The 72,089-nt window shown below is 32.8% G+C and overlaps 3 protein-coding genes and 1 long non-coding RNA gene across 8 annotated transcripts; 2 read left to right on the forward strand and 2 right to left on the reverse strand.

Annotated features, from left to right (window-relative positions):
• Nucleotides 1–15,109: 15,109 nt before the first annotated feature.
• On the reverse strand, nucleotides 15,110–22,543 carry LOC112274776 (U-box domain-containing protein 44). 4 transcript variants are annotated; one of them, XM_090246009.1, is made up of 9 exons: nucleotides 22,326–22,543; nucleotides 21,179–22,128; nucleotides 20,887–21,085; nucleotides 20,083–20,141; nucleotides 19,284–19,870; nucleotides 17,978–19,048; nucleotides 17,551–17,848; nucleotides 17,151–17,374; nucleotides 15,110–16,942 (listed from the first exon to the last, which is right to left on the reverse strand). In XM_090246009.1, the coding sequence occupies exons 5-9, from the start codon at nucleotides 19,509–19,511 to the stop codon at nucleotides 15,635–15,637; spliced, it is 3,129 nt and encodes a 1,042-aa protein (XP_090102135.1). In that variant the 5' UTR covers nucleotides 19,512–19,870; nucleotides 20,083–20,141; nucleotides 20,887–21,085; nucleotides 21,179–22,128; nucleotides 22,326–22,543; the 3' UTR covers nucleotides 15,110–15,634. The 4 variants fall into 4 exon arrangements, with proteins under 4 accessions (XP_090102135.1, XP_090102138.1, XP_024360298.1 ...); XM_090246012.1 differs by having other exon boundaries at nucleotides 19,284–19,873; XM_024504530.3 differs by having other exon boundaries at nucleotides 20,083–20,147.
• Nucleotides 22,544–22,686: 143 nt separating this feature from the next.
• Nucleotides 22,687–26,489, forward strand: LOC112274777 (alpha N-terminal protein methyltransferase 1-like). 2 transcript variants are annotated; one of them, XM_024504537.3, is made up of 8 exons: nucleotides 22,687–23,706; nucleotides 24,031–24,169; nucleotides 24,369–24,427; nucleotides 24,699–24,806; nucleotides 24,949–25,050; nucleotides 25,295–25,349; nucleotides 25,474–25,571; nucleotides 25,734–26,489. In XM_024504537.3, exons 1-8 carry the CDS (start codon nucleotides 23,392–23,394, stop codon nucleotides 25,881–25,883), a joined length of 1,026 nt encoding a protein of 341 aa, XP_024360305.2. In that variant the 5' UTR covers nucleotides 22,687–23,391; the 3' UTR covers nucleotides 25,884–26,489. The 2 variants fall into 2 exon arrangements, with proteins under 2 accessions (XP_024360305.2, XP_090102139.1); XM_090246013.1 differs by having other exon boundaries at nucleotides 24,699–24,779.
• Nucleotides 26,490–33,878: 7,389 nt separating this feature from the next.
• On the forward strand, nucleotides 33,879–35,383 carry LOC112274778 (uncharacterized). The gene has a single exon (XM_024504538.3). The coding sequence runs from the start codon at nucleotides 34,051–34,053 to the stop codon at nucleotides 34,459–34,461; it is 411 nt and encodes a 136-aa protein (XP_024360306.1). The 5' UTR covers nucleotides 33,879–34,050; the 3' UTR covers nucleotides 34,462–35,383.
• A 3,840-nt stretch (nucleotides 35,384–39,223) lies between these two features.
• LOC149986621 (uncharacterized) lies at nucleotides 39,224–41,526 on the reverse strand. The gene is made up of 2 exons (XR_016499996.1): nucleotides 41,349–41,526; nucleotides 39,224–39,799 (listed from the first exon to the last, which is right to left on the reverse strand). It is a non-coding gene; the product is annotated as an uncharacterized LOC149986621 (long non-coding RNA).
• Nucleotides 41,527–72,089: the final 30,563 nt, after the last annotated feature.

Consider the following 72,089-nt stretch of genomic DNA (forward strand, 5'->3'; position numbering starts at 1 on the left):
TGCCATTGCTACTGACTGCAAATTGTCGTGGTCCTTGCCATTGTCATCCCTCGCCTTGCTGCAGCCGCCCTATTGTTGCCACCTGCTGCCGCCAAAATGTGCTGCCGCCGTCCTACTATAAATTTAAATTTCCAAATTTAAATGCTTTCAATAGTGAAATGTATAAAATTGTCTCACAATTACGATTATGTGAACAAAGCATCTCTGAAGAAAAAATGATTGAGAAAACTCTCTCTACATTTCTTCATGTATCTGTAGTGCTTGCACAACAATACATGAACATGAAATTTCAGATTCATTCTGATCTCAAGTCCTATCTACTTCTTGTGGAGAAGCAAAATGAGCTATTCTTACACAATACGGAAGCTCGTTCTATTGGAACCACAGTTCCAGAATTTCATGCACTTAATATTTCAAAATCTAAGAAAAAATTATATAAACATGGAAACATGCTTATAAGTATCAGGGTAGTCATAGTCATGACCATTTCTATCCACATGGAAAGAATAAACATTGTACTATTAATTATAGTAGAAAACAAAAATCAAAGATGCGTTCTTACTATAAGTGTGGAATGATTGGACATTTAGCACATGTGTCCAATACTTCAAAATATTTTATTTAAATGTTCCAAAAAAATAAGAAACTACGAGCTGAGGCTCATGAAATGCCATGGATGCATCAATGGATTCAATTGGTGTTAATTACTTAGATGCTTATATGAATGACAAAACCTCTAATGATGAATCAAATGATATGCTCATTGATTCTGCAACAATACATACTATCTTGAGTGATAGATGATTTTTTATTATAAAATCTTCAACTTGGCAAACTAAAAATATGATGACCATGGCTGGAAAAAATGCGTTTTGTTTCTAAGAGGGCACAACAATAGTAAAATTATCTGCAAGTTCCATCATAAAATATAAACATGCAATGTTTGCACCCTTACTACTTTAGAGTCTGATCAACTACCGAGATGTGCGTATCTATGGTTATCACCTCTTGACCGCCATTTTAAATAGAAAAGAGGTTTTGGTTCTTGCGAAGAACCATAAAGTTGTTAAAAAAGCTTTTGCTACAAAAAATGGTTTATACCAAATTGTGATTTGGTCTCCAATTATATTTAATTTTGCATCATCTATCACAGAGAGTCATTTTTCTCTCTAGCATGGATGATTGGGACATCCAAGCTCTATGTTATTAAGAAAGATCATTGCATATATAATTGGATATAATTTAAAGCCCACGGATGTAGATTCTGTGGAATTATGTCGTGCATGAGTACAAACTAAGATGATTACTCGGCCTTCAATTTGGAAACTCCCACAAGAATTACCACTAATGCTTGAAAGATTGCATGGTGATATTTGTGGTCCTATTAATCAAATATCATGACCATTTCATTATTTTTTGGCCTTTGTTGATGCATCAGGTAAAAAATCACATGTTTTATTATTATCAACTCAAAACATGGTGTTTGCCAATCTTATATCTATGCTTATTTATTTTTGGGCATATTTTTTTGATTATTCCATAAAATCATTATATATGGATAATGCAAAAGAATTTGCATCAAAGTCTTTTGAAGACTATTGTACTGCAACAGAAATTGAATTGATATATTGTATTTCATATGAACATGGTCAAAATGGACTTGAAGAGTCATTTATAAAGCATATACAACTCATTATCTGGCCATTCCTCCTTCACGCAAATTTACGTACATTTATGTGGGGTCATGTAGTTTTACATGTTGCAGCATTAATATGCCTCCGTCTTTCTTTTCTTGAAATTGTTTCACCACATGAGCTCATTTTGAGTCGTGTTCCAAATGTATCTCACTTATGAGTATTTGATTGTTGTGCTTGGATTCCAATACCAGAATCTCAACGGCGTATCATTGGAGCTCATTGACAAGAAGGTATATATGTTGGTTTTAATTCATCAAGCATTATTCGTATTGTTGATCCATCAACTGGCATATTATTACGTATACGTTTGCAAAATTGCCATTTTGAAGAAAATGTATTTCCATCTCTTCAAGCAGGAGTATCCAATCAACAAAAAAACAAAGTATTTGTATTTAAAGCACAAAAAATGTTTACAATGAATCTCGATCTTAGGACATCTTTGGCAAAAATTGAAATTGTTAATATTTTTTTTATCTAAAATGGATTGCAAATGAAACACCTACTGGCTTCAATGATATTCGTAGAATTACAAGAGTTCCTATTAATGAGGCTCAAAATGCAGCTGCTCAGATTGCAGTGCCATTGACTACAATATCTCAAGTTATAATAACAACAACTAAAAGAACTCGTGGACTAGATAAGCAACCATGTAAGAAGAAAGCTATAATATTGACTAATCCTGGTATTATTTCTCAAGAAATTGCCACTCATCTTGCGGGACTACCAATTCATGATGATATATCTATGCATAATGTATCTTCAATTCTTGTGAAAAATAATCTTGGAATTGGAAGGAATAAGAACAAGTTGAATAAAGAATTATCTATTCTATATTGTGTTACAGATGATATTTGGGACAAACCATCTATTATGGTAGATGAATCATTTGCATGTATGATTATAGAAGCCTTTTCTTGTAAGAAAGTCTATCTTGAACCTCAAACCATCGAGGAGGTAATGCGTCGCTTTGATTGGTCAAAATGAAAAACTGCTATTGAGGAGGAGTATGCCTCTTTGCGTAAGAAGAAAGTCTTTGGTCCAATTGTAAATATTCTTATATCTTGCCCTGTGGCATATAAGATGGTATTAATATGCAAGCGAGATGTTCAAGGTCAAAAACTCGTTATAAAGCTCATCTTGTTGTTCAAGGATTTACTCAATGTTTTCGCATTGATTATGAATCTACATATTCTCCAATCATGGATTCAATTATATTTTGATATATTATTAGAATTATAGTTCATGCATCCTTGAGATGCATTTGATGGATGTAGTAACTACATGTCTATATGGTTCTCTTGATACAAATATTTATATGAAAGTTCCACTTGGCTTAGAAATAGGAACTCCAAGGAGACCTAGTCGAAGACAATATCATGGTACTAAATTATGAAAGGCCTTGTATGGTTTTTAAAATAATTTGGACGCATATGGTATCAATGTCTTCAAGATTATTTAATTACAAATAAGTTTGTAAGTGATCCACTAATCCCTTGTTTGTTTATCAAATGAAATAAAACTAGTTTTGTCATCATCACTGTATATATTGATGATCTTAACCTAGTGGGCACTATATCTACATGTGTTACAGCTAATAAGCTACTTATACATGAATTTGAGATGAAAATACTAAAAAAAATAACTTTCTATATTGGTCTTTAGATTTTACATCTAACAGATGGTAGCATTTTTTTCTACCAATTAACATATATTAGAAAAATCTTGCAAAGATTTAACATGATTGATGCTTATCCATTGTCCACACCAATAGTTGGATGTGGTCATGATGGTCATGATCCATACTGTCTATGCAAGGAGGAGGAGGAAATATTGAGAGATCAATATCCATACCTCACAGCAGTTGGAACACTTTTATATTTGGCTACATTTACAAGACCAGATATTGCATTTGCAGTTAGTATTCTTGCAAGACATAATGCACATCCAACACTATGATATTGGAATGACATCAAACATTTATTACATTATTTAAAAGCTACTGAAGACTTGGAATTATACTACATACAATCTATAGATACAAAATTAATTGGATATTATGATGCAAGATATAAATTTGATACTACAACAACTAAATCTCAAACATGATATGTGTTTTTAAAACATAAAGCTGCAATATCATAGAAATCAAAGAAATAAATAATAACTACAACTTCATCCAATCATGCAAAAATTATTGCCTTACATGAAGCATCTTAGGAATATATTTAGTTGCAATCAATTGATAAATTTATTCAAACAACCTGTGGATATTCATATGATGATTCTCTAACTATCTTGCATAAAGATAATACTATTTGTATTGCATAGATGCAAGTTGGTTTCATTAAAGGAAATAGAACAAAGCATATTGATCTAAAGTATTTTAATTATATCCATGACTTGATTGCTGATCAAGCACTTATAATTAAAAAAATTGAATCTGCAAATAACCTTATTAATCTCTTCACCAAAGTTCTCCCATTGTGCAACTATCGTCAACTTACTTATGGCATTGGTATGTGGCGACTTACTTTTCTTGAATAAGAAAATTATTGAGCTCTTTAAATAATTAAGAAAAATGATATTATACTCTTTTTCCTCCATCTATGGTTTTGTCTTTAAATACTATAAGATTTTCCTAGATAAGGTTTTAATGAGGTAACAATTGTTGATCTTGCGAGATTAAAGAAAAGTATAGATCATAATTCTATACAAATTTTTATATTATGTAAATATTATGATGAACAAGGAAGAGTGTTGAAAGCATTAAATATAGCTGACACTCTCCATAATATTTACTGTAGACTACAGTAAATACCATAGCTATAATATTTAGAATGTAGTGGAAAAGAACTGTTTATCCTCTCTCTTTTCTCCTCTTGTATATGGGACACAACCAGATCAATAGATTTTTATGTGTGAAGCTCTCCCTCCTTAAAAACCTTCTTGTGTCTATTACTTACTATTACTCTTGTGTGTGTCTGTGTGTATTACTTACTATTACTCTTGTGTGTGTGTCTGTGTGTATTACTTATTATTACTCTTGTGTGTGTGTCTGTGTGTATTACTTATTATTACTCTTATGTGTGTGTATTACTTACTACTACTCTTGTGTCTTTCTAAACATTCTCAAGAGTACGAAAAGATTTTTGCATTGTTCAGTGCCAATTGATTGATTGGCAATTTCCACAAGATATAACTTTGACTATCAATTAAAAAAAGGGAATATTAAATTGATCCATCTTACTTCCATGATTCAATTTTTGTGATTGTTTCTCTGATTTGGAAATAAAGAAACTTGTGAACTCATTCATTTAATTTCATCTTAATCTCTTGGCAAATCTAAAGGTGTAACATCAATGTTTTATGGCAAAAAAGAAAGAGGGATAAATAGTATTATGTGAGGATGTGATCTCCCAATGTGTGTTGGAATTGGATACTTATGAGTGCTCCAAATTGGAGATACAGGAATGCAAGAGAGATACTAAATTCCTTCTCCTAAAAAAGATCTTATCTCTATTATTGTCTATTGAATTTTAAAGTTTATTTATTTATTTATTATTAAAAAATTAGTCATAGAAATTGAATAAAAAAAATAAAGTAAATTGGTGTAATATTTAGGTGGATCAATTTAATAATTCCATTAAAAAAATGAAATATTTATTAAAACTATCTTAATAACTATTTTTTTGTTACAATAGTATAACATAGATATTATCAGTAGTAAAGAGGCCAAGTAATATAGAAGTATTATTCTAAGATTTGATTGTATTATTAAAAAAATAAACGAAGAAAATTAAGATGTGTAAAGACTATTATTATTATTATTATTATTATTATTTATAAATAACAAGAATAAATGACAATTTTATTACACCATCATTTTTTCTCTAAAAACATAATTATGTTAGATTTTTAAACTTCTAAAAAACCAATTTACATACTTGTATACATAGAAGATGTCTCTCTTTCTAATGTATTCAAGAAGAAATAATTCACAAAAGCTTAAAAAAATAGTCTCTTTAGTTTAAAGTCTATTATTATGTCTTTACTTCTCCACATCTATAGGTATTTAAAATTTAAGTATTCTTTTTATAATTTAATCTTTTATCAATGCAATGGATACATCTTATTCATATATTAAAAATAAAAGAAAGAAAGAAAGATAGAAAGAAAGAAAGAAAGAAAGAAAGAGAGAAAAAACGTGACAATAATGGATAAAGATGTAACAATAATTTTTGAGATTTTACAATGCTATATGTTGAATGTAGTAATTAGGATTTTTATATATATTGATGATTACATAAATTTTAATTTTTTTATTTGTAATTAAGAATTTAGATGTTTTTTGTAAATTTTTAATTTTAATATATATATATATATATATATATATATATATATATGTATGTGTGTGAGTGTGTAATTTTATATGATTTAATTTGTATCTAAAGTTATAAAATTCTTGATTTTTACAAAAATATATAATTTATTCAATAACTATGCATTAAAATATTAAAGAAATATTAAACAAAGTCATATTTAAAAACATATTAATTCCGTCTAAGAATAAATTATTTACTTATTTATTGAATAGATTATATAATTATTTAAAATAAATAAATAAATTCAATAAATTTATTAAAATTTTAATTGAATTATGGATTAGATATAAAAATAAATTAAATAATTAAATAATATTTTAGAAAAAACAAAGCATAATGAAAATTGAACAATTCATCTAATAAAACCTTTATACTTATTTCAAAATATTTACAAAATGTTGAAAAGATTTTAATACAAGCATATAATATAACAAACAAACAAATCTTGAAGAGGATTAATAGAATTAATAGAAACATTGTAACAATTGCAACCAATAATATATTATTAAATATAAAATTTTTATTTTAAAAAAAATTGAAGAAAATTAAGCATAAAATTTTATATAAATAAGATTTTAATTATTATGCTAATAAAATTTGTTAATATTTTAAAAATATACTATAATACTGATACATGCTAAAATATTTATTTTATAAATATAATATTATTAAATATTTTATATTTATTTATTATAAAAAATAGATAAAAATATAAAATATGAAATAAAAGTATCAATGATCTCTTCCAAATATATGCATGCAAAATTATATAATCTTAAGAATCACATTACTTTATATTATCTACCATAATAATCAAAATGGCAGAAGGCCAAAGCAATAAACAAAAGAAAAGAGTAGCACTCGTAGAGACACTTCTTGAATAGAAGCAAGTGAAATAGAATATTTAAAGATCAAAAAAATATCACAATAGGCAGTTAAGAATTAGTAAAATGAATATAGTATTATTGAGCAATAGAACCTCAACATAGAGTAGTACTTGATTGAAGGCTATGTAATTCCATATTTTGGTAATGATAAAATTGGACCAGACTATCTCAAAAATCCAAGATCCTTCTAATCTTCAACAACATAAAGCCTCATCATAAAATAAGACAAAACAAACCAGAAAAAAACTAAATGAAACTAAACAAAATAGGACATGAAAGACAAAATTGAGCAAACAACAAAAGAACAGAATAGAACTAAATAGAAAGATACAAAATCAAACTTTACCAAAGAGAAAGGGATTGAAGCTATACTTAACCACATACCTCAAAAGGCCATGGTTAGTCCTATTTATACCTTGTTCTATCATTCTGGACTTTCTAGAATGTTCATAGTTGGTGGGCTTCATCTAGATAACCGCCTTAAACTCTTTCTAGAATGTTCCACAGTGGATCCTACTTGGTCCATTAACATAATCTTAATTTTAGAAACTTCCATGGTTTTATCTATCTATATAATTATCTTATCTATATCCTATTACAATTAATCCCTTCCTACTAATTGGCTCCAAGCAATAGATTTATTTGAAAGGAGGCACTCTATCAAGAGGTATACCACTAGATAGGTCAGTTGAAAAGACATTGTGATATTCCTATATAAATTGCTCTGCTTGTTCTATTCCTTCACCTATCTTTTCTACCGTTGAAGGAAGAAGTTGTTCATGTTGTATTTGCTTCTTCATAAAGGTTGTGTCTATGAGTAAGTCTTTAGTTGCAAATTATCTTTCATCTTTACTTGATACGGAGGTGCGAAGAGTCACCTTGCATCTTCCATCTTTAAAAGAGATTGTCTTTGCTATCCAATCAATTTACTTATTTTCCATCGTTAACCATGGCATACCAAGGATAACATCATATCTTAGCTTTCTCACCTTAAATCTCTCTCTTAAGATGTAGGCGTCTTTCAATTTTAAGATTTTTTCTTCACACGTCTCACTCAATATATTCTCTCAAGCATCTGTAAAGTATATACTTTCTTTCTTGATTGCTTTAGTATTAATTCCAAGCCAATTGGTAATTTTAGTTAAGATACAATTTACTGTAGAACCACAATCTACAAGCACTCGACATGGTTGTCATCTTAGTAGTCCCATTAGATGTACCAATCTACTCTTTTTATAGTTGTACGAGGCCATGCGATTTGTCTCTGAGAAACAAAAGCTATTTCTACTATTGGCCCTTGACACGTTTACTAGGGAGCTATGTTTTCTTGCTCTGACTCATTATCAACTTAGTAAGTTTCAAGACTGTGAACCCACCTTGTCTTGTTAGTTGTGAGCTCTCATTTATACTCCAAAATTTTAGTTTTTAATTTTTTTTCTTATTTTATGATAATTAAGCATGTAGATTATGATTTATATAAGTAAAATATGGTTTTATTAAATTTTTAGAATTGCAACCTTTGATGGTATAAATCTTAGCCTAATTCCTTGAGTTAAATTAATTAAGACCAAAATGATAAGGATTAGAAAATTAAAATAGTAATTTGATTAATTTTAATAATTTAGAGGTTTTTAGTCATTGCTATAAGGGTTGATTGTAAGCCTATGAATTCACCTACAATCATCTCATATGATTTAGAATGAATTAGAATTAGAAATTTCTAAAAGATTTAGTGAAGTTTAGTAATGACGGTTTTAAAGCTTTTTCTTCAATTTCAACAAATCCAAGCGATAAAGTAGTTTTTTCAATTAATAGAGGCTTTCAAATATGATGAAAATTTTAGATTCACCTCATGGAGTGAAGAAAAGAAGATCAACACCTTCTCTTCCAACATACAAGTGGAGCAGTGAATTTTCTATTTTTGAAGGATTTTACTATAATTGATAAAATTTCTAGATGTAAAAACTTTCATAAAAATTACAAATAACCATAGATGGAAGTATAAGAATAGTCAATCTTAGCATAAAAAGGTGTTTTGAACAAAATGGTGAAGTTAGATTTACCAAAAATTGCTTTTTTGACCACTTACAATAGCCATCAACTTTGGTAATGAAATTAGGTTTTGGGTGAATGAAGCCATAGATCTAAATTAGGGATCTTAGAAATCAAGGATGGAGATGTAGCCACCCTCTTATGAGCCTCCACTCAATTGTATAAGAGAGGCTTGATTTTTCAAGTCCTCTCTCTGTCTTCTTTTGGTAAAGGGCAAAGCCATACCAAAATTTGGCCAAAAATCCTAATCTTAATTTCATTTAGATTTTTAAATCTCATTGTGAACTTTTTAGGTGGGTATGCATGGATTTTTAGTTGTGAATGATAGTCATTGGATTTTAAAACATGCTTCATTGTGGTAGATAGCTCCCTTGGCCTCCCAAGTACTCCAAGGGTTTTAAGAGCCTTGGATTTTTTTCAATCAGTCATTTAGTTCTATTATTCTTAATGTGAAATTCCTTGTGATTTTATCTTTTGTTATTAGCTTTCTAAAAAGATAAGTTTCACTCAATTTGGAATTGAATTGAATTTTTGGTAAAATTTTGAGTGCGAAAGAATTGACTACCTTTGGAATTTGGATTAATCAAGTTTGAGAAGATATTTTTTAGTTCCTTATAATTGGATTCAATTGAAATTTTGGAAGCATTGAGCTTGTAAGTTAAGCTTTGAAAGACATAAGTTTTGATGGATTTAAAGAGAATTTAGATTTTTAGCAAATTTCTAAGTACAGAGTGTTGGTTGCCAAGGCAGTTTGGATCATTCAACTTCAAAGGAGCAATTCTCACGATTGAATCATTACATTGAAACAATATTTGTTGAAATACAAGCACTTTAAGTTATTCTTGCAACAATTAAGAACAATTCAATTTGAAGCTAGTTACAATTTTTGGAAAATTTTGGAATAGAAGGAGGTCGCTACCTTCAATCTTTAGATGTTGTCAAGGTACCTTTACTTTTACCTCTCTTATTTTATTTTTACTTTTATTTTCACAATGACTCATAATCTCTACATTTTGACTTTGGCTAATAAATTTTAAGTTTTAAGTTTTGATCTTTAATATTCTCACTTTAACTTTTAAATTTAATTTTTAAATTTAACTTTTAATTTAAACTTAAGTTTTTTATTTTTATTATAAATTAATAGTAATAATTTAATTAATTATTTTTTATTATTTTTCCATAGTGAATTTTATTTAATATTTTAATTTAATATTGAATAACCATTGCTTGGAAGACTTTAATTTTAATTGAAATACAAACAGTCACTTTTAAATTAACTTAATAATTTCACAATTGGAAGTTCTTCCATTCTATCTCTCGAGCTCATTGTGTAGTACTAATTCCATAGAGTGGTGGATTTTAGGCTCACACTAGTGCTTGAATTTTGACATTTTGGACAACCTTCAATTTGATGGTCTGGCTCCCAAGAATAGAAGCACAATCCATTTTGAACCAATATTTGTCATCTTTGTAGTGTCAATGATTCTTGTAAGACATCAATTTTCATTGGCATTGGTTGTTATGCCATAGTATTAGATAGCGGCATAAGACTTCATACTATAGGTTGTGCTTCATAATTTCTAAAATATACAACATCGACCCTCTTTGCAATCCAAATTGCCTCTTTGAATGTGTATGGATCCCTAAGTTCTACTTCTTATTGAACTCTATATTTCAAACCTCGTAGGGATCAATCCATCATCTCCACCTACGAAATATTATTAATTTGGAGACATAGGGACTTGAATTAGGAGACATAATCTTGCACCGACCTAGCTTGTATAAGATTTATCAATTAATTGCATGCTATCTTCTCCGTATTGATGGGCTGAAATTGATTCCTAAACTTGGTTTCAAACTCCTCCCAGTCACAAAATCTACCTTGATTTCCATAGCTTTGAACTTGATGTCACTACCAAATGGCTGCCGCATCTCTCAAATAAGTGGCTGTATATATAATTCCTTCAGTGATATTTGTCCCAGATAATTGGAAGTATTATTGCATATTGTAGAGCCATTGATATACATTTTCTTATCTTCAAGTCCTAAAGTATGTACTAGGCTTACTCAATTTCAACCTAGTAGATGTCAACTCTCTTTTTCTCAAGGCTTCTATTTGTCCTTACAAAGTAACTATCTGACTTAAGAAGTGTTGTATTTAAGCCTCTATATGGGATTTTTTTGTCATATCTACCATACTATAATTTCTCTGCTAGTTTCTACTATTGTAATGCCTTTTTATTTTTCAATTGATTTTTTAAGAGTAACTCACAATAGCCTCAACACAGTACTTAGAGTGACCACAACAACTTATATTGAACTAGATGATGACTATTTACATGCTACCAAAAGTAAATAATCTAATACTCACTCTAATATCAATAAAATAGGACCAGACTATCTCAAAAATCCAAAATCCTTCTAATCCATAGTAACATAAAGCTTCATTTCAAAATAGGATAAAATAAAATTAAATATAATTAAATAGAATTGAATATAAAAGATAAAATTGAGCAAATAAAAATAGAATAAAATAAATCTAAATAGAAAGATATTGAACCAAACTTTATTAAGAAAAAGAGTCCAAAGAAATATCTGACCAAATGCCCCCAAAAGGCCCTGGCCAGTCATATTTATACTTATCCTACTATCTTGGACTTTTTAGAATGTTCTTAGGTAGTGGGTCCTATTTAGATAACGACTTTAAATTCTTTTTTTAGAAGGTTCTATGATAGATCCTACTTAAATAACCGCCCAAAATTCTTTCTAGAATGTTCTACAATAAATCTTACTTAATCTACTAACCTAATCCTAATTCTAAAAACTTTCATGGTTCTAACTATTTATACAATTATCTTATCTATACCCTATTACAAATAAACTAGTTTATCTATAATTCAATGTGTGTTATTGGTTGGAATTTTCATAAGGTTTTGTTTTATCTTTGCTTGTAGATCCTAAAGCTTGAGTGATATTTTAAAATATTTTTAGTATTTAATATTTATAAGTTAAAAAAATAAAAAAATAAATTATATATATATATATATATATATATATATATATATATATATATATATAACAAAGTATGTGAAATGCATTTCAAAATATAAACATGTTTTAATTAAAAAATTAGCCAATATTTTTTAAAATAATATGTTCAACTTTATAATTATATTAGATTTAACATATATGAAGGTATATGTATTTTGATTCTTGCTATCATGAACAAGCTATTTTAAATTAGGACTTTCTTTTTATAATCTAATTTATCTTATTTTAAAGTTACAACCAAGTTTTATTTTAAATATATTAAAAATAGATAAAATTTATTTATAAAGTTGTCTAAAATCATCCATCCTTGTCAAATTTGATAGATTGTATTAAACTCTTTCAAATGTAGAATACTTTCAAGGGAGAAGTTAATAAGACACTATCAATACTCATCTTTCTCCTACCCAATTATAAAGAAGTCAGATTTGACAATATTTGTATTAAGAAAAATAGAGGCAATTTTGCCACAAAATCTTTAAAATTGTGGATATTGGCCATCACAATGAGTCTATTCAATATAAAATTCTATTTGTAAATTGGAGTAGTTGTTAATTGCATCTTTGAAGGTAATCTCCTCACAATAAGTATGTATCATAGATTAATGGTTTTTCTTAATATCCTCAATTAATTAAACATTCTATCTAGTCAATTCCAATTGCATCATGTGTTGATAGATGGAGATGTATAATCGAGATACTAGTAGCCTATACAAATCATAGTACAAGACTTTCAAAATATCTTTGTCTTTAGTGTCAATATTGCAATTTCATTAAAAAATAATATACATAATGTTATCAATAAAACTAATAAATAATAACTTCTAAAAGGACCATAATCTATGCCTTAGCTACAAGCAACAAAGCCAAAGTGCTCATTATAAAAGTGTTTTGATCTTGAATAAAGGCCTCCGCCCTCATAAGAGCCACACACCAAGATTTGTAGATGATCAAGTTTGGAGCACCACAAACTATTACTAGACTTTCTATACTATGTAGACCTTGTATTTTGTACAGTGAGACCAATGACTTAATCAAGTATTTGAATTTGGTTTTTTATTCATTCAAGATGGTGCTGAGTCTTTGCAACCATATCATGATTGTGGTGATTACTTCCGCATTGTCATTGAAAGCAAGTAGTATCACTTATTAAGAAAGAAGAGAGATACATGTAGGTTGCTTCTATGCAAGATACTTATAGATCATCTTGTGCTTTTGTTGCAAAAAGTCAAATAGTTTTTTTATAGATGTCTATTGCACAATGTTATTACAAAAAACTTGGACGATTTTTTCATCGAAGACCATTAGGCACCCTTGTTGCAAAAACTTAGTTTTTTTATGGATGACTACTATGTCTCTTTGTTGCAAAAACTCACATAGTTTTTTATGGATAATCATTGCATATCCATGAATTTTGGGCATGTATAATTCATCCTCCCAATGAGATTGAACTATTGGTAAAGGTAAGACATGAGACCTATTAAGATGTTGAAAAATTAGTCATTATACAACTTGATGTATTTGGCTTGGACCACAAGGTTAAATTAATATAGAGTATACTATACTTATACAACTCCATCAACAACCACATCAACCATCCTCATCACGATGCCAAAAAGTTGTCCTATCATTGTTTGTCTGCCATCCATGTTAATTCCAACAAGTTGTATTCTCTATTTTGGAGCAACAACATCCAAAAGTTTTGAATCCATAGCAAAGATTACCTAGGTTGTCTTGTAATTGAAAAGAAGAATGGCAAGAAGGTGGAAATTAAGCAGCTTTGATTGATACTCTAATCAAACTTGGAAATGAAGGTACAAAGGGCATTCCTTTGAACCAACATTAAGAGCGAGCAATAACATCCACTAGATGTAAAGAAGTTCCATTATTTTCTATAAGCTTACAACACAAACCACCCTCATAAATAAAGTTGCATGATCTTTACTATACCCACTAAAGCAGTCCGTATGCAATACAATCTTAGTGATATCCACAAGACATATTACCATTCAAAACAAAGCTCTACATGAAATAAAGTCAATTACAAGACGAAATAAATGCAAAGATTTGTTCTCCACCTTCTATGCTTTGCAGCTTAGATCCTACTCTCTACCAAGCTTAATATGGTTGTTATTTGCATCTTTAAATAGCTTGAAAATTGACAATGTCCATTCATATGTTGGTATAGTTTTTTCGCCATCAATATTAAACAACATATTACCAATAATCATTTTGACTATGTTCCAATTGATTGTGAATGTGAGTGCCTTTTTGGTGTCAAAATAATGTGAGAGAGTGTTTTTGAAATTTACTTGGTCAAAGAATTATTTCTTTGAGGCATCAACAAGGGTGTTGTATTCTATCTATGCCTTAGTGTGGTGTGATTTTATATATTCTATGATATTATTAGCACAAAAAGAGATTTTAATTTTTTTCACATTCTCCATTTGTTTTTCTTTACACCTATGAAATCAACCTCTTAGGAACCAAGCTTCTCATAAAACAAGTATCATGTAGAGACAACTTGATCTTTGTTCTAATCATGTGGGTTTGCTGCAAGGCCAAACTTTGTCCCTACAAAGGATTTTCAAGGGATCTACAATTCCTTCACCATTAAAAATTTGATGTGCATTCTCTAATGTGATTGTTGGGACTGCAAATTGCATCATGAGGAGCCTTTCCAACAATGCTAAAGAATATTATTGAACACTAATTTTAGGACGTCTCTCAAACCTTATTCTAGAAAAATTAGAGTTTTATGCCAAAAAGCCCTAATTTATAGTGGTCTAATCATAAGGCATAAAATGCACCTTTAAATATATATGTAAATATATTCTTTAACTAATCCTCAAAAAAGAGATTGGATAAAATAACTAGGTTATGTATATATTTATAACATGTATAAGTATTAAATAAATATTATACAGAAACGTTACCAATTAAAAATGTTGATTGAATTGATAACACCACCAAAATCACAATTTCATGACATTTAATTCACAACTATATAAAAAGAAATACCACAATAGCATACCACAATAGCATACTTCCAAAAATGTATATTTTAGGTTGAAAACTCTCATGTGAAAAAGAGAAATCTATCTACATGTGTATATATATATATATATATATATATATATAGTGTTAAGTAATGCTCCCATTTCCTTCACAATTACGACTCGGATCACATATCCACTATGAATTAACCGAACACGTGTGTAATAGATCAGGAAGAAACGACCGCCGACCGATGTTCACACCTGGATCGGCGATGTCGGCACCGACACCGAGCTCATTGTCTAGACAACGCCGTAGCACCGAAACAGCGTGACGCTTGAGGTGGCCGCCGCACTCCAGCGGCCTCCTTGTTTCTGGTCAATTACTACTCCCAATTACGACTGTTACGATCCAATTATCTGTTCACCGGGTACAGCAACTGGGTCCACCGACAAAGTTGAGGTATCGGTAGGATCCTAGATTGGTACGCGCATCGGGAAGAGAAGAAATTCGTTGAAGTTGCGGAGGGATCATGAATCTATCGAAGTCGCGGTGAGGCGACTGGGCAGCAGCTACGACGCTGAGACGCTGCTCTGTTGGAAGATGTTCGAATTGGACCCAACAAGGGAGCCGAGAAGTTCGAGCTGGTTGAGAATTTTGCCAGCGATCTCTTTGGTCCTGCTCGGCGGCGCTTGCTGGGCGATGGCGATGATATGCATTTGAGCAGATGCTCCTAGCGCGTGCTGGTAATGCGGGATGCCCAAGAACTTCTCGCAAATGCAGATGGAAATTTCCTGCGACCTTGGCGTGCCGTTTGGCAGCTTAGAAATGATGGTCCGCAGCGCATTCGCTTGGTGCAGCACGTTACATCCTCGCTCCGAGTGCCTTTCATCTTCGACCAGGGTGTAGAGGGCTTCCAAGGCCGCTTCCGCAACCTTTTCTTTGTCCTCCGCGACGATGGTCACCAAGGGTGGTATCGCCTCTGCCTCCAGTAAACAATAGGTGCTTTTGACCGAGCACAGGCTTCCATGTAGGTTGCAGGTGATCGGTGTTGGTGCAAAGCATTGCCAACATTTGTTTGGTGCCACTGGCCTTATTAAACGAGAGGAGCTTCTAGAGAAATTGGCTAGCGCCTGGGCAGCGTGTATCTTCGTCCGTGGTCGTCGTGAGTCGAGGAATGCAACCAATGCTGGAATCACGCCCATGTCTGCTAGTTGTTTCTGAAGATCTAAAGTTTCAGGAGTGGTGAATCGGACGAGAGCACCCAGACACGCCTCTTGAAGAGACTGATTTTTCGAAGACAAGTGGTGTACCAAGTGCGGAACAATGTTAAATTGCTGCGCTAATGTGATGGTCAGATTTTGGTCTTCTGCTGGAAGATGGGAGATTATCCTCGCAGCATCCAACTCCTCATTCTCGGTGATCTCCTCTGCGCTCAACATGTCGACGAGAAACTTCAAAGTACCACATTGTATACTTATCGCTAACCATGCCTCCGCTCCATGCTTCCTCGACAAGGAAGAGACTAGCCTCAGCGAGTCTCGCCTTGTTTCAAGCCTTGAATCTTTAAAATGAGGAGTAAGAACAGAAAAGACGTTTCTTCTCAACAACATTTCCCTGGTAACCTCGCCCGTGTCTCTGCCCTTAACGAGACTAAAAAGACCTTGCAGCAAATGCGACTGCACCAATGCATTCGTTGTAGGCCTGGCGCTGCTCGATATTAGCATTATAAAAGTATCAAGGTAGTTGTCGATGTCCGCATCCCTGTCTTCGCTTTGTGGCCACTCGTCGCCAACTGCCGCTAGTACATTAGCAACAACGCGGGATGCAGTAATCTTCGTTTCTACCGATGCTTGGGAGGTAAGCAACTTGACCAGAACCTGCGACAACAAGGTCACCACAAAATTATTAAAGTTTCCAGATCCAATCGATTTCTAGCACTCTCTCAAATTCAACTTGATGCCAATTCATTGAGGGGTTTGATCCAACTATAGCATTAGTTCGCTCGAAATTATACTGTATTTAAATGAACACTTCACTCTAGACTCACGCTACATGGTTCTCAGACCTCCAATCTGTGAAAATTACCTCCAGTCCTGAGCAAGCAGATATCACAGTGCCAACTCTTGGAGCTTTAGAAAGGTTCTCCAGCGCGCCAATGGCGGCGTTGACTTCATCTGCATCCCTCGATTTCGTCATGTTCGTCAATGCTGTGATAGTGTCTTGAGAGCTTGCCAAAATCTTGCTACTCTCAGGCATGTGCTTCAAACGGGCTAGGGTCTTAGCCATCAAAATCTTTGACTCTTTTTCTCCTATGTAAAGAGACAGACGATCATGAACGATCAACTGGAGACCAACCAACTTATTTGCAAGGACGTAAACACTGAAAAGCCTGCAAATTCTGAGAATTAAATTGCAATTTAATCTTTCGGAGTAATTGTATGAGAAAGTGAAAGGTGGCCAAAGCGAGTGAGAAGTGTTGTAATACCTTCCACGAGACGTGTGGCTAAGGGAATCAAAAGATTTGCTTCCGCCATGTGAACAACGATTTTATCTGTGGTCGGTAGGTTCACCAACACCGATTTCACGGAGATCACCAGCTCCTCCTTTTCATGCCCCAAAAAAGTTACCAGTAGCAGAACAGCATCAGGCATTCGGCAGATCATTTCTGCCGTTTTGGGAGTAGAAGATAAAATTTTCAACAATTTAATAGCTGGTTCCGCTTCGTCGTAGTTCCTTAGGCTGCGTACCAATACGTTCATCACCCCTTCACATACAAGAGTATCCTGCAATTAATAAGAGCGACACCAATCAGAAGCTAGGCGCACCGCACAACAGATTCTCATTTGCTTTCACAAAATAAATTCTGCGGCAGGGTTCGTTGCGGGGATCAGGCATATTAGCAAGATCGGCACCTGATTTTCTTGATGACCGTGGGCAAGAGCAGCCAGAGCATTGAAGCAGTGCTCTCGCAGTGTGGAAGAAGTATCAGGATGATTAGCTAATTGAATCAACAGAGGAATCATCTTTCTGGACGAAGCTTCATTTTTATTAACTGGATCTTCCTCACACACTGCTATTATATCTCGCGCACCGCGCAATTGTTGATTGGGCTGTGACGACCTCAGCCGCGACTCGGCAATGTGAAGCCGAACAACGTAGTTTCTCTCCCTCCATTCTGAAATAGATTGTCTCAAAGCGTGATTTGGCTTCACCTTGGTGTTTTTTAGCTTAACCCCTAACGGACAAGTGGTTTCCCCCCCCTCAAACCACTGCTCAATCGCGCTTCGCTCGTACGTCTGGCCAGAAGAAACCTGCACGGGATCCTTCATGACCTGCCTCGTGATCGGACAAATGAAGGAAGAGAGCGGCGGTGTGGGCGCAAACACCTCTTTTATGTGCCCCTCGCTTGACGGTGGCATCGTTGGATCTGAAAGAATGTCATCGTCACATGCTGCTGGTTCCTCCTGAAATGCCAAACCCTTCTCCAACACCTTGACACAATTGTGCAAGTATTTTGGAAAAATGGTATCATCAAAAATCTCCGCCTTCCCTATATTCTTTTTCACTTCTGCGAGTTGATCAGCGAATGCTACCTGACTGAGATCAAGACTCATATATTCTGCAACTTGCTCAGCGAGCTCTTTGCACTTTTGGGGCGTCGACCCCTCAATGATCATGTCCAATGAGTCGAGAGCAGCTTGTTCTTTAGGCCCTAGCTTAGGAGGACCTTCCTTCAGATGTTGTTGCGTTTGACATACCTGCTGTTTCACTACTCCGCTGCAAACGACAGCCTGGATAATACTTTCGAAATCTCTGCTCAAGTTCTCTCTATATGAATGTAACTTTGTGAGAAGAAAAGGATAACTCAGGAGTAAGGAGAGTTGGGACTGGGTTTTCAGTGCCATCACTAGTCGCTCCACAGATGTCATTTCTGTCTCAATTTTGAGGTGCTGGAACCTGATGGGGCTCAAAGGAGATTGATTCTACATTTAACCACGGCAACATCGAATTAACCTGATATTCTGAAACTTCGAAGAAACATGATACCGGCACCTTGAAGCGAGGAGAAGTTTACTAAGATGACTAAGAACTGCACAAAAACTGTACCTCATGACATTCATTGATAATTCCAAATACCCACAAACGTGATAGTTCCTATGACATCGAAGCACGCCTTCATAGAACACAGAACAGAGAACATGGACAAATTGAGCTTACCTCCAACTCTTTCTGCAATTTCTTCAAAGTACTTGCAAGATTCTCAAGAGAAATGGCAAAATCAGCCAGAATGGTATGTATTGGATGCTCTTTGACATCCATGACACCTTGTGCTGCCACCGCCAACATCGAAACTCTGTGACTGAGCTGACCAAGCCAATGGGCAGCCATTGCTACAACTTTCTCAAATCGCCTCGGATTGCTGACCTCACAAAATACCTCCCGCATGCAGATCGCTTGCTTTCTGCACACTGTAGTTGTAACAGACACCGAACCCTGCGTCTGCGCAGTGTGTTGGTATATGACAGACTAAGCCGATTTGGGAGGCATTCGTTTCCAGATGTGTTTCCAAGTGTGTGTCGCACCAGATTTATAACATTATTCTAAGAAATCACGCTGCGCAGGTCACTGGTTGCGGTTTCCAGCATCTCGTCACTAGAATAACCCTACGCTACACTTGGAAAGTGTCGCCGCTGTAATGGCAAAGCACCGGCGATGAAACGCGTACAGCCAACGGCTCAAACGCGAGGCATTCTTTCAACATTTCGAAGTAGGTAAAAGTTTGCATGGAGGTCATCAAGCAAGGCCTGCTACAAAGATGGTGCATCCCCAAGTGTTAACAGATGACGAGGCAGTCGGGGAGCTAGTTCACAGAAGAACGAAGTACCGACAAGCGTTTAATCGATCAAGGGAGGGAGTAGAAAAGATTTAAACAATCGCTCATTTCCTTTCCGAGTCGCGCGCTTAGTATTCTGCATTTTACGTGTACTAACAGGTTTCATAAGGTGAGCGAACTCACAGTCCAGTTTGAACAGCTTGATCTGCGATGCAAAGTACTTCCAAGGTCCCAACACCTCCCTTCATCTTACAAGACAGGTGTGTTAGCTGCACAATTAAGCCAGACGTTTGAACCGTACTAACATCGCTAGGTGGCTTGATCTATCCCTCACAAGGACGTCAATGCCGTACGACCTCCCACCATAGTCGACAGAAATTCTTCACTCACTCTTGATCAACGACACTCACAGTTTGATAACAAACAACTGGCAGTGCTCAAATTAAAGAAGAATTCTGCGCGTATCTTGCAACCTTTTAGCACATTGGAGTAACCCCCTCAAACCGACAATCCTCTAGATGGACACGTCTCTCAGTGAGCTCGCTTCGTAACTTGGATATCAAGCCAAACAGACGTCTGTACCACACCGGTGCGTACCACACTGGGGCTGTAATTACTCTCGCTTACGAAGAGACAAACAGCTGCTGCATTGTCTGCAGATTTCCGGCGATTTGCTGGAGCCCCCTTACCTACCGAAACATTAACATCTACGATTTCCATTGTGTAAAAAAAACAATGTTTCCATCTGCGATTCAAATACCACCAGACAATGTTTCATGAAGAAGACGACTGAGGTCAAACAGTGGCCTGCTGGGTGTGGTCACTGGCTATTACGGGACAAAAACCAGCTGGCCGGCAAATGATTTATCGTGGCCCATCCTAACTTACTTTAGGGAAGACCTGTGGCGCGTGTAGGGCCCAGCACTAGCTACAACGAATGTATGTTCGCCGACTAATCGTCATTTGGCCAAGCTTACGAACCCTCACCTTTCCGACACACACCCTTTCGCAGAAGTCGCAAAAGAGACGAAGGGCCCAGCATGCACAGCGACCTATGGAGAGATCATCTTTGGATGACAACTCCGCGACGACGGTCTGCACAATGTTGCTCTCTCCACAGAACAAGATGCTAAAGTAAACGCCTCCAGATCAGCTCCTCGCCGGATGGCTACGGTGGCGCCGGGGTCTGCACGCAGTTAACAACTGTTACAAAAACCTGGAGCAGACACCTGTAGTGCCGAGAAGTGACAAGAGAGGTCTGCGGAAGAGCAACGAAGACCTGCTGTAGCACTAGCCCAACCACCGAAGCGATATGTGGTGGGAGGGCACGAATCCTGTCGCAAACCGCCGTTCATGGCACGCACTCTGCCATCCCACATGGAATACCGACAATCTGCATCTACCCAACGCATTGATTTCCTAGTCGCTAAAGAATTAGCCGGATCCTGTAGCTGCAACCAAAACACGCACACCGTGTACAAACGCGCTCGCAGGGAGATAGATCCCCACCAATATTGCACATCATACACTCAGTCTGAAACCACCAAAAGCCATGTCATGCTCCATCACACGGCCCGGCCACAGACAAAATGGCTTCCTGATTGTGCTCATCCCACAGCATCTGTACCTTCGCCGCAATTGTTGTGGAAGCGGAGAATGATTCTCCTCTTCATCACACGTACCTCTCGTCTTGTAAATTTGCCAAATTGCGGCACCAGGTCTTTCAAGGCCATATCATCCACAGGACTACTATCATCTCCAACCTAAAAATAAATAAACGAAAGAAGAAGAAGAAGAAGAAGTGATTGTGTTTAACCAGTGATGCAGCCCTGAGGGAGCAACAAGCGACTGCTGAGCATGATGCAATCAAATTTCAGCGTCTGTTGATCGTCAATGTTCCAAAGAATTTTGAAGGCAGTCTTCAATTGACCTCTTCGTTGCGTGTTGAGAAACCAATCGCGGGTTGTTTAAATCTTGGTTATTGTTTCATTCGTTTGGAATTTATTCCTGAGTTAGATTACCCACCTTTGCTTCCGTATTGTTTGAGATAACGGCAATCTGACCCACCTTGCAAGATGATCGTTTTCCATACTTCCCATGCAGTAGGGTAAACAACGGATGTGACATTTTAATGAGAAACTTGAAATGGAGTCATTTTAGTGAGAAACTCGTTACGATGTCATAAACCTGAAATAGAGTTTAGGTCTTCCTGCAAATATGAATTTGGACCTGCAACGTTAACATACGACACGTTAGATCTTTACCCCAAGTCAGCTTTTCCCCGAACTTGATGGATTGCATTAATCACAGAAACGGAGGCATAACGAAAGCGCCAGGATATCACGACATGATCGAGCGTTTGAAGCGGTAATTCACTGTGGGGACATGTTTTTATCATGCTAACTGTCAATACCAAATTTAATCACCTTTTACCGAAGCCTGATAAGGTCACGGAGCTTTGCAACAAATGGGCAGAGCTTTAGAAGAGAAAAATTTCACTCAGGACATGAAGAATGGAGTCACCCGGACCGCTTGAAAGCAGGGGCATCAAAAACCTCGACAGTCCGAGCCGCATTCCTTGTCTGATACTGGTGTGTGGACCTCGAGACGCATGAGCTCGAGACTTGTGTGCGTGGAGATGATGACCTGCGTGTCATTATCTCCAACTAGCTATCCAGATTTAGACCAAACTTTTGCCCGCAACTGAGGTAGGTGATACGCATCTGTCGCACAGAGCGAAATGATCATTGCGAAGTTTCTCTGTCCCCCTCGGCGCTTGTTTTCAACTCTCTGTCTAGTACAGTAGAAACTACCACCAGTCGATTCAAGTCGTCAGCCCCAGCTGAGGAATATATCCAATTACGTCGAATGAGAAGTTGGATCCATAGGAAGAGTACGAGAATTAAGCGAGTTAACACTTTTTTTACACGGAAACAGCAACGGAGAAGGAATTTCAGAAGAGACAATCCAAATCATTTTTCATTTTTAATATAAACTGAAAATTTTGATATATTCACATGTAGAAAGAGGAAAACTAAGTTACCGTTGTTAGTTTTATCTCGGAAATTGCTTTCAATACCTAGTTGAGACTTAATTTTCACTTTCATTATTGTTCGAATTTTGAATTTGGGCATTCGCCCGGATGGATCTGTAACTGGACTTGGTTTCGCTGGACGTTCTCGTGAAGGGTTTAAGTAAGACGAGTGACAGTTACATCTAGGGTTTGGGGCAGTGGCTGCTGGCTCTGGAAACTGGAATCTCGAAGACAGTTAGTTGTCTTTCTGCAGCGGAATCGACTAGGATCTTCTTTGTCCTTAAGATCTATAGGTGCTGGGTGTGGTCCGCGGATTAGTGCTGTCTGTCTGGAATTGTTCACGTGCATTACTTATAGTTTAGAAATCGAGGAAGAAGCCTTCTGTGTCGTTAGTGGGTTCCAGACAGCAGCATCGTATTCCTTCTGCCACTTCCATAGCGGATAGTGTAGTTGGATTTATGAGGGCGTGTGTTTTGAAGAGCCCATCAGGTGGATTTTCTTGGTCCTTACCGAGAAGGGATTTGAAGCGGTTAGAACAGGGTCAAGGCAGAGTCGCCTTGCTGAGTGGGCGGAGCGCTGCATCGCAGCGTGCATTGAGCGTGAGCTGTAGCTTTTATTTCGACATGGAGGAAAGCGGGTTAGACACTGAGGGTAAGGTTTATGCCAACCGGAAGCAGATGTGGGAGGAGGAGGCTGGAGAAGATGCAGCTGGAAACCCTAAAAATGCACACAAGAAACAGGAATGGTATCACAAAGGTGTGAGCTACTGGGAGGTACGGTTTGAGTCATTTCCAGATTACTCTTTTCTCATGCGTGCCTTCAATGCTTAGGGTTAATTCTCAGCGCACGAGGCTGCGCTGTGGCGAGGAATGTTTCATCATGTCCAAATTGTCAGAAGCGAGCCATTGGTAAACCACTAAGCTGTCAGATTAGAGACCTAAACTGTGTCAAATAGCCATGAAGTCACGTTACGCAGGATTTCGTTAGTAGAAATTGTGTCAACTGCCTTACACTTCGAACGCAACACCCTTGTGTTAGCCATGTCTCAGTAATCGTACGAAGTACAGTCATTGTGTAACGATTTGGCTTATGAATAGGGTGTGGAGGCCTCGGTGGATGGAGTATTGGGTGGTTACGGGAATGTCAACGACCGCGACGTTATGGACAGCAAAGCCTTTCTTGCTGAGATCTTCAAGGAATGTCCACCGAGCAGCAGCTCTAATTTAGTAGCGTTAGGTAATTGTTATACTCGCATGTACTTTATTAGTGGTGCCCTTTGACTGCAGGCGAAGTACAAACGTGTCATGGAATGAGGCACTGAAAATTAATTTCATTATTGTTTCCGTTATTGCTTGTATGCTTGTCCTCATTGAAGAATGCTGGTACACTCTATACACGCTTATCTTCGGCAAAGTGGGATTTTCTTTGGTAATAGATTGTGGTGCTGGTGTCGGGAGGGTTACGAAGAACTTCCTTATTCATCATTTCCAAGAGGTACGCGGTCGGCCTCTGGGAACCTGCGGGAATAGAATTGAGTAAAATGCAACTGTTTCTGGGTTCGTGTCGAAATTCCCGGGAGTTTGTGAGAATCAGAGTGTTAAGTGCACGGTGGTGCTAAGTTCCACAGATACCTGAACTTGAATTGTTATTTGTAACCTATTAGTGCAGTTTCAGATGTTGGTCTCATGAGATCTGCATGGGAGTTGTGAATGGATGACAAAATTGAAGGAATTGTGACTTGACCCCGTTGCAGTGATAACCCCAGGTGGACCTTGTTGAGCCTGTCCGCCATTTTCTGGAAAAGGCTCGAGCGGACCTTGGCGGAAGGACAGAGGGAAACAGAGCTGTAAAGTTCTTCTGCGTCCCCTTGCAGGTCCTCGGTTTGTTTTGGACTTGATATTCTGAGCAGTTATACTAAGATCGTTGTTAGCAATAGACCTAGCACTGTTATCAAATGATTCACAAGGATTAGGACTTACCCATCAGGCTCGTATTCCTTATGTATCCTAATGCAGGAATTCACCCCTGAAGCAGGGCGCTACGATGTCATTTGGGTGCAATGGTGCATTGGTCATTTGACGGATCATGATTTCGTTGAGTTTTTTAAACGTGCCCAAGTGAGGATACTACTTACACATCTTTCATTTAGTACCTGTTGTGGGTTGAAAGAATTCCAGAAAATTGAATCTGCAGTAGATTTCAGTTTTCTGGATTGCCCTTTTGTTTTTTTTCTTTTTTCGAAGAAGTTGAGTGAAGCACATTGTAAGTGTTGCACATAGACACCATGAACTTCTAAGTCTAAGGGTGAACGTAAATACTTCCTGCTTGTCAACTTACTTATTTTCTTTGGTTGCGTCGCAGGCTGGACTAAAGCCAGGAGGGTTTTTTGTACTAAAAGAGAACATCGCAAAGAATGGTATGATTGAAATCGCTTATTTTGGAATTTGTTTGTTCTCGTCGTTATCCGTGAGTGAACTATATTCTTTTTCCTCACATGTCAGCATTTTATGCATGCCTCATGTGTCGTGTTACATGTACAGGGTTCGTTGTAGATAAGGAAGATACTAGCGTCACACGATCGGATGCTTACTTCCGAGACCTGCTCAAGCAAACTGGGTTGTACCTCTACAAAACGAAAGTACGAACTTAAGTTTCTTTCTGTTCAAAATTTGCATGTTGGAATTGGTTGTCTATACACTAATCCTAGCAGCGTTTCTATGCCGTGGAGACCCTACCACATCAAGGCAACAGCGTTGAGTGTTTGCGTCATCTGACACAGTGAATGATTGTGTCCTTGCAGTTACAGAAGGGATTCCCTAAAGATTTGTTCGCAGTCCGCATGTATGCAGTGACACCAGAACCTAGAATTCCCACTCCAGCAGCTGCGGAAAGCAAAGCTTTACCAGTGAGACCCAAGCGTCGAATCAATCAGCCTCGTAAGATACTGTAGGGCTATCCATGTCCAAATTGACATGTCCAAATTGTACCCAAACGTATCGTTACTTTGGTTGTAGTATGTGAGCTCATCAAATTTGAAAAGCTCAAAATGCATATAGGCTCAGCTTGGCACGTAGAGCTTTCTGTCTGAAGAAAGTACGAGGGCGATTCCTGTCAGCCTGGATGCTCGGCAAGCATCATAACCATTGCGTAGCCAAATATTTTTGCGACTGTCTCTTGACCGGTGCATCCCTTCAATTACTCCCTGCTCTTTGTATCAGTTACAGCTTGCCTCCATATTGGGTCTTGTTCAATCCACCGCCATGTGGACGCTGATCATAAGCAGCATGACGTTTGTCTTCCTGTATCATCTTCTGGCGATGTTTTTAAGTTGTCAGAGCCTCAGTTTGCCGAAGCACCTCTTGAGCTGAACTCGGGGTAGTCGTGCCGAAATCCGTCAAGCTTATGAAACCACTATGGATGAACTTTTCTCACGAAGGAAAACCCACTTCTCACCCAGATCATAAAATTAATGAAACTAGAGAAAATTGTACGAAGGTGAGAGTTTTCTATAAACTGTATCTGAATACTATTCAATGGACAAGTATTTTTGACCCAATAGCTTTAGAAGAAATCTACAATACATTCTATTTGTTTTATCATTTGTTCAGTTACTTTCTTGGTACCATCTTCATCTAAATTTTGTGAAAAATTCAACACTTTGGCACGAGGTGTTTTCACTTCACGATGTGAAATTTAAAAAGACTTCTGATGTTTTGTATCTTGGTGAAACGTCATTCTGGAGATATTTCCTATTTGAGAAAATGCGCATGTAAAAACTCATCTACGAAAATCAAACAACATAGTATGGTAGAATTAGACAAACATACAAACAAACAAATATTGACTCAAGTTTATACCCTGCGTGATTTACTGTGCGTGAATTTTTAGTGCAATTTGGAGGGAAACCCTGTCTAAATTTGCATGTGCATTGAATTAGTGTCTGCTAAACAATACGTAATTATTCTCAGAATACAAGAAAAAAATAAAAGTAAAAATTAAAAAATCTGTGGAATATATCTACTTTATCTACTAATAAATAACTGGTGACTATCCTTGAAATTAGCTGACTGGCTAGATTTTCCAGTCTGTTCTTGAAGTTTGTTGATTGGATGAATTTCAGGATTTTCCAGTCTGTTCTTGAAGTTTGTTGATTGGATGAATTTCAGGATTTTCCAGTCTGTTCTTGAAGTTTGTTGATTGGATGAATTTCAGGAAAAAGAAATTAATTCTTGGTTAACGAAGATTAAAGAATCGAATAGAATTTATCAAAATTTATTAATGAAATTCTTGAAAGGAAATGTGTTCTGAAATGCAAAATTAATTTTGACTGTGCACAGCAGGTTTGCAGTTTCTCAAAATTTAATCTGAATTCTAATTTACCAGGAAGTGAAAATCAAAATTCTTAATTAAAACATTAACAGTTTTGCAAAAACTGTCATTTATTAAAACTTATTGTATTGATGTTTTCCCATTAGTATATTAAAAACTTGATGACCAATTATCATAATTGAATTACCCACATAAAACACCAAGTTTTATTTATTAATATTGTATATGTTAACTAATGTTTAATAATTTAAAAAAATGCTAATTTATAAAAACATTTACGACTAAAGGACCATTTTGCTTGCTAAACGGTTTTCCTTCTTGTGTGTAAATATATGCATGTGTAAACAATTTATGATCAAGGAACCAAAAAGTATTAAGTACTAAAATATTTAAAATTTCATAAAAATATATTAATGTTCTTAAAATGCTAATATTTTGCTAAGGTTGTTTTATCACACATTGGTAGATTCTTTTAGCAACAAAACAACTCAAATCAACTAAAAATTCTATTGATTATTTAATTCACTAAAAAATCATGATCTATTTTTTCATGATTTGTTTACTTATTAACTGTTATGTATGGTTTTTTTAATAAGTAAAATATAAATAGAAAAGGTAAATTTAGATGTTGGTCTAAAGAACCAAGCAAATTTTCACAAAGAGGATTATGTTAAAATACTAGACTAACTAAGATAATTGCTTCCAAAACTTATCAAGGCTTTATTTTGAAGATTTTTGGACCTATAAGATTCACATTGCATAAGAACCTTCTAAATCTTTCTCAAATAATTATTATATATTTTTTATTATTTTATAAAATATTAAAATATAATTTTTATTATATAACCAATCAAAATTTATTGATACTTTTTACCTTCAAAATTTCTAAGACACTGTTTTGTTTACCTCAGTGTTTACATTACTAGGGCTCAAACCTTTGATTCGATAAATAAATTGTCTTTAAGATTAATTGAAATTATTTTATTTTTATTTTAAATTTATTATAAAAAAACTTATAGTATTTATAAATCATGTGTTTTTGGTATCATTAAAAAGATGAAAGGATTATCTTTTATAAATTATAAATATATATATTTTTTATAAATTCTAATTTTAATAAATAGAATGTATCTTTTTTTTGTAGTTATTCTTTTTTTAATCTTTTTTTTGTTTGTTTCTCTATTTTTTTCCATTATTGATTATGATTCTTATTTTGACTTTAAAATTTTTAAACTCCAAATTTGGGCCATATTGTAATATAGATGGAAGAACTAATTTTATCCTCGTATAAATATAATTATATTTTAATATATTATTGATGAATTTTATTCCTTTGTTTTTTATAAACTTAGATTATTGTTAGTTATTGAACTATGTAGGAATTCTTTATGTAACCTTATATGGAATTATACACATTGATTGTAATAGAATACTTTAGCAAGTTGATCAAATTTATGGATTTATTACATAATTCTTATAGGTTTATTTCTTTATTAATATAGATTATATGCTTGTGCAATTTAAATCATGAATTAAGACATTGGTAGATAACATTTAAGTTTTGTTTTAGTTTGTTTTGTTTTATTTCTTTTAAATAATTTGTACTTTAAGACTTGGATTGATCATTGTACTATTCATTTTGTTTTTTAAAAAAGGTGTTCATCTTGATTATCTTGAGTAAATCCATCAAGATATTATAAAATATTTAATTTAAAATAAAATCTAATTTATTATAAAAATATGAAGTTATTTTTATCTTATTTCATCAAATTTATTTGGCATACTAATCTATGCTTATTTGTATTTATAATATTAATATTTTTTGGATTTATTTATGAAGTTTGTTTACTTGTTTTTTTTCAACTATATGACTTCTTAGTATAGATATTAGAATTCATTGTTGATTTCTTCCATAAGTTTAGAAAAATTACTCCTTTGATTGACATTAATAATAAATAATTTTTTTGTCTTAAGAGTATTGATAATCTTATTAAGATCTATAATAGTTGCAAAAATATTTTCATTTCTATTAAGTGTAGCATCTACAATTTGTTTTCTTTCTATTTCTATAATAAAAAACTTTTACAAGTCAAATTAAAAGATAATAATTTGAATCTAATGTCAAATAAAAATTTCTACAAAAAATTATAGTTTTCTTTTTTTAAAAAAAGAATTAATGTTGCAATATAAAAAATATTAGATTTAAGATAAATAATCTACAACCTTCAAAATAAAATAATAAAAAATTAAATAATTCACTCACTAAATTAAAATAAAATAAATATAAAAAATTATGATTCTTGTTAAAATATCAAAGGTATGAATTATAAAAAAAAAAAAAAAAAAAAAAAAAAAAAAAAAAAAAAAACATAACATAACAATACATTCTTATATTATCAAAAGAAAAAAAATAGTCAATTAAAAGATAGATATAGAATTGAAACTAAAATGACTATTGTCAAGTATAAAAAAATTAAGAAGTCTTGAACCAAGATAATGTATAAGAAAAACATAGACAAGAGTGAAAAAGGCCTCACTATTGCCTTCATATATTATCTATTAAAGAACTATATGACAATATCCTATTGACTATATAAAAAGTATCCAATTTACAAGACACATGTCTAATATTTAGGACTAATTTTTGACATGTGTGTTATATAGCCAACTTATAATACAATTAACTAAACATGCAATATGTATCCAACTTATTGACCAAGTTGTCAACCTGCCAATTTTTTATAAATACATGTAAAGTCTACAAAGATTTGAGAAGCTTTCCATAAGATATCAATAATTTAATCTACTTCTATTTTTTTCTATTTAGTTCTTTTTAGCTAAGGAAATGTATTAATAAATATAATTATTTATTAAAATTAGTGTTGCTATGATCCTTTGGTTTTTTTAATTAATTGATTGTGATATGTTGGTACTAAAGTAGAATAACAATTTTTTTGTTGTAAATTGAATTTAACAACATTCTTGCTACTTGCAAGTTCATCTACTTTTTGTCATCAAAGTGACATCTTTGCAAATGTAATTAGTTAAATTTGAGCATCATATAAATATATATATATATAATCATTTAATTTTAATATTTGGTATTAAAAATATTTAATCATTTCATATTATTACTATTATAATTATATAATATTTTAGAGATGAGCAAAAAAATTATTAAAAATTTAAAAATCTTACTTAATTGTATTTACTTCTAATATATCATTGTCTTATTCTTGCAGACTAAACCATCTTATAAAATAAACAACTTCAACCCTTGTATATCCCTCTCTTTTATGTGTCTCTTCCTACAAACCTCCTCTCCTTCCTTCTTTTAAAGCCTTGTCATGTATCAACCTCTCTCTCATTACAAACTCTTTTAGAGTCTTCCTTCCAAAGTCTCATCAACACATGGTCTATTTATGAAACAAAAGACTTCAATTTCCTTACTTTCTTCCACAATGCCTTGTCATATACTTTCCTCCCTTCTCTCCCAAGCTTTTCTATGGTCCTCCCTTTTAAGCTTCACCATACATGTCTTACTTGCTCACAAGTCTTATTCTATTTCCTTTCTTGTGAGCATCTTCTAGTGGCCTTCTCTTATTGGCTTTTAAACTAGGATTCTACTATATTCCACTTTATAATTAAAAACTAATAATTTAAAAAAATTAATAATTCATGAAATTATCAATTTAAATTAAGTTAAATTAAAATTAAAATTAAAATTAATAAAAATTGGTTTTTTAATTTAAAAACCAAAAATATAATTTAGCTTCTAAATTTGATGTATTTGTCAATACTTTGATCAAAAAGTGCTCTAAAAATATTTTATTAGTGTGTAACAATTTATTTGTGGTGTTTAAAGATATAAAATCAAATTTAGGTTTCAAACTTGTAATGTCAAAAATACAATTGGTATCTATTTGTATGTGGAATGAATCTAATTCCATTCTTCATCAAGATTATTTTAGTTGGATGCAATTTCGGAATTGCTTATAACTTGATGCACTCAACTCCTTTCAAAATTCATGTCATGCAATAATTTTGCGGATGTAATAAGTGCTACAGAGACCACCACCCTTAACAACAATGTGCTACTATGGCAATGTAGTAGATGTCTTTGTCACATGTTCATTTGTCTCAAGGTTGAAGACTACCAATTGGTTTCATTCTTGTCCTCAATATGATCATATTTAAGCATACAAAGTCTTGTATGGCCAATCTTGTCCTCAATTGTTTGCTTTGTCTTGCAATTGGTAAAAGATTTGTGTCTTTTTCTCTTACATGCATGCTCACATGCCATGACAATGCTCTCATTGATGCAACTAGTACCATTGTTAGAATTGTTGATAAAGATTTCTTTATCTTTTTTGCTTCTCCAAAAAATAATCAATTGTCTAAACTTATTCAACTTAAAAAGTGGTCTATTGAAGATGGTGAACAAAAACATCCTTAAGATTGTGTCAATTTATTGCTTGAGATTAAAAAAATTTTGCTTACACAGTTTGGATAAAAAATATTTTGATTCATATGCATTTATAAATAAGAATTTTACACAGAGGCTTGAATATCAAAGGAATATGCTTTGTTGAGTCATTAGTCAATTGCTGAAATTGGTTCTATATTAGATGTATGTATAGGAGGTTTATTTATTTATTTTAAGTATAATTATTATTTTTTTATAAATTAGACAACCTCACATTGTCTACTAACTTTGATATAAAGTGGTATTCAAATTTGAGATCATTGCAACATGAATTGAGCAATTTTATAACTTTAGCTAATAAGAATATTAGCTATTGCTCAAGATTGATATTATTGCTAAATAAAATAGACATGTTTATATTATTAACTAATTTTTATATAAGTAATTATAAAAAATTGATATGATTGCCAAATAAATAGAACAACTTTACTTCATTAACTACTTTTGATCCAAAGTGGTGCTTAAGCTTGATATCATTGCCAAAAGAATTAAGAAACCTTATATCTTTAATTACCTTTTATATAAGAAATTATAGGAGTATAATGTTATATTTAATAAAATTTAATAAACTCAAATCTTGTATTATTTCAAGTTAATTATTTTTACAAAATAAAATTAAAACTTACATCATCGATTCTTTCTATTATATATAAGTGGTAAAGCTTATCATTATCGTCAAATAATTTGAACAACCTCACAACATTGAATTTTTTTAATATCAATAATTTGATTTAATTTGACATTATTATCTAATCAGGTCGTAATTTTTGCTACAACATGTATGAATTGATACAAAAGCTTAATCTCATTACAAAAAGTATTAGACAACTTCATATCTTTTATTTCTTTTTATTTAATTAAGTGCTCAATCTTGATATTATTTATAAATAAATTATGCATTATAACATTTTTTTTCCATTTTTATTATAAATAAGTAATAGAGTTTAATATCATTGCTAAATAAATATGACAATATTATATCTTTGATTGATTTTAATATGCTAAGATATTGAAAATTAATAATATATTCAAATAAATTAGAATAAATTATATCTTTGATGATAGTTTACTTAAATATTGTTACTAGATATATTAGACAAAGTCACATCTTTGATTGCTTTTTAAATGTAGAAATGTTCAAGCTTAAGAACATTGCTACATAAATTGAGTAATCTTATATTTATGATTTCTCTTTAGTTTTAAAAGGTGTGTTGTCAAGAACATGAATGACAAACAATAAAAACCTCAATAGACTCTTGTGTCATTCAAAAAGAATAGATATTTATTTAATATTTAATAAATTATTGATTTGAATTTAGAAAAAAAATGAAAATTTATTTTAAATTTACAAATTTTAATGGCTTGGTATTTTTTTTTAGTTTCTCGCTACTAATTTATTATCATTATATTGGTAATAAACCTTTATTGATAATACATTAAAGTTTCATAGAAGTAATTCATTTATTGTTTTAATGTGACAAGAATTCATATATATAAATTTATGTTGATTGTATAATATGATAAATTAAAAAAAAGAGATTAGAATAATGAAAAAACCCACATATATCCATGCATATGAATAATAGATTTTACTAAAAACAACACTTTGAAACAAAACTTTTATTGACTAGTACATAGTAAATGAACTAAGAGTAACTTTCAATGTTAGAAAACAACAAATTAATAGAGTGTTTCAGGACAAGCCTTGTTGCTAATAACTATGAACAATTACAGAATTTTATTTCAAAACAAGTTATAATAACCAAACTCTTGTATACAAACATGCAGATGCCCATACCACACAAAGTCTTTCCATGAAACAATAGAATAAAATTTGTATTAAATATGACAATGCATGATATTCATGTTCTGTACTATGAACTAGTTGTGAAAACCCCAATAATAGGGCAAACAGGGATATTAGTCATTTATGTTGATTAGACACACTCATGTGTAACCCCAATTGAAAAATGGAAATGGATGAATGACGACGATACATGCACGAAGATGCGATGATGGATAATGGACAGAGATGAGAAACTTCGAATTTCCCGCCTCCCGCTTCCCGCCACCTTTTTTAAAATTCGGAGAGTGGCGCCATCTGCATTTCCCCGCGAACCCTAATGCCTCCTCCATTCCCAACAGATATACTGCTCCTTCGAGCACTCTTGATCTCATTCTGGCTTAACATCTTGTGTCGCAGCTTAGATTTGTAAGAGTTGTATTGCGCGCCTGTCGTTTCTCTTGAGTCGGGACTTGTTTGTCCTTGTCGAGGTTGTTCGACGTTTTGTTCTTTGTAGTTATGGCGCGCACCAAGCAAACAGCTCGCAAGTCGACGGGAGGCAAGGCTCCCCGGAAGCAGTTGGCAACGAAGGCTGCTCGTAAGTCGGCTCCTGCCACGGGCGGTGTGAAGAAGCCCCACCGCTACAGGCCCGGGACTGTAGCTCTTCGTGAGATCAGGAAGTACCAGAAGTCGACCGAGCTTTTGATCAGGAAGTTACCATTCCAGCGTTTGGTTCGTGAGATAGCCCAGGATTTCAAGACGGACTTGAGGTTTCAGAGCTCCGCAGTGTTGGCATTGCAGGAGGCTTCTGAGGCGTATTTGGTTGGGCTGTTCGAGGACACCAACTTGTGCGCAATCCATGCGAAGCGGGTGACGATTATGCCCAAGGATATTCAGCTGGCCCGCCGTATCAGAGGGGAGCGGGCGTAAACTCTGCTATCATTACAGGGGTGTTTAATAACACCACCCACTTCTGAAATTTACCTTGCACTCTTGAATATGCTGTGTGCTTCGATAGTTTGACTTTTTCTGTATTTCTAACCTCGTAGTACATCGTCTTCGTAAAGACAGGTGGTACCATGCTTGATTGAGTGTGCGTACGTGACTCTTGTGGATGGCCTGTGAAGGGGGTTCATCTGTAGCTGTACTTTGCTTCAAGTATGTTACATCCTCTGTGGACAGTGAATTATTCTTTAAAAACTTGCTTCAAGAATACGTATTCTCACAGTCCATTCCAACCCCCATAATGACCATACGCTCGTCACGAGATGTTTTCTGAGATAGCACGAAGAATGGATCTCGAATGTGAACGTGGTGATCGGTTGGAGTTTGTTCGTCCTATGCTACTCCAACCTTGGGAGACTTGGAAGGCATCTCTGCTACCTGGACATCATGCTCTTCTAGTTCTTTACCAAAGCGACCTTACCTGTGATAATCTGAAGTTCACCATGCGAGAAGAGAAGAAAAGAGACATTCGATAATTTTAACTTGGGTGATGACCAAGTTAAAAATGTTAGAATCTCTTTGGCCAAAGTCCCGCGGGATCGGTTGAGACGGTACAGGTGCTAGGAAGTTGTACGAGGCACAACTTTTTGGGAGGTTCTGATCACAACTAAGGCCATTCTTGAAGGGGACGAGCCTGAAAGGTTTATAGCTTAGCAGATGAGAAGCACTGCCCCGTGGGCGCTGCATATGTCGGGTTGGGAACTGCCTCATCTATTGTAAGTTAGAAATAAATTAGAGAACCGTTTATCTACAAATGTTACAAAAATTATAATGTGTTGTATTGCAATCAAAACTCAATTTCTTGTAGCAAATTTATGACCTAAATATATTAGCTTTTTTTATCATAGCTATTTTGCACGTACACCTTTGTATTCTTTTAAAACCAGTCAAGCTGTCTTATTTTTAATACATTACATAGTAGTGGCATTGCTTGCTAAGACAGCATCACATACCTTGGTTGAAATACTAAAAGAATCTTTTAGTATTTCTTGTAATAAAATAATCATTGTTGATAATCAAACCATATTGATATAATATTTTTCATATTCAAATTATATCTTATTATTAAGGTTAATACAAACTAGCAATAATAAAAATAAATAATTTAAAAAAATATAATACTACATTGTGTATCTATGCCAATCAATTAGGAACTTGATTGTACTTTGATTTAAAGAAACTTGTTCTTGCTAGGTCATACAAAAATGATATTATTTTATCTTTTAGTGTTATGATTACATAAATTGTGTTAATAAGATAGCATTTGGAACAACACATACATAAAACAAACTTTTATTTTATTGCACTTGGATATGCTAAAAAATTCCTCTCCAAAAGTCAACTATAATTAATATCAATTTTTACTTATCAATGATAAGTTTTTTTTTATTTTTTTTATTTTTTATTTTTTTTATTTTTATATGCATTATTTACATAGCTTTTAGGACCTTTATTGATTCTAATACCAATAGTATATTATAACAAAAATTTATAATACTTCTTTGTTTTTAAATATAAAGTATGCAATGAACATATTGAATATTGTTCATCTAATTTATAATCATAAAATGCAAAAATAAAATAAAATGCACCACATGTATTACAATGCCTATTAATATTTATAAAATAATTAGTCAACTAGAAATATTTTACATGCCACAACACTTAGGGCTAACGTGAGCTTTTACATCTTTATTGTAAAGTTTACAATACTAAATATTAGCATTAGTTTATTGAACTTAACAAAGATTTTTATTTGAAACATAATTTTTACTTTGATACAACTTAGTACAACTACTAAAAAACAATCTCTAACATCTATCTTTTATATCATTAATAAAATATTACATCAATTGTTTTTTACTAGTAGGTATTACAATGCACTATTCTAAAAAAGTCAAAATATTTTTAATCTACTATGTAATAATCAACTCATTTATCTTTTTTTGGAATATTTATTTCTAAATATTTTTTCACTTTAGTACTTACAAGTGTTCAAAAAAATTATGTATAAAATTTCTAACAGCTTATATTGCTTTAAAACTTTCATATTAAAAAATTTAGAAACTATATTTTATATTAATGTACAATGACTTCTACAATGGATGCAACAACTCATAATTAGCCTAAATAATTTCAAATACCATATTATAGAATATTTTATAAAATTTTAATAAAAAGATAAGTATACTTTTTTTACAATAAATATTAAAGGTTTTAATTTATTTAGAAAGAATAATTACATACACAAGTACCAAAGCAACAATTCTTTCAATTTGTTTGAGTGTAAATAACTAAATTTTGAGAGGTTTGTCTTGAAATGGCTTTTATACAATCTAATTTTTAACCTTTATTTTTTTAAATTGAAGTAATTTGTCATACATTTAAAGATTAAAAATCTACAAATGTAAGTTCTATATTTTAAAATTAATTAATTATAATATATTATTAAAATAAGATAGATATTATTTTAAATATGATTTGGAAAAAAATAAAATTGTGTGTTTTAATAAATTTCTAGCTAACAAATATTATACAATTAGAATAGGCCTTACAATTAAGCAATTTAATTATTTTGTTTGTATATGCAATTTTTTTTAAAAAGTTTGGTCTTTTAAGTCATATATTATGTCTTGAACAAAGTTTCTATAACCACCATATATTATAATTTTGGATAAAAACATATGCCAAGCCTAAGTTAGTCTTCACACTTTTTAAACACAAATTACTATGAAGATCCTATCATAAAATATAATTACTGTAGACACATTTAGATCTTTTTAATATCCACCAATTTTATTTTTTAATATTTAAAAAAACATTGAATATTTCTCTAATGGTTTGAAGCTCAAAGATTATTTTATTTTATTTTATTTTATTTATTTTTTTCAATTAAGTGATCAACATAGCTAAAGTGCTAAGCATTAATACTAAATTTTAAAATTCTTAAACAATCACAAAATATATAAGGTGGAGTAGACACTTTCTTAACCTAATACCTCTACCAACTTATGTTATGTGATTGCTAAAAGCAATAGTTATTTAATACAAGTTTTGTCTATATGCATACTATAGAAATACAGTCATTCCAAAAAAATTATGTTTTTAAATATTAATAAATATTTGATTATATGTTAGCATTTAACTAATTTGAATATATGTGATAATTTTTTTTAATAAAAAATAGCTTTCAAAAATAAATAATTATTATGAATAATAAAGTTTATTTTTAATAATAAATATATATACACAATATTATGTTAATTTTAAAATTTTTAAAGTTAACAAACTATTTTCTAAATAAACTATATATTTTTACATATAAAAGTACATTATTTGATTTTTTATGTTAGGAATTTGAATATATGCTTAAATTATTATTTTTTAATATATATATATATATATATATATATATATATATGTTCCAAAGATAATTTGATTTTATGCATGGTATTGTTTAAATCATTTTTTCCTAAGAGCAAAGAATGAAAAGATACTTTTTCATATTAAATGCATAAAATATATTTTTTAAAGAATATTTTTTTCTATATCAAAGTGAATTTAATTATAAATAGTTGATATGTATATATATATATATATATATATATTTAGAGGTATGTAGTGCATTTAACTTGAGACAAATATATATATTCCAAGGAAAATCTATGCATTATTTATTTTATAAATACATAAAATTTTCCATATTATATTATTTTGAATAAAAAAAGATATTAACATTCTTATTCTCTGTAAAAGATTTTTATGGTTTAATTGACGTTCAAAAAAATAAATTGTATATTTTATAATTATTTATTTATTTATATTTTTTCTCTTAAATTATAGATATTAAATTTTCTTATATTGCATTATATTTTGTATTTTATGGAATATTTTTTTAAAAATAATATATATATATATATATATATGCAAATGTATATACTACTATCTTCATCAATCTATCAAATTATCAATCTTTAATCTTATAAGACTTGAAACTATATCCCAGCTAAAATTAGATCTTCATTTACAGTCAACTACAAGCCATCATTAAGAAATCTTCAATAATTGTGAAACAAGTCATAATAAACATGTGTATGATCATGGATCTGAGTTTGATGGAATTGGATGGTTGAAACTTAATGCGAAGCTTAAATGAGACTGGCTCAAACCAACTAAACTGCAAGTCTCTCCACCGTTCTGGAAGAACAATTGTCAAGTAAAACTATAAAACTAAGAGACTAAAAACCCATGAAATTGTACATACCACAGCTCCCTGTAAAGAGAGTCTGCTCACTACAAACTTTATCTGTCTTTCATCTCGTAAAACTCGTGGAATAATTTTTAAAACAATGGGATGGCCTCAGAAGAGGCCTCAAGCACACCACCAGGCATAAATGAACAACTTATCATGCAGGCTACATCGATGCGAAGGTGAAAATCAGATTTTCACTCTGAATTTAAAACGTAGGCTTGTTTGGAATCAACGATAGAGCGAAAAGTGACTTATTCGAACAGTATATATAATAATGTTGTGCAAGAACACCCCAAGCAAAACATGGATACGACTATGAAAAAGTGTTTAACCGCAGAAGCAATGCATAGCACAATGAAATATAGGATGTTGACAGTCAAGGAAAAGTCTCAAACGACGTAGCCAAATTGCATAGAGAGGAGACATCTAAAGCTCTGATCATCAATCGTACAGACCCGTTGCGGGTTCTAACTGTTGAAAAAAATTGTGAATAGGAGTGTCACTTTGGAACTGTGTTGCTTCACAACAGTACTCATATATCATGAAAGTGTAGCCATATTATGTGGAAGACAAACTAAGGCTCATCTTTCAAGAGCCAGACGCTTGTGAAGCATATCAGCCCATCCTTTCTATGAATAACCTTCTTGAAAGTAGGCTAAGTATTATTAAAAGTTTTAAAAAAATTACGGGCAGTATGTTAGATTTACTTGCTCTTCCAATGCCTCATTCCTACCAAACATTAGCACTTGTATACGCAGTCCGATTTCAATCAAAATCAGGTAGATCGAAAACTCCTCACCAACTGTGTTTGAAAATCTCATCCTCCTCGCCACGCTTCGCCCTCACCCTTTACGAACAACCTCTTCGAGTAATTGTAAAAAATCACTCTGAATTCAAAGAGTAAACAAGTTGGACACAGGGGGATAATAAGATGTTGATCATGTCACTTGGAGGAGCAGCGCAGAGAACCACTACGTCTGTCTCGCCATCGCCATCAGTGATACACATGGCCTGCAGAAACAATTACTGCATCAACTTCCCAGAAAATCCGGACCTTCACCACAACAACTTAGGCAAGTTCTTCTTCTGCCTTTTCGAGTAGTCTTGATGCCTCTTGGCTTTCGTCGCTGATTTCATCTTCAATTCCCGCTTGGGACTCTCGGACAGCGGGACATGAGTATGAGTCACAGTGTTCGAAAACACTCGCTGCAGACGAGTGCAAGAGGACCGAGAACGAGCACCCGAGCACATTTCCCATTCCGAGTCTAAACAATCGGTGGTGCACGCCTTCAAATAAAACGACGCATATTTCCTGATAATGCGACTCGTCATTAGTGCCATCTTTTCCTTACTGGCCTGATCCCTAGAACTTTAAAAACTCGTCACAAATAATTTGCGACCCACCAGCCGCTATTACTCTCAACACCCAGACCTCGACGAAACCAAAATACCAGTCAAAGCTAAATCTCTCGTACCTGCAACTTATAACTCTCAACCATACTAATGGATCCCAATAGTCCAAAACCACTCCTCCGCAGTTAATGATTAGAGCCTCACGCGAGGTCGAATCGACAGACGACGAAGATCTTTCTTGTCTCGTATCCTAACACACTCCAATAACTTACACACTAGAAACCGGAATGTCAAAATAAACAAAAGGACACGGATACGTGCACGACACTCTACTCTAGCTATCGAAACGCAAAAGGCGAGTCCGATTCTAAGAAGGAAACTCAATCACCTAACACTGGCTCGCAAAACTCTGTGTTCCTGACTTCCCCAAACAGCCCACATATCAAAAAAACAAAACCCAAATTGAACAATGTGACGACGATGACCAAGAGTTTCACGATCTTGTACACTACTCTTCCATGTCGCACTGTCACTACTTACAAATCACCACAGCCCTTGCAAAGTACCAAGCACCGCCCAGCCAACCCAAACATCAACACCTCTCCCTCAGCAGCTGCTCACGATCCTTCGGCTTCCTCGTCACTGAAGATGCGGTCCCACAGCGCTCTCTGGGAGCAAACCTGGGCTACAACGAACTTAGGTTAGGCCCGGCATAGATGGATCTACTTCACAGGTGCAGTAACATGCAAAACTGCGATGCGGTGTGGAGTACAAGGCCTTGTCGAAAACGGGGGGACGGACAAAAAGCCTCAGCTTCACTATTCCTATTCCAGATCGTAACACCTCATAAATCTCCCGACACGCTGCGCAGAAACAGGCGTCTCGATAAGACACAGTTGGTCCCGTTTGAAGTCGTGCCTCGCACTGACCGATCCACTAAGTAGGGCCCAGTTCACCGAACAGGGACCAGCCGTTCAGAGCTTATGTGAGCGACCCAGCGTAGAAAAGGGAATGTAAGACACCTCGAAAACTTCACTTCTGCTACAGAGGTGCGTTCCTGGGTCGAAACGGAGCTGCTTGCAGTTTCTTTGGAGGCGAGGCAGCGGAAGCCCGAAGCGTCCGGATTGGACCAAAATCCCGTGACGAGACAAAACCTCGGGACGAGAGATTGTGTGATGGGGCCACAAAAAAGTGAAGTGTTGTTTACCTCCTCGAAGGTCCCCGAAACTGGCTCAAAATCCTCCGCACCGGACTCGAACAAAAGCGCAATTGAATGCGCAGGTGGATTAGACCTCGAGGAGCTCGAAAAACGCATCGGCGTTGGATCGAGGATGGACAAAGAGGCCGTCGGATATCGACGAGAGAAAGGTCTCGCACGTCTCTGACGACACTGGTCCTTCGTTTGGCGATGCGGAGAATATGCTTTTGAAATCTTCTCGGGTTTGGATGAAGGTTCTAGAAGGTAGTGTGGATGGAGTCCACTATACATCCAACAATATGTATTTTGTCCGGTTGTACTGTACTGATATGTATGTACGATGTGGTCGCATGGTGCTGTATTGACCACTCAGTTGTCGCGTTTTAACGTGACCCATTCATACTTTTAATATTTTAATGTTTATCCTCTTAGAACAGATTTTATTTTACATCCATGTATCTATTAACACCTACTTTGAAAGCCACTGTTTTTTATTCATGAACATATACTTATTGCACGTTGTGAATATGAACATGGAATAAAGTGGAAAAATAAATGAAAATAAATAAAATAAAATAAAAACCTAAATATTTGTATAAGTTAGAAGAATGGTTCATTATATGCTGTTTAAAATCTTCTAGTGGAATTGATGGTACATTTGTTTATTTGGCATGTTTGTTGGTTTTCTTTTGTCTTTTTTAATTGTTGAACAATAATGTTACAATTGCACACATCAAAGGCAAAATATGTAGTAGAGAAAAATCTTCCAAAAGAATGCAAGTGAATCAATACCTAAATAGTGAGTGGAAGAGTTGTTAATAGCCTTTATTGATCCCTCTATTGTAGTGGAGATAGCTCCTTTAAACATTAAAATATGCTTGTTTTTACTTGTTTTTTTTCTTATTTAAAAAGAAACTATGTTTTAATGTATAACTAGGAAAAGACCATTTTAGAAGGTACTTGTGGATGGAATGTTGAGAGCATTAAATGTAGTCGGTGCTCTTCATAACATTCACTGTAAATACAATAAATATTGTAGCTACGGTATTTAAAATGTAGTGGAGAGAAATTCTTTATCTTCTCTCCTTCTCTTTGTATACAAGTGAGACAACCACATCAATACATAGTTTTGTTTAGAAGCTCTTTCTCCTTCTATATACTCTCTTATATTTCTATAAAACATTCTCAATACATTATCAATATGACCATTGTCATAATGTAATAAAACTATATAGTGAAACTATAATCAAAATTAAATTTCTAATTAATATCTAATTATTTTAATTCAATAATAATTCAAGATATCCAAACATAGCTTTTATAAAAGCTTCTTAGGTTATTTTTTCATCTTAATAGTTAGTAGATTGAAGGTTAATTAGTAATTTTACCTTCTAGCTATAGAAACTCTTTTACTACCTTAGAAAGACTATAAATTGATAAAATCAGATTAGAAGAGGTAAATAATTAGTATAGTTGATACTAGGATTAAGTTAAAGATAGGGTTGGGCTAAAAAATTCTTAAGATAGGTTAGATTGATACCCAGGGATTGACTGTTTGTGAGACGTGGTCGAAATCAGACCTCTAGCCACTAAAACGACCACCTAGGGCAAAATAGGGATTCATTAGAAGATGAGAGATTAGGATTTGAGAGCTAGGTGAGAGCTTCTTCTAGAGATGCAAAGTTGGTTTTGGTAGGATTTGGAGAGACTTAGCAATTATTGTTGGAAGTCAAGGTTTATATTGGCAACTTGAGATTTATACAATGAAATTAGGACTAGCACTTTCGACTAGTTTGTAAAATTGGTGTCACATCTAAAAGTTTAAATTTTAAAAATGATTATATAATTAAGTGTTCTAAGTGTATGTGAAATTTTGTGGAAATCCAATGGTGCAATTGGAAGATATTTAGGTTTTGATACAAGAACATATCAGAAGTTGGCAGTTTGGAGTTGGATAGGATTTCTGTGATATCAAAAGATCTACTTGTCAGATCAAGGTGAAATTTGGCATAGTATTGAAGGACTTAAAGATCAAGCTGCATACTAATTTTGAGTCAAAGTTAATAATTGGAGAGGGAGAAATCACTACCGAAGATTTTGCTTCACCTTTCAAGTTGGTGGCTGAGTGACATCAATGCAGTTTTTAGAGGTTTTCTAACAATCTATAAGTTGGATTGGGCTGAAAATTTTGTAGCATATAAGAGACTTACATTGACAATTATATGCAAAATTTCACATCAAGTGGACGATTAAATTAGAAGTTACAACTTGTCAAAACTTATTGATTAGAATTTGGGCTTTTAAGAAAAATCTAAATTGCTTAAATATGAAAGTAACAAGGTAATTGAGGTTTATGTGTGATTGAAGCTACTAAGAAGAGTATTTTTTTATCACTTTTGAATCAGAATTTGGATTATATTCTTTTCATATGGGTGAAACCTATTAGGATTTTTTGAATATTTGTGAAACACAACCTCACCTTCAATAGCTAGATGCCTAGTGCATTTCCAAGCAAGACAACATGTAAAACAACACCGCTCTTATGCATTATTCTTAGTTCTTAAAAACTTGTATATACCTTACTGTTTATCTTTTCTTTGTGTAAGTGTATGTGTATGTGTTTTTTTTTTTTTCTCTCTTCTCTTCTCTTCTCTTCTTTCTTTATACTTCATTGCCTTCCTTACTTGCTGTTGATCCTTCCTACCTTCACAATCTTGCCATCGCATTGCTGCTAACTACTATGCCTTGCCATCTGCCATTGTTATTTGTCGTTACCATCCATAGTTGTTGTTGCCATCAACATTTTTTATTTGCCATCTATAGTCACTATCATCATCGCCATTTGCCATTTGTCATCTATTGCTATTATTACAGTCTACTATAGATTCTTATTTTTATGAAAAAAAAATCTCTCTAAATTTTTTGACATTTTTGATTTCAAGTTTAATTTTATTGTTTTATTTGATTTTACATTTCAAGGTGCATTTTACTCAACTTTTTTTTATTTGATCTTATATTTTCTTTACAAATTTATTAATAATGAATGCTTCAACATCTTCAACTATATATACTATGTTTCTAACTATCACCACTCCATTCCAATATTTTCAAACTCTTCTATTTCCACCATTGATTGCTAATAGAAACAATTATCTATTATAGATAAAAATAGAAAAAATAAATTTATTTATAGAATAATTCTTAGATATAATTTTATTTAAAGAATCTCTTAGTATAAGTACTTCTATTTTTATTGCTATCTATTGAAAAAGAATTCTTTTCTTTCATCATCATCTTGTACTTGCATTGCAACATTAATATTTGAAAATGGAAGATCTAGCTAAGCTTTGAGAGAATTTTAAATCCAATTTTGACCATCAAAAGACCATTTTCCTTTCATGAATATGTCATAATGGATACATTTATATATTTTGAATTTTTAAAATTTAAATGCTTTCAGTAATAAAATATATTGTATTGCCTTATTAAAACTATGATTGTATGGACAAAATATCTTTTAAAGAAGAAGTGATTGAAAAAAATCTCTCTACATTTTCTCTTGTATTTGCTATGCTTGTACAACAATATAAGAACATAAAATTTCAAAGTCATCCTAATTTCATGTCCTATCTACTTCTTATGAAGAAACAAAATAAGCTACTTTTGCATAATGAGGAAGCTCATCCTAATAAAACCATGGTTTTAGAATCTCATACACTTAATATTTCAAAGCCTAAGAAAAAAATATAAAAACATAAAAAAGTGCTCATAAATACCAAAGTAGTCATGATTATGACTATTTTTACTCATATAAAAAGAATAAATATTTTATTATTAATTATAATAGAAAAAAATCAAAGATATGTTCTTATCTTAAATGTGGCATGATTGGATACTAAGCACATGTGTGCCATACTTCAAAATATTTTATTAAAATATTTTGAAAAAATAATAAACTTCAAGTTGAGGCTCATGAAATTCATACCATAGATGCGTCCATAGATTCAATTGATATTGATGATTTAGAAGCTAATATGAATGAAAAAAAAATCCATAATCATGAATTAAATGATGTACTTATTGATTTTGCAACAATACATACTATTACGTGAGATATATGATTTTTTATTGAAAAATCATCAACTTGACAAACTAGAAATTTGATGACCATTTGTCATGGACATATACATTTATTCCAATAGTTACATACATAATTGGGTAGAAGTAGATAAATATGGATTAATTTCATAAATTCTTTTTGAGTAGCTTCCTAAAAGCTTCATAGATGCGTTTTGACTTTAAATATGTTTGTAGGATAGAAACTTGGTCAACAAGTTAATCACGTGTTACTAGCTTGTGGAATAAGTTAATTCTATGTAATAGCTTATGAAACAAGCTAACTATTTTGTACATACATAGATAACTTATCTTACAAGTTAAGACATGTGGCTAGTAAAGTCAACACATATTGGAAGTCCTATAGAATATTACCACATAGCTCCTAGTTAGACAATATATATAGAGGCAAAAATGAAGCCTTCTTTATTCTTGTCAATACCTTTCTAGTCATTAGTCTTATTTCAAGACTTTCTAGTCTTCTTGTTTTTTGTAATAGCCATTCTATTTCAATATTATATCATCTTTGAGTTACTTTTTAGTTCTTTTCAATGATAAAAGAATGTATTAAAGATTTTTTTTCTTGAGATTCATATCCTTGATACCATGGTTGGAGCAAATGTGTTTCATTTCTAAGAGGGAATAATAATGATAAAATTACTTACAGGCTTTATTATAAAATATAAATATGTAATATTTACACCTTTAATATCTTGAAATTTGATCAGCTACAAAGATGTGCATGCCAATAGTTTTCATCTCTAAATTGCCATAGACGCTGCTTTGACTTCATAGGTGTCTTTAATTGACTTTTTGGATTAGAAACATGGTCAACAAGTTGGCCATGTCCCACACATGTTGTTAGCTTGAAGATCAAGCTAACTATGTGGCCCACACATAGAAAAACTTACCTTGTAAGTCAAGGCATGTGTCCTACAAAGTCAACACATATTGGAGGTCCTATAGAATGTCGCCACATAGCCCCTAGTTAGATAGTATATATAGAGATAAGAGTGAAGGCTTCTTCACTCTTGTCAACTCCTTTCTTGCTTCTAGTCTAATTTCAAGGGTCTCTAGTTTTCTTGTCTTTTGATAATAGCCATTCTAGTTTCTCTTTCAATATACATACTCATTTATTTATATTTTGTTATCTTTCTTTGAGTGAAGGCTCACTTGTCTGAATTGCTTTTTCATCAAATTCTTGTCCTTGACAGATTGACAAGAGTACACCTATAATATCAGAGCTTTGTCTAATCTTGATTAAGAGTGGATTACCTTTTTTTCTTGATAAGATATAAGCATATTAGAAGTTGCAGATTACCCTCTTTTAAACTGATATTGTCTTATTAGTTCCTTTGTTCTCAAGTCCTCTCTTCTATTTTTCTTGAGCGATATTAGACATCTTCTCTTTTCTAAGTGTTATCATGGCAGAACTTGTTGAAATGAAGAGTGCAATGGCACAATTGTAAGAGCAATTGAGGAAATTAATGCTTGCGATGCATCAACTCAATTTACCAATACAAGGAGCAATAAGATTGGCAAGAAGTAAAGATATAGAAATGGTTGGAGTTGCTTCAACATCTGCACCAAACCATATCCTTTCTCCTATGGTGGAACGTCCTTCAAATGTTAGAGAACCAAGAATTGTCCTACCCGAGAAGTTAGATGGCACCAGATCCAAGTTTCGAGGATTTATCAATCAAGTATAACTTGTGATTGAACTTCAATTCCAAAGCTATCCAACTCCAGGATCGCAAGTTAGATTCATTAGTACGCTTCTTTCAGGTTCAGCACTATCGTGATTTTCATCTTTTCTTGAACAATAAGATTCAATATTGGATAATCTAGAGGATTTTTTGAGAGAGTTTCGATCCATGTATGGAAAACATGATGCAATCCGTATTGCAACCAATAAGATCCATATTTTACGACAAGGTAATCGATCCGTAACATTATATACTTCACAATTTTGACAACTTGTAACTGATATTAAGTGGAATGATGCTGCACTTATTAGCCAATTTCTCTACGGATTACAATATGAGGTAAAAAAATTAATGCTCAACTTACCTGATCATCAAACATTGAGTCAAGCAATTGACTTTGCTGTGAAGTGCGACAATCACCTTTTTAAATTTCGATTTGAGAACCGTACAAGTAGACATCAACGTTACTATAATTCAATGGCAACACAAACACCTCTTCAATACATACATTCGGAAGTAAAGGATATGTAAATTGATGCAATACGTTTCAAACCTTTTATTGAGCAAGAAAAGACTCGTCGTCGTCAAGAAGGATTATGTTTATATTGTGGAGAACCAAAGTACACTGCTCAACATTATTCAAAGAAACGACTCAATTACAAAATGAGGAGTACGGCTGTGAAAAAAGACAATATGTCAAAACATAAGTTTGTCCAGCTACAATAGGGACCGTGTGGTTGGAACCTTGCACAACATCTAGTAAAGGTCCTATTCTCTCTTCAAAGCCCTCTCCTTGTTTTACATTAAATATTATTTTAGGACCTAAACATTACAAAGCCTTTGTCTTGTTAGATTCAGGAGCCTCGGCGTGTTTCTTAGATGAAGAATTTACTAAAAGACATAGCATATCTTTAGTAAAGAAAACTAAACCTGTTCATGTAGAAATCATAGATGGTCGTCCATTGTCTTCTAAAGATATTACTCACGAAATCCTTCCTATAGAAGTAATAATCAATGGTCATAATAGTTTTGTAGTATTTAATATCATTAGATCTTCCTCTAATCTAGTCATTTTAGGTTTATCGTGGTTATAAAAATACAACCCTCAAATAGATTGGATTTCTCGAACTCTTACTTTCTCTAAAAGTATAACTAATAGTGTAGTTAATCAAGTAGATAGTCATAAGTCATATTCAATTTAATCCATATTTATATGTGCAAAAGCTTTTTTACATGCTGGTATGAAAGAATCACCATATATTATTTATACCACACCTGTTTCCACTGGTGGAAAGACTTCAAGTGGCATTCCAAGCCAATATTAAGAATTTCAAGATGTATTCGAAAAAAAGAATGCAGATACACTCCCGGAACATCGTCCCTATGATTGCTCAATTGACCTTCAAGAAGGAGCACAACTGCCATTCGGACCAATCTACAATTTATCACAAAATGAGTTGGCTGAACTCAAGGAGTATATTGAAGAAAATCTAGCCAAGAATTTCATATGCCATTCTAAATCTCCGGCAGGAGCTCCAATTCTATTTGTGAAGAAAAAAGATGGATCATTGTGGATGTGTGTTGATTATCGAGGACTCAATAAGATTACCATCAAGAACAGGTATCCACTACCTTTAATATCTGGACTTCTTGATCAGCTGAATCAAGCTAAGATCTATACAAAAATAGATCTCCGGGGAGCATACAATTTAGTACGCATCAAAGAAGGAGATGAATAGAAGATTGCATTTCGAACTAGGTATGGACATTTTGAATACAACATCATGCCTTTTGGACTTACAAATGCACCAACAGCTTTTCAACATCAAATGAATGGTGTTTTTTGAGAGTTTTTGGACGATTTTGTGGTTTATTATCTAGATGACATCTTGATCTATTCTAAGAATCCAAAAGAACATGAACTTCATGTTCATCGTGTGTTACAAAAACTAAGAGATTTAAGATTCTATGCCAAGATAGAAAAGTGTGTATTCTACACTACTCAAGTCGATTTCTTAGGTTACATCATTTCAAATGATGGACTTATGATAGATCCTAAGAAAGTTCAAACTATTATAGATTGGAAGATTCTAAATCTGTAAGAGATGTTCAATGCTTTTTGGGATTTGCTAACTACTATTGGATCTTCATCAAGGACTTCTCTCGAGTTGCAGCTCCACTTACATGCTTGACTTGTAAAGACAAACTCTAATGGAATCAAGAAGCGGAAGTTGCTTTTGAATCTTTGAAGACAGAGTTTGTTTCTGCACCAATCTTCTATCGTGTTGATTTTTCTAAAGCATTCTTTATGGAAACAGATGCATCAGACTTTGCTCTGGATGCGGTTTTGTTACAAATGGGAACAGATGACAAACTTCATCTAGTAGCCTTTCACTCAAGAAAATTCTGAGTAATAGAAATCAATTATGAGATTTACGACAAAGAACTTCTTGCAATTGTGGATTCTTTTCCACAATGGCGTCATTATCTAGAAGGCGCTTCCAATCCTATCACCATGTATATGGATCACAAGAACCTCGAGTATTTTATGTCAGCACACGTATTTAATCGTCATCAAGCTCGTTGAAGCATGTCTTTATCAAGATTCGAGTTCATCATCACTTATCAGCCAGGAAAATAACGAGGTTTGTCCGATGCCTTGTCTAGATGTTCTTATCTTATATCAAAAGAAGGAGATGCAGCTTTTGAGAAAAAAAAATAGTTCTCTTCAAGCCAAAGCAATTTCATCTTCGAGCAATAAAATAAACATTGACTATTGATTTAACTTTTCTTAAGCAAGTCCACTTAAGTATTTCTTCAGACCCTCTTATTCATGATATCAAGATTAATTCTTCTTAATCTCATGATCCCTCTAAATTTGAATTCATGAACAATCTACTCTATTTCAAAGGACGCCTATATGTTCCAGAAGGAGAAGCACGTTTAGGTATTCTTTAAGCTCGTCACGACTTTCCAGCAGCAGGATATTTTGGGTACAATAAAACTTTGGAATTAATATCCAGGGATTTTTAGTGGCTACAAATGTGAAAAGTAGTCAAAGATTTTGTATAAACTTGTGATGTTTGCTCGAGATCAAAAACTCCTCGTCATCGACCTTACCGACTTTTTCAGCCATTATTCCTTATAGAACAACCATGGTCTTCTGTTTCTATGGACTTCATCACGGATCTTCCAATCTTAGGTTCTTATGACTCTATATTCATGATAGTAGATCGTTTTACCAAGATGGCATATTTTGTACTATGTACAAAATCTATCACAGGTGAAGAAACAACTGAGCTCTTTCTTGACAATATCTATTGCTATCATGGATAATCCAAGGATATTATATCAGATAGGGGAACTCAATTTGTATCAAGATTTTGGCGGACTCTTTTCAAGATTCTTAAAGTGGATATAAAACTATCTTTGGCATTCCATCCTCAAACTGATGGACAAACGGAGTGTGTTAATCAAGTTTTGGAGTAATATTTAAGATGTACCATTAATTACCAACAAGATGATTGGACAACTCTTTTGCTATTGGCAGAGTTTGCTTACAATAACACAGTACATTCTTCTACAAAACAAACACCTTTCTTTGCTAATTATGGTTATCATCCATGACTTGATACTTTTTGACTTTTCAAAAGTTGATAATCTTGCTGCGAAAGATTTGACAATTCATTTATCAAATCTACATGCAACGATGAAGGTGGAGTTAAAAGACGCTCAAGAACAACAAAAGGTCAATGCGGATGTCTATCGAAAGGAACAACCATCATTCTTCTTAGGTGATAAGATATAGCTACTTCGCCACAATATCAAGACCACTCGTCCTTGTGACAAGTTGGACTATCGAAGGCTTGGACCATTTTTTATTTCTACACAAATCAATCCAATTGCATATCGTTTACATCTATGGGAGTTAATAAAAATCCATCCAATATTCCACGTGTCTCTTCTTGAACCATACAAGACAGTGGACATACCAAGAAGACGACAAGCTCCACCTCCTCCTATAGAAGTGGAAAATAATGAAGAGTTTGAAGTAGGAGAAGTCTTAGCTTCAATGCAACACCAAAATAAATTATAATATCTTGTCCATTGGCACGGATATGATATTAATGAACGCACATGGGAGCCAATAAAGAATCTTGCAAATGTAGCAAAGGTGATGGATGCTTTTCATCGACAACATCCATGAAAATCAAGTTGAAAATCTTCTTTATAAAAGAAACAACATTTAGGCAAGATAACATTCTACTTTCAATCCTTGTTTATAGCTTCTTTGTAGTTGTGATGTTCAGGAGATGGAGAACTAACAACCACTGGATTCGACTCAAGAGCTTTCATTTGTTGACCTGTTGGACGAGACATTATCATTGTCACAACCTTCAAGACGACGCAATCGAGATGAAGATCTTCAAGAACGACATGTTCTTTCTCGAATAGATGGTGAAATACAACGTGTTTGGTATCACGATTTGGGAAGGGACTCCCGATGTTTGGTAATTGTGCTAGAGGTAGGAACATCTCCTGATGGTGTTCCAAATATTTTATTTGAAGGAAGTTATGAAGGCCTCAACAATGATCAAATAATTGGATGGTCTTCTCGCCCTGATATGGGAGACTACCAATGGTTGAGAGGCCCTATTAATCATCTTTGAATAGAACAAAGGTCAGAGTATGTGGCGAATACAATTTGTCACATTATAGATTTTCTCAATATATGATGACTGCTCCTCGTGGAACTCATCCCTAGAAGGAGGGGTAATGTCTGGGACATACTCATGTAAGCTAGTAATTACATATACAAATAGGTGGAAATAAATATAAATAGGTAAAACTAAGTTAATTTTATAGTATTTAATATGAAAGCTTCTTAGAAGCTTTATAGACACTGCTTTGACTTCATAGGTGTCTTTAATTGACTTTTTGGATTAGAAATGTGGTCAACAAGTTGTCCATGTGCCACATATGTTGTTAGCTTGAAGATCAAGCTAACTATGTGGCCCACACGTAGAAAAACTTGCCTTGTAAGTCAAGGCATGTGTTCTACAAAGTCAACACATATTGGAGGTCCTATAGAATGTCGCCACGTAGCCCTTAGTTAGATAGTATATATAGAGATAAGAGTGAAGGCTTCTTCACTCTTGTCAACTCCTTTCTTGATTCTAGTCTAGTTTCAAGAGTCTCTAGTTTTCTTGTCTTTTGGCAATAGCCATTCTAGTTTTTCTTTCAATATATATATTTATTTATTTATATTTTGTTACCTTTCTTTGAGTGAAGGCTCACTTGTCTGAATTGTTTTTTCATCGAGTTCTTGTCCTTGATATTAGGTCTTTTATTATATTTAACTTTGCATCATATATCACAAAGAGCCGCATTTCTCTTTGGCATGGATGATTGAGACATCCAAAATCCACAGTATTTTGGAAGATAATTCCATATATAACTAGATATAATTTATAGTTTATAGATGCAGATTCTATAAAATTATGTCATGTATGTATACAAGGCAAGATAGTTACTTGGCTTTTAATTTGGAAACTCCTACAAGAATTACTACGAATACTTAAAAGATTGCATGGTAATATTTTTAGTCTTATTAATCTAATATCTAGACTATTTTATTATTTTTTGGTTCTTGTTCATGCATCAAGCAAAGAATCACATGTTTTTATTATTATCAACTCAAAACATGGTATTTTCTAATCTTATATATATACTTATTTATTTTTGGACATATTTTTATAATTATTCCATCAAAATATTGCATATGGATAATACAAAAGAGTTATTATGCTATAAGAGCTCATTTTAGGTCCTATTTTTAATGTATCTCACCTACAAGTATTTAGTTGCCATGTTTGGATTCCAATATCAAAACCTCAATGGCTTACCAATAGAGTTTATCAACAAGAAGGCATATATGTTACTTTTGATTTATCAAACATTATTTGTATTATTGATCCATCAATTGATACATTATTACATGTATATTTTGAAAATTTTTATTTTGAAGAGAATGTATTGTTTACTTTTTAAAGAAGAGTATCTAATCAACAAAGAAATATAATACTTATATTTGAAGCACTAGAAATTTTTATATTGAATCCTAATTCTAGAACATCTTTAGCTAAAACTGAAGTTGTTAAGATTTTGTATTTAAAACAGATTGCAATTGAAACACATGATGGCTTTAATGATGTACCTTAGATTATAAGAGTTTCTATTAATGAGACTTAAAATGTACTTGCTTAGATTGCAATACCACTAACTATTATATGTCAAATTATAATATCAAAAACTAAAATGACTCTTGGACTAGATAAGCAACCATGTAAGAAGAAGGTTATAACATGCATTGATTCTCATATTTTTTTTTATAGAAATTCCTATTAAACCTATAGAACCATCAATTAATGATAATATATCCATGCAAATTATATCTTCATCTCATACAATAGAAAATCTTGATATTAAGAAGAATAAAATAAAATTAAATATAGAATTATCTATTTTATATTATGATATAAATAATAGTTGGGATAGATCATCTATTACAATAGATGAATCATTTGCATGTATGATTGTAGAAGTTTTTTTTTTTTTTTTTTTTTTTTTTTTTTTTTATAAAAAAGAAGATCATAAACCTAACACTATCAAAGAAGCAATGCATCACTTTGACTATTTAAAAGGAAAAATTCCATTGAGAAGGAATATGCCTCTTTGCATAAAAAAAAAGTCTTTGGTATAATTAAAGACACCTTTACATCTCACCCTAGGAGATATAAGATAGTATTAGTATGTAAGTAGGATGCTAAGGATCAAATAACTTGCTATAAAGCTCTTCTTATTGTCTAAAGATTTATCCAATGATTTGGCATTGATTATGAAGTTTGACATATTCTCTGATTATGGATTCAATTACATTTCAATATATTATTAGAATGGCAGTCGTTGCCACTCTTGAAATATGTTTCATAGATGTAGTAACTATATGTTTATATGGTTCTTTTGATGTAAATATTTACATGAAAGTTCTATCTAGTTTGAAAATAGAAACTCCAAATGCACATGCTTCAGGATAATATCATGGTATTAAATTATACAAGGCCTTGTATGATCTAAAACAATCTAGATGCATATGGTATCAACATCTCTAAGATAAATTTATTATAAATAAGTTTATAAGTGATCTATTAATTCCTTGTTTATTTATCAAACAAGATAAAATTGATTTTGTAATCATTGCTATATATGTTGATAATCTTAACCTAGTAGATTTTAGATTTGTATGTATTATAGCTATTAATCTACTTATTTATGAATTTAAGATGAAAATACCAAGAAAAATGACTTTTTGTATTGGTCTTCAAATTAAGTATTTTACAAATGATAATAATTTTTTTTCTACCAACTAATGTGTATTAGACAAGTCTTATGGAAATTCAATATGATTTGATGCTTATTAATTAAGATTATCAATGATTAGATGTAGTCATGATGGTGATGATCCATACTATCTGTGTGAGGAAGATGAAGAAGTATTGGAAGATCAATATCTACATCTTACAAAGATTAGAGCACTTTTATATTTAGCCACATCTATAAAACTAGGTATTACATTTACAATTAGTGTTCTTACAAGACACAATGTACGTCTAATACTACAACATTGGAATGGCATCAAATACTTATTTTAATATTTAGAAGGCATTGAAGACTTGGAAATATATTATACATAATTTTCAGATCCAAAATTGATTAGATATTTTAATGCAAGATATGAATTTGATATTGCAATAGCTAAATCTCAAATAAGCTATGTATTCTTAAGATATGGAGCTGCAATATCATGGAAATCAATAAAATAAATTATAATTACAATTCTATCGAATCATGCAAAAATTATTGCCTTACATGAATTACATGAATGTATTTGATTACAATCAATTGATAAATTCATTCAAACAACTTATAGAGTTTTATATGATGATTCTCCAACTATTTTGCTTATAGACAATAGTACTTGTATTGTACAAATGTAAGTTGGTTTCATTAAAGGTGACAAGACAAAGCATATCAATTCAAAATATTTTAGTTATATTCATGTCTTGATTATTGATCAAGCACTTAAGATCAAGTAAATTAAATCTATAAATAATCTTACTAATCTCTTTACCAAAGCTCTTCTTTTGTATAATCATTGTCGACTTATTTATGGCATTGGCATGAAAAGATTTGCTTTTTTTGACCAAAAATATTAATGAATTCTTTAAATAATAGAAAAATGATGTTGTATTTTTTTTCTTTCATTTATGATTTTTGTCTTTGAATATAATAAGATTTTTTTTAGATAAGGTTTTAATGAAGCAGCAGCTATTGATCTTCCAAGATTACAAAAAAGTATAGATCATAATTTTATGTAAATTTTATATTATATAAATATTATGATGAAAAAAAAATGAGTATTGAAAGCATTAAATGTAGCCGATGCTTTGTATAATATTCATTACGGTTACAAGAAATATTATAGCTACAGTATTAAAAATATAGTTGAGATAAACTCTTTATCTTCTCTTCTTCTCTTTGTATACAAGTGAGACAATCACATCAATACATAGTTTTGTTCAAAAGCTCTCTTTCTTCCTATATACTCTCTTATATATGTATGTGTTTTGTATGTGTGCGTATATTACTTCTAGCTACTCTTGTGTCTCTCTAAAATATTTTCAACATAAAATGCATGATTTTTAAGTCTACTCCAAATGCCCTCATTTAATATTTTTTAAAAAAATTATACTTTGTCTTCTTCTTATGCCTATATTAAATTATATTCTCTCATTATATATGCATTGGTACTATTTTATTTACTTTACAATTCTTTGTTAAACTTTTATTTACCTATTTTCATACTTAGATGCCTACTAATTTTATAAATATCAATTTTCTTCAAATTTTCACTTCTTAATTTTTTTTATTGTAATAAGGTTATAAAATAAAATAAAAATATTCTTAAATTATTAAAATTTAATACAATAATAAATCACAATAATATCTTATAAATAATTCTAAATAAATACTTAAATACATATATTTTTATTATTAAAAAAAATTGATTCTTAAAAAATTAGATTATTCTAAAATATAATCTATGGATTTTGAATTAAGAAAAAATTAATTTTAGTTTTAATTTTAAAAATTACATGTATTTTAAATTATGATATTATATAAAATATAAAATTTATCATCAATCTATTTCTTTATTTTTTATTTTTTTCAAAATATTACTTGTAAATTTTTAATATTTCTCTTTTTAATTTTTTTATCCTCTAAATGTTTTATATCTTTATAAACACAATATATTTAATCTGTAATTCAAAATATAATAGTAGTAAATCACAATATTTTTTTCAAAGAGATTAATTTTACATCTTTGAACAACAATGTTGTAATCCATATTTAAATTATTTATTTATTTATTTCGTAATAATTTTTTAATGTATTTTTATAAAAAAATATTATAAAAATCAAATTTCTAAAATTGGTTTATTGTTAGTTTGATCTTTGTTTTTTTTTAGCTATCCTACCTCTTTTTACAAAAGATAGTTTAAAGTGATTAAAGAATAATAAAAATAAAAGAATAAAATATTAATTTTTTTTCATTCCATTAATAATTGAATGATATCATCTACATTCAAATAATTAATTAAATATAATAAAATTTTATATTTTTTCAAAGATGATTTTGTAATGAATAACATGTAACTTTTTGTCAAATTTCACTTATTTTTTCTTTTTAAAATAAATAAACAATAAAATTTATAAAAATATTAATTAATTTAAAAAAATAAAAAAGAAGATAAAAATCCTAAGAATTTGGTGTTATATAGTGGTTTGGCTATTATATAAAAATAATGCATATAAATATTTAATATATAATTTACTATATAATGTGGTAAGAGCCACATTATTAGATTTTAGTTAGTCACAAAATATGGTTAGATTATTAATTTAAAGTAGTTAGTTTAAAAAGGCTACTATTGAAGTTGATTTTATATTGATAATAGTTTATATGTTTGGAGCCACCTTTATTAGACATTGGTGACTCTTAAAGTCTTATTTTATTTCTTTTATTTAATATTTAGGACATAAATTATGTAGATCTTATAAAAAAGAGAATTAGAGAAGAATTTTGGTAGCAAAAAGAATAGTTAGGGTGTCCATATGGATGAATAGAGATGGATGATGAAAAACTCAATTCTTATTGGCCAAAATTCATATCCAATGGACTTCAAGGAGGTTGCCCAAGGCCTTATTAGAAATTAGGATTATTCTTTCGAGGCCATTTAAACTTAAGAGACTAAAGTTGGAGAGTTTAGGATTTTAGCTATGGTTTTGGTATAAATTTTTGATAATTTGGAGTTTTTTTGAAAGAGATATAGAAGCTCAAAGTTAAGGTGTTGATTTTGTATCTATTATCACTAATTTAGACATAATACACATATATAGATTGCAAATAAGGATCGGCAACTAGATTTGAAAAGATCATTTTTTTAGCTAAACTTTTTATATACTGTTTGATGAGTATTAAGCTAGAATAAAGGACTTATAGGAAGTTGAAGTCATCACTTGCAATCTAAGGATAGTAAGTGACCCAATTTACTAGTAGTAGTATATTGAGCTATATCTTGAGTAATTTGACAAGATTTTAGCTAAAAATTTCTAAGAATTTGTATTATCATGTTAATAAAATTTATATATAAATTTTGTGGCATTTGAAATTTGGATTTTTGAGATATAGAGAAAATATTATTTGGATGCTTGTAAATTAGGGTTTAAAGCATTTGTTAGGATTTCTAAGATGCTAGACAATCTATAAAAGATTTTTAGTATATTTTTTTGTAGTAAAGCTTAAGAATAAATTATGTATCATTTAAAAATTTTAAAAAAATGGAAAAATTTGATCAAGAAATATGAATATCTAGAGTTTGGAGAGAAAAAATCTTTTGTGAGAGAAAAATATTTAAAAAGATTTTTTCTATAATTTGGGCATTTTATACAAAATAAAGAAATTTTGTAAGAAGATAATGGATTTTCTTTGAGCTTATAGAAAATCAAACTTACTGGAAAATATTTAGTTATGATATAGTATAGCAAAGGATGTTAAGGCATTTTTAGATGCTTTAGAAAGCCATATATATAAAGCTTCTTAAATATAAAATAATTTTATCAATAGAATATCTTTTGATACTATTGTATTTCTTTGGTCTCTAAAATAAAAATACATCACTTATTGGAACTTGTCTAATACATTAAAGCTAAATTCTCTATAGCTAGAAACTTGGTATATTCTCAAATAGAAAATCATGCCACATGACATTGGAAAGCCATGGAAAAATTCTCCACATAATATTATTTTTGTATTTGTTGATTATAGCATTGACTTCTTTCTTCATGCGAATCCAAGTGTCAAATAGTGAAAAATAGAAAAGATAAAATATGAATGAATGTATGAAATAATATAAAAGAGAGATGGTTTTCAAATGTATCTATTAGAAGATATAACTTATCAAGGGAATAGTATGAATTTCAATCTCTTATTGCTAAAAATAAGTTTTGAAAGTTCAAAGGTTATTTCAATATCTCCTTGTTTAGCCTAAAAATTACAAAATTATTGATTTTATATTTTGGATAATAGATGCATACATCTTAATTTATGTATGTATATATATATATATATATATATATATATATATATTTATGTGTATGTATGTATATTTATGTATGTGTGAATCATAATATTGATCAACTTCTATTGCTCTTGTCAATATAATTAAATTATTTATATGAAATATCATGATTCAAAAATTATATATATATATATATATATATATAGTGTTATTTTTTTAATATTATAATATATCTATAATAAATATCTATAATTATTTTTTATATTAAAATAATTATTATATGGTATATCTATAGAAAATCTTATATTTTTCTAAAAATTACTTAAAATTATCTATTATAGTATATCTCTTTAATCTTTTGTTAAAATAGTAATTATTATTTATTTGATACATCTTATATTCTATAAATAATTAAATTTAATCTTTTATTCTAATTATAGTATATTCTAAAATTTATATCCTATATATTTACATATTTTTTCAAATTAATCTTATCTTTTGCTGCTTAACTTCCTCAAATACATTTTTTTGGTATCGAAATTCCACTTGCACATCTATACTAGTCTGATCATGTAAAAACAACATCAACTTGCCTATTCTATTCTTCATGAGTACATATTGATATTTTTCTATGACATTCCACTTATCAGCATCATCATGTATAATAAACAATAAAAAATATAGTAAATATTGTCACACTTAAATATAAATGAATGTATAATATTCTAATACAATTTTTTAACTTACAAAGTGAAATACAAGAAGTAAGATTGATTTTTTTGCTATACACTTTTTTTTTCCAAATTTTTAAATATCTTCATTTTTAATGATGTAATTGATTTTTAAACCAATTAGTCTATGTGCCTTAGTTTTTTTAAAGCATCAACAAACATACATTCGATTGTCTTTACATCAAACTTGAATTTACAAATTTTAGTAACTGAAGTATATTAATTGCATGTAGATTTGTCATAAAATATTATGAGATTTTAAAAAATTCAAACATAGCAAACAAAAATTAATTTTATTATGTAATATAAGTTTTTTAATTATTATTCTTATTTATTTTTCTACCAAAGCCTCATATATTCTAAGAACTTCTCACAACATCTATTTTTCTTTTGAATTTACTTATATCCACATTTTTTTCTTCTAAATGTTGAATAATGTTTAAAATATTTTTTCATATTTATAAAATTATTCTTAATTGATCTATATTCACAAGTGTATTTTTTTAAGATATATTAATGGCATATTTTTATTGAAATTCACCATTTATGATTATTTTTTTAATTTATATTTAATCTATATTAATTTATGTATAGAAATAATATTATTAATATTTTATAATTTATTCATTTTTTTATAAATATGTTTATTTTATTTTATCAAAAATTTTAATTAATATTTCATTAAAACTAATTAGCCATGTAATTGAAAAGTAAAAATTGTTAATTGATCAACAACTAATGCCATAGAAAGAGGAGCTAAGGTTATTAGAAGAATTACTAAGTGAGAAGATCTGATTGATGTTGTAAGCATTAGAGCTTTCTTAGGTAAAGATCAATAAGGTGTTGGTCCATATGGTATTGTGGTTGAAGAAAAGTAAGGCAAAGCTTTACAATAAGATGACTCTATTGAACTTTCAAAAAAAAAAAGAGGACATTGGAGAAGAAGAAAAAAAATGAGAAGGAGGTATCAAAGAAGGTGAAAGATAAATATTCTATCAATAAAATTCAATTTAATATCAAAAAATTATTAATATGAAAAATATTTTAGAAGAAAATATTTTTAAATACAAAATTGAATTTACCTTAAGAGAAGCTTTTGCTACAGCAAAGAGTGTCAAGGACAAGAACTCGATGAAAAAACAATTCAAACAAGTAAGCCTTCACTCAAAGAGAGGTAACAAAATATATATAAACAAATATATATATTGAAAGAGAAGCTGGAATGGCTATTGCCAAAAGACAAGAAAACTAGAGACCCTTGAAACTAGACTAGAATCAAGAAAAGAGTTGACAAGAGTGAAGAAGCCTTCACTCTTGTCTCTATATATACTATCTAACTAGGAGCTACATGGCGACATTCTATAGGACCTCCAATATGTGTTGACTTTGTAGGACACATGCCTTGACTTACAAGGCAAGTTTTTCTACGTGTGGATCACATAGTTAGCTTGATCTTCAAGCTAACTACATGTGTGGCACATGGTTAACTTGTTGACCACGTTTCTAATCCAAAAATTCAATTAAAGACACCTATGAAGTCAAAGCAGCGTCTATGAAGCTTCTAGAAAGCTTCCATATTAAATACTATAGAATTAACTTATTTTTACCTACTTTTACTTACTTCTACCTATTTGTATATGTAATTACTAGCTTACATGATTATGTTCGTGACATTACCTCCCTTCTAGGGACGAGTTCCACGTCGAGCAGTCATCATATGTTGAAGAAATCTATGATGCGACGAATTGTATTTGTCACATACTTTGATTTTTGTTCTATTCAAAGATGATTGATAGGGCCTCTCAACCATCTGTAGTGTCCTATACTAGGGTGGGAAGACCACTCAGTTATTTGATCATTGTTGAGGCTTTCGTAACTTCCTTCGAATAAAATATTTGAAACACTAGCAGGAGTTGTTCCTACCTCTAGTACAATCACCAAACATCGGGAGTCCCTTCCCAAATCGTGATACCAAACGCATTGTATCTTGCCATCTATTTGAAGAAGAACATGTCCTTCTTGAAGATCTTCATTTCGATTGCATCGTCTTGAAGGTTGTGACAATCGTAATGTCTCGTCCGATAGGTTAGCAAATGAAGGTTCTTGAGTCAAATCTACTGGTTGTTGGTTTTCCATCTCCTGAGCATCACTACTACAAAGAAGCTACGAACAAGAATTGAAAGTAGAATGTTATCTTGCCTAGATGTTGTTTCTTTTATAAAGAAGGTTTTTATCTTGATTTTGATGGATGTCGTCAATGAAAAGCCTCCACCGCCTTTGTTGCATTTATAAGATTCTTTATTGGCTCCCATGTGCATTCACTAATACCATATCTATGCCAATGGACAAGATATTCTAATTTATTTCAGTCTCGCCTTGAATCTAAGACTTCTTCTACTTCAAACTCTTCATTATTGTCCACTTCTATAGGAGGAGGTGGAGCTTGTCGTCTTCTTGGTATGTCCACTGTCTTGTATGGTTCAAGAAGAGACACGTGGAATACTAGATGGATTTTCATTGACTCCGGTAGATGTAAACGATATGCAACTCGATTGATTTGTACGGAAATAGAAAATGGTCCCAGCCTTTGATAGTCCAACTTGTCACAAAGACGAGTGGTCTTGATATTGCGACAAAATAGCCATACCTTATCACCCAAGATGAATGATGGTTGTTCCTTTCGATAGACATCCGCATTGACCTTTTGTTGTTCTTGAGCCTCTTTTAACTGCACCTTCATCGTTGCATGTAGCTCTGATAAATGAATTGCCAAATCTTTCGCAGCAGGATTATTAACTTTTGAAAAGTCAAAAAGTATCAAGTCGTGGATGATAATCATAATTAGCAAAGAAAGGTGTTTGTTTTGTAGAAGAATGTATCGTGTTATTGTAAGCAAACTCTGCCAATGGCAAAAGAGTTGTCCAATCATCTTATTGGTAGTTAATGGTACATCTTAAATGTTGCTCTAAAACTTGATTAATACGCTTTGTTTGTCCATTAGTTTGACGATGGAATACCAAAGATAGTTTTATATCCACTTTAAAAATCTTGAAAAGAGTTTGCCAAAATCTTGATACAAATTGAGTTCCCCTATCTGTGTCAAGGACAAAGACTCGATGAGGAAAAATATACACCAAAAGGCTATCTCGATATAATAAGTCAAAATATAAACAAGTAGGTATATTAAAAGGAAACTGGAATGGCTATTGCCACAAGAAACTAAAGACTCTTGAACCTGAACTAGAAGCAAGAAAGGAGTTGACAAGAGTGAAGAAGCCTTCACTCTTGTCTCTATATATACTATCTAACTAGGGGCTACATGGCGACATTCTATAGGACCTCCAATATGTGTTGACTTTGTAGGACACATGCCTTGACTTACAAGGCAAGTTTTTCTACGTGTGGGCCACATAGTTAGCTTGATCTTCAAGCTAACTACATGTGTGGCACATGGCCAACTTGTTGACCACGTTTCTAATCCAAAAAGTCAATTAAAGACACCTATGAAGTCAAAGCAGCGTCTAGGAAGTTTCTAGAAAGCTTCTATATTAAATATTATATAATTAACTTACTTTTATCTACTTTTACTTACTTCTACCTATTTCTATATGTAATTATTAGCTTACATGATTATGGCCGTGACATTACCCCCCCTTCTAGAGACGAGTTCCACGAGGAGCGGTCATCATATGTTGAGGAAATCTATGATGCGACGAATTGTATTCGCCACATACTCTGATCTCTGTTCTCTTCGAAGATGATTGATAGGGCCTCTCAACCATCGGTAGTATCCCATACCAGGGCGGGAAGACCACCCAGTTATTTGATCATTATTGAGGCCTTCATAACTTCCTTCGAATAGAATATTCGGAACACCATCAGGAGTTGTTCCTACCTCTAGCAAAATCACCAAACATCGGGAGTCCCTTCCCAAATCATGATACCAAACGCGTTGTATCTCACCATCTGTTCGAGGAAGAACATGTCGTTCTTGAAGATCTTCATCTCGATTGCGTCGTCTTGAAGGTTGTGACAATCGTAATGTCTCGTCCGACAGGTCAGCAAACGAAGGTTCTTGAGTTGAATCCGCTGGTTGTTGGCTCTCCATCTAATTAGCATCACAAATGTAAAGAAGTTACAAATAAAGATAGGAAATTGAATGTTATCTTGCCTCAATCTTGTCTCTTTTATAAGAGAGATTTTCATCTTGATTTTGATGGATGTCGTTGATGAAAAACTTTGACTTTAGCTGATGCATTTGCTAGATTCCTGGATGGCTCCCATGTGCGTTCACTAATATCATATCCGCGCCAATGAATAAGATATTCCAGCTTATTTCGGGGCCGCCTTGAGTCTAATATCTCTTCCACCTCAAATTCTTCATTATTATCTACTTCTATAGGAGGCGGTGGCATTTGTCTTCTTCCTTGTATATCCACTGTCTTATATGGTTCAAGAAGAGATACGTGGAATACAGGATGGATCTTCATTGACTCCGGTAGATGTAACCGATATGCAACTGGGTTGATCTGTTCAGAAACAGAAAAGGGGCCAAGCCTACGATAGTCCAACTTGTCACAAGGTCGAGTAGTCTTGATATTGCGACGAAGTAGCCATACCTTATCACCCACGTTGATTTGTGGTTGCTCCTTACGATATAGATCTGGGTTTATCTTTTGTCGTTCTTGAGCTTCCTTCAATTGTGTCTTCATTATTGCATGTAACTCTGACAACCGATTTGCCATATCTTCTGCTGCAGGATTATCAATTTTTGAAAAATCAAAAGTATCAAGTCGTGGATGATAGCCATAATTGGCAAAGAAAGGTGTTTGTTGCGTGGAAGAATGTACCGTATTATTATAAGCAAACTCTGCCAATGGCAGAAGGGTTGTCCAATCATCTTGTTGGTAGTTGATAGTACACCTTAAATATTGCTCCAAGACTTGGTTTACGCGCTCTATTTTTCCATCAGTTTGAGGATGGAAAGCCGAAGATAGCTTTATGTCCACTTTTAAAATCTTGAAAAGGGTCCTCCAAAATCTTGACACAAATTGAGTTCCCCTATCCGATATGATATCTTTAGGTAATCCATGATAGCGATAGATATTATCAATGAAAAGCTTAGCTGTTTCTTCACCTGTGATAGATTTTGTACATGGCACAAAATGTGCCATCTTGGTGAAACGATCTACTATCACAAATATAGAATCATAAGATCTTGAGCTTAGAAGATCTGTGATGAAATCCATAGAAACAGAAGACCGTGGTTGTTCTGGTATAGGTAATGGCTGAAGAAGTCCGTAAGGTCGATGACGAGGAATTTTTGATCTTGAACAAATATCACATGATTGTACAAAGTCTTTGACTGACTTCCACATTTGTGGCCACCAAAAATCTCTTGATATGAGTTCCAAAGTCTTATTATATCCAAAGTGCCCTGCTGTTGGAAAGTCATGACGTGCTTGAAGAACACGTAAACGTGCTTCTCCTTCTGGAACATATAGGCGTCCTTCAAAATATAATAGATTATTCTTGAACTCAAACTTAGAAGGATCATGAGACTTGGAAGAATTATTCTCGATATCATAAATAAGAGGGTCTGAGGACATACTGGACTGGATTTGCTTGAGAAAAGTTGAATCAACAGTCAATGTTGATTTCATTGCTCGGAGATGAAATTGCTCCGGTTTCAAGAGGACCGTTCTTTGTTGCTCAAAAGCTGCATCTCCTTCTTTTGGTGCAAAATAAGAACGTCTAGATAGGGCATCGGATAAACCTTGTTGTTTTCCTGGCCGATAAGTGATAATGAACTCGAATCTTGACAAAGACATACTCCAACGAGCTTGACGACGATTCAACACGCGTGCTGACATGAAATACTCGAGGTTCTTGTGATCTGTATACACAGTGACTGGACTAGAAGCGCCTTCTAGATAATGACGCCATTCTTGAAAGGAATCCACGATCGCAAGAAGTTCTTTATCGTGGATCTCATAATTGATCTCGGCTGCTGAGAATTTTCTTGAATGAAAAGCTATCAGATGGAGTTTGTCATCTGTTCCCATTTGTGATAAAACTGCACCTAAGGCAAAATCTGATGCATCTGTTTCCATAAAAAATGCCTTGGAAAAGTCAACACGATATAAGACTGGTGCAGAGACAAACGATGTCTTCAAGGCTTCAAATGTTGCTTCCGCTTCTTGATTCCATTGAAATTTATCTTTACTAGTCAAGCGTGTAAGTGGAGCTGCAACTCGTGAAAAATCTTTGATGAAGATCCGATAGTAATTGGCAAATCCCAAGAAACATTGGACATCTCTTATCGTCCTTGGAATCTTCCAATCTACGATTGTTTGGACTTTCTTAGAATCCATCATGAGACCATCATTTGAAATGATGTATCCTAAAAAGTCAACTTGAGTAGTGTGAAATACACACTTTTCCATCTTGGCGTACAATCCTGCATCTCTAAGTTTTTGTAATACTTGACGAACATGTATTTCATGTTCTTCGACATTCTTAGAATAGATCAGGATATCGTCTAGATAGCAGACGACAAAATTGTCTAAGAATTCACGAAATACATCATTCATGAGATGTTGAAAAGCAGCTGGTGCATTCGTGAGTCCAAAGGGCATGACATTATATTCGAAATGTCCATACCTGGTTCGAAACGCAGTCTTTTATTCATCTCCTTCTTTGATCCGTACTAGATTATATGCTCCTCTTAGATCTATTTTTGTATAGATCTTAGCTTGATTCAACTGGTCAAGGAGTCCTGATATCAAAGGTAATGGATACCTGTTCTTGATTGTGATCTTGTTGAGTCCTCGATAATCAACACACATTCGTAAAGATCCATCTTTTTTCTTTACGAATAGAATTGGAGCTCCTGCTGGAGATTTTGAATGGCGTATGAAATTCTTCGCTAAATTCTCGTCAATATATGTCTTGAGTTCAGCCATCTCATCTTGCGATAAACTATAAATTGGTCCAAATGGTGGCTGAGTTCCTTCCTTGAGGTCGATTGAACAATCATATGGACGATGCTCAGGAAGAATATCTGCATTCTTTTTCTCAAAAACGTCTTGATACTCCTGATATTGACTTGGAATGCCACTTGAAGTCTTTACGTTTTCAGAAATAGGTGCAGCATAAATAGCAAAAGTTGATCCTTCTTTTGCTGCGTGTATAAATGCTTTTGCACCTATCAGTACGGGTTTTACTGTACTAGACTTATAATTTTTTACTTGGTTCGTAGAACTATTAATAACGCTTTTGGAAAAGTCAAGTTTACGTGAATTCCAATCTATTCGAGGGTTATATTTTTCTAGCCAGGATAAACCTAAAATAACTGGATTGGATGGGGATTTAATTATGTTAAAAGCTATGTAGCTATCATGACCATCTATTGTTACTTTTATAGGATGAGTTTCATGAGTGACATCTCCAGAAGACAAGGGACGACCATCTATGACTTCTACATGTACTGGTTTAGGTTTCTGTACATAGGGTATTTTACGACTTTTAACAAATTGTTCATCTAAAAAACATGCTGAGGCTCCCGAATCTAATAAAGCAGAGGCTTTGTAATTCTTAGGTCCTAAATATAAGTCTATTATAAAACAAGGAGAGGGTTCTGAGGAGAGGATAGGACCTTCATTAGGAATTGTACAAGGTTCCAGCTGCACGGTCCCTATTGTAGCTGGACGAATCCGTTTTCCGACATGTTGTCTTCTTTGACCGTCGTACCCCTCCTTTTATAGTTGCGTCGTTTCTTTGGACAATGTTGAGCAGTGTGCTTAGGTTCTCCGCAATATAAACTTAATCCTTCTTGACGACGACGAATCTTTTCTTGCTCAGTTAGAGGTTTAAAACGTACCGCGTCAATTTGCATGTCTTCTACTTCTGAATGTACGTTTGGCAAAGATGTTGATGTTGCCATTGAATAATAACGTTGAGGTTCCCGTGAATGATTCTCAGATCGAAATTCAAAAAGTCGATTATCACATTTTACCGCAAAATCGATTGCTTGACTCAAAGTTTGGGGATCAGGTAAGTTGAGCATCAATTTCTTTACTTCGTATTGCAATCCATAAAGAAATTGACTGATGAGTGCAGCATCATCCCACTTGATGTCAATTGCAAGTTGTCGAAATTGTGAAGCATATACTGTTACTGAGCGATTTTCTTGTCGCAGAATTCGGATCTTATTTGTTGCAACACGAGTTGCATCGTGTTCACCATACATAGATCGAAACTCCACCAAAAAAGCTTCCAAATTGTCCAATATTGGATTTCGTTGTTCAAGAAAAGACGAAAACCACGATAATGCAGAACCAGAAAGTAGAGTGCCAATAAACCTGACTTGTGATCCTGGAGTTGGATAGCTTTGCGGTTGAAGTTCAATTGCCAATTGTACTTGATTGATGAACCCTCGAAACTTTGATCTCGTACCATCAAATTTCTCAGGTAAGGCAATTCTTGGTTCTCTAGTGCTCATAGGGTGTTGTACAATTGGAGAAGGAACGTGATTTGTTGTAGATGTTGAAGCAGCTCCGATCATCTCTATATCTCCACTTTCTGCTATTCTTGTTCTTTCCTGTGTTGGTGAATTGAGTTGATGCATCGCAAGCATTAACTCCCTCATTTGCTCTTGCATTTGTGCCATTGCACTCTTCATTTCAACAAGCTCTGCCATAATGACACTAAGAAGAAAAATTTGTTTGATATTGCTCAAGACAAAAGAAAAGAAAGACTTGATAACAAAGAAGATACTAAGAACAATATCAGTTTAGAAGTGGGTAATCCGCAAACTTCTAATACGCTTATGTCTTGTCAAGAGAAAGGGGTAATCCACTCTTACTCAAGAAAAAACAAAGCTCTGATATTGTAAGTGTACTCTTGTCAATCTGTCAAGGACAAAGACTCGATGAGGAAAAATATACACCAAAAGGCTATCTCGATATAATAAGTCAAAATATAAACAAGTAGGTATATTAAAAGGAAACTGAAATGGCTATTGCCACAAGAAACTAAAGACTCTTGAACCTGGACTAGAAGCAAGAAAGGAGTTGACAAGAGTGAAGAAGCCTTCACTCTTGTCTCTATATATACTATCTAACTAGGGGCTACGTGGCGACGTTCTATAGGACCTCCAATATGTGTTGACTTTGTAGGACACATGCCTTGACTTACAAGGCAAGTTTTTCTACGTGTGGGCCACATAGTTAGCTTGATCTTCAAGCTAACTACATGTGTGGCACATGGCCAACTTGTTGACCACGTTTCTAATCCAAAAAGTCAATTAAAGACACCTATGAAGTCAAAGCAGCGTCTAGGAAGTTTCTAGAAAGCTTCTATATTAAATATTATATAATTAACTTATTTTTATCTACTTTTACTTACTTCTACCTATTTCTATATGTAATTATTAGCTTACATGATTATGGCCGTGACAATCTGATATAATATCCTTGGATAATCCATGATAGCGATAGATATTGTCAAAAAAGAGCTTAGCTATTTCTTCACCTGTGATAGATTTTGTATATCGTATAAAATGTGCCATCTTGGTAAAACAATCTACTATCACAAATATAGAGTCAGAAGAACCTGAGATTAGAAGATCCATGATGAAGTCCATAGAAACAGAAGACCATGGTTGTTCTGGAATGGGTATGGCTGAAGAAGTCGATAAGGCCAATGACGAGGAGTTTTCGATCTTGAGCAAACATCACATGATTGTACAAAATCTTTAACTGCCTTCCTCATTTGAAGCCACCAAAAATCCCTAGATATCAGCTCCAAAGTCTTATTATATCCAAAATATCCTGCAGCTGGAAAGTCGTGATGAGCTTGAAAAATACGTAAACGTGCTTCTCCTTTTGGAACATATAGGCGTCTTTCGAAATAGAGTAGGTTGTTCTTGAATTCAAATTTAAAGGGATCATGAGATTAAGAAGAATTAATCTTGATATCATGAACAAGAGGGTCTGAAGAAATACTTAAGTGGACTTGCTTAAGAAAAGTTAAATCAACAGTCAATGTTGATTTTATTGCTCGAAGATGAAACTGCTCCAACTTCAAGAGAATTGTTCTTTGTTGCTCAAAAGCTGCATCTCCTTCTTTTGGTATAAGATAAGAACGTTTAGAGAAGGCATCAGACAAACCTTGTTGTTTTCTTGGCCGATAAGTGATGATGAACTCGAATCTTGATTAAGACATGTTCCAACTAGCTTGGCGATGATTTAATATGCGTGTTGATATAAAATATTCAAGGTTTTTGTGATCCGTGTACATGGTGACTCGACTGGAAGCGCCTTCTAAATAATGACGCCATTCTAGAAAAGAATCCACAATTGCAAGAAGTTCTTTGTCGTGGATCTCATAATTGATTTTTACTACTAGGAATTTTCTTGAATGAAAGGCTACTGGATGAAGTTTGTCATCTGTTCCCATTTGTAACAAAACCGCACCTAGAGCAAAGTCTGATGCATCTGTTTCCATAAAGAATGCTTTAGAAAAATCAACACGATAGAAGATTGGTGCAGAAACAAACTCTGTCTTCAAAGATTCAAAAGCAACTTCCGCTTCTTGATTCCATTAGAGTTTGTCTTTACAAGTCAAGCATGTAAGTGGAGCTGCAACTCGAGAGAAGTCCTTGATGAAGATCCAATAGTAGTTAGCAAATCCCAAAAAGCATTGAACATCTCTTACAGATTTAGAATCTTCCAATCTATAATAGTTTGAACTTTCTTAGGATCTATCATAAGTCCATCATTTGAAATGATGTAACCTAAGAAATCGACTTGAGTAGTGTAGAATACACACTTTTCTATCTTGGCATAGAATCCTAAATCTCTTAGTTTTTGTAACACACGATGAACATGAAGTTCATGTTCTTTTGGATTCTTAGAATAGATTAAGATGTCATCTAGATAATAAACCACAAAATCGTCCAAAAACTCTCAAAAAACACCATTCATTTGATGTTGAAAAGCTGTTGGTGCATTTGTAAGTCCAAAAGGCATGATGTTGTATTCAAAATGTCCATACCTAGTTCGAAATGCAATCTTCTATTCATCTCCTTCTTTGATGCGTACTAAATTGTATGCTCCCGGGAGATCTATTTTTGTATAGATCTTAGCTTGATTCAGCTGATCAAGAAGTCCAGATATTAAAGGTAGTGGATACCTGTTCTTGATGGTAATCTTGTTGAGTCCTCGATAATCAACACACATCCACAATGATCCATCTTTTTTCTTCACAAATAGAATTGGAGCTCCTGCCGGAGATTTAGAATGGCATATGAAATTCTTGGCTAGATTTTCTTCAATATACTCCTTGAGTTCAGTCAACTCATTTTGTGATAAATTGTAGATTGGTCCGAATGGCGGTTGTGCTCCTTCTTGAAGGTCAATTGAGCAATCATAGGGACGATGTTCCAGGAGTGTATCTGCATTCTTTTTTTCGAATACATCTTGAAATTCCTGATATTGGCTTGGAATGCCACTTGAAGTCTTTCCACCAGTGGAAACAGGTGTGGTATAAATAATATATGGTGATTCTTTCATACCAGCATGCAAAAACGCTTTTGCACGTATAAATACGGATTAAATTGAACATGACTTATGACTATCTACTTGATTAACTACACTGTTAGTTATACTTTTAGAAAAAGTAAGAGTTCGAGAAATCCAATCTATTTGAGGGTTGTATTTTTCTAACCACGATAAACCTAAAATGACTAGATTAGAGGAAGATCTAATGATATTAAATACTACAAAACTATTATGACCATTGATTATTACTTCTATAGGAAGGATTTCGTGAGTAATATCTTTAGAAGACAATGGACGACCATCTATGATTTCTACATGAACAGGTTTAGTTTTCTTTACTAAAAATATGCTATGTCTTTTAGTAAATTCTTCATCTAAAAACACACTGAGGCTCCTGAATCTAACAAGGCAGAGACTTTGTAATGTTTAGGTCCTAAAATAATATTTAATATAAAGCAAGGAGAGGGATCTGAGGAGAGAATAGGACCTTTACTAGATGTTGTGCAAGGTTCAAGCCGCACGATCCCTATTGTAGCTGGACAAACTCATTTTTTGACATATTGTCTTCTTTCACAGCCATACTCATCATGTTGTGATTGCGTCATTTCTTTGGACAATGTTGGGTAGTGTGCTTTGGTTCTCCACAATATAAACATAATCCTTCTTGACGACGACGAGTCTTTTCTTGCTCAGTAAGAGGTTTGAAACGTATTGCATCAATTTGCATATCCTCTACTTCCAAATATATGTATTGAAGAGGTGTTGGTGTTGCCATTGAATTATAGTAACGTTGAGGTCCACTTGTACGGTTCTCAGATCGAAATTTAAAAAGGTGATTGTCGCACTTCACAGCAAAGTCAATTGCTTGACTCAATGTTTGAGGATCAGGTAAGTTGAGCATTAATTTTTTTACCTCATATTGTAATCCGTA

The sequence above is a fragment of the Physcomitrium patens genome, chromosome 22 (assembly GCF_059467195.1).
Source record: "Physcomitrium patens ecotype Gransden chromosome 22, ASM5946719v1, whole genome shotgun sequence".
NCBI lineage: Eukaryota > Viridiplantae > Streptophyta > Bryopsida > Funariales > Funariaceae > Physcomitrium > Physcomitrium patens.

Coding starts and splice junctions, on each gene's coding strand:
- LOC112274776 (XM_090246009.1), bottom strand. CDS start 19,511: ATGCGGGAGGTATTTTGTGAGGTCAGCAATCCGAGGCGATTTGAGAAA. Junction 17,849..17,977: donor ACGGTCATCAAGAAAATCAG/GTGCCGATCTTG, acceptor TATTAATTGCAG/GATACTCTTGTATGTGAAGG. Junction 16,943..17,150: donor CTGCTTGCTCAGGACTGGAG/GTAATTTTCACA, acceptor TTGTTGTCGCAG/GTTCTGGTCAAGTTGCTTAC.
- LOC112274777 (XM_024504537.3), top strand. CDS start 23,392: ATGAGGGCGTGTGTTTTGAAGAGCCCATCAGGTGGATTTTCTTGGTCC. Junction 24,428..24,698: donor TTATTCATCATTTCCAAGAG/GTACGCGGTCGG, acceptor TGATAACCCCAG/GTGGACCTTGTTGAGCCTGT. Junction 25,051..25,294: donor AGTTTTTTAAACGTGCCCAA/GTGAGGATACTA, acceptor GTTGCGTCGCAG/GCTGGACTAAAGCCAGGAGG.
- LOC112274778 (XM_024504538.3), top strand. CDS start 34,051: ATGGCGCGCACCAAGCAAACAGCTCGCAAGTCGACGGGAGGCAAGGCT.